The 72089-nt window shown below is 35.1% G+C and overlaps 1 protein-coding gene and 1 non-coding gene across 2 annotated transcripts; one reads left to right on the top strand and one right to left on the bottom strand.

Annotated features, from left to right (window-relative positions):
* Positions 1 to 43481: 43481 nt before the first annotated feature.
* TRNAV-UAC lies at positions 43482 to 43555 on the bottom strand. Its single transcript has one exon. It is a non-coding gene; the product is annotated as a tRNA-Val (tRNA).
* A 10584-nt stretch (positions 43556 to 54139) lies between these two features.
* On the top strand, positions 54140 to 54896 carry LOC113362110. Its single transcript, XM_026605094.1, has one exon. The coding sequence runs from the start codon at positions 54243 to 54245 to the stop codon at positions 54450 to 54452; it is 210 nt and encodes a 69-aa protein (XP_026460879.1). The 5' UTR covers positions 54140 to 54242; the 3' UTR covers positions 54453 to 54896.
* Positions 54897 to 72089: the final 17193 nt, after the last annotated feature.

Raw genomic sequence — 72089 nt, 5'->3', positions numbered from 1 at the left:
ATCCAATTTCTCTGTTGTAGGGCTTCCATTGTATCCTGAAGGAATTATTTCGCATACCTGTTGCAATCGCCAATTAATATTGGGAGGATAGAAATAATCATCTAAAAGAAATCTATTCGAGCCTTGAAAGTCACGAGTACAATAATTTCTTTGTGTTTGTTTCATCCTCTATTTTAACCCATTTTCCATCAGAGTGTATCCCCAGTCTTTAGAGAAAATTACTGCTACCTGATCTCCAACTGGACGATGTTTTTCCTATTTGGTTAAAGCAAACGGCAATGAAATTTCCTTTGGTGTAACTTAGTTAAGATCACAGAAAACATGATATCCCTAAGACAAACAATTAATAAGAGCTTCATGATTAGTTTATCGTGGATATCGTATTTCACAAACTTATATAAGCGCCTATTAAGCAAGTATGAGTGGCAGGGAACCCCAAAGCCTTGCAATGGACTAAAGTAGTTGTAATTTAATTACTACATAATTATCACTGGATCATAGTGGTGTGCCTTCATGATCCCTATGAATATGCAACCTTAGTCCCAAAGCTAGATATCACACTTTTCCTAAAATATCCCTCTTTTTACTTAAATATTTTTTTTATCTTTACTACTGTTTAACTTGTTATGAGTAGCTTAGGGAAATTCCTACGGCAATGGCTAAACCCTTTTTTTTTTGAGTTAGGTGGATGGCCAAACAGGTTTTTCCACTATGGTAAAACATTGGGCGATTGATCATTAAGCGCCCGTACTTGAGACACACGCCAGCGTTGGAAGAAGAAGCGTTGGTGTTCGTAACATAAACGCGACGCTCGAACGTAGAGCACAGACGTTTTTGCTTCAAACGCCAATGGGTAGTTTTTTAAATTTCAAATTTCACTTTTTATCTCTATAAATTACCATCATCTTCAAATAATTCACTCCCACCAAAATTCACCTATCTTGAATTTTTTTCTTCTAAGATCTATTTCAGTTTTTAGTTTATTGTTGGTGAAATGGCTGAAAAGGCGATCACACTTTTGGTGCAATGCAAAACTTGAAGTTGTTGTTTCTAAGATATGTGGGAGTTTTAATAAAATTGAAAATCGTAAGAAGGAAGTGCAAGTTTTTGAAGTTTCTCCAAGAAAATGTTCCGCTAAAAGGTAAAGAAGAGCTCCAGCTTTGAAAGTTAACAACAAAAAATTCAAAAACAAAGGGCGAAACTGTTAAAGAGCGAGTTGAATGGAAGATACGTCAATGAAAAAAAAACAGGAGGCCTAAAACTTGTACTTCATTTTTATTGAAGTTGTTAGTACGTTTTATTATTGCTTAAGTTTATATCTTGTAAAAGAATTGGCATCAATGAATGAAAATATTTAGATTTTAAAATAGATTTCCACTTCAGATTAAGCGAAATTTATTACAATTTAAACTTGCAAATAACATCAAACTACATTTTAATAAACCACAACAAAAACATCAAACTACATCAAATCCATCGACATTCTCTCTGTAGAGTTCATAGCATTCAAAATGCTTAAATTCTCTTCTGCTTTCTTCAGTAAACTTTGTTTGGGCGATGGTTTTCTGTAAAACATATCAACAACAAGTTCAGATATTTATGATGCAGTTGAGTCCATGAGGACAAAGGTAAGATACTCACCAGTTCTTCGTTGGATAATCCAGAATTGCTACGGTGAACCATCCACAAAAGTTCTGTATAATGTTTGAATTCCTTAGTGATGAATGCAATTCTTAGTTCTAGGCTCTTACTGTTTCTTATGGTTTCGTTCCACAAAACAAGAGTAACATCTTCTTACATTGTAAAGACCGGGAGAGGCATTCGAGTGCAGTACAAATGTGCTTGAGATGGACCATCTTTTAGAATTCTAAAACACACTTCGTAAAGAAAAGGTTTATCGTGAGATTCCTCCTAATTTTCAAGAGACGTTTGGATCACTTCTTCTTCAGTTACACCGCTGAAATTTTCTCGATCAATTTGTATTACCAGAGCAAGAAATGGCTGGACTGCAAGCCTAATAGATTGAAAACGAGCACGCAGTCGACGAGCATCTCGGTTAACTGGGTTTCCCGTCAGTTAGACAAACATTGAAAAACGTTCTCCCAAAAAGAACCGTCTTGAAAGCCCATACCAGTGATTATCCTATGAAAAAAATATGCTTTGCATATAGTTATATCCTCTTTTTCAATAAACTTGGGATCACGATTTCTAACAGACATTTATGCAGAGTGAGAGAGATTAAGAGTTTTAGAAAACTAAAAGAAGAAGAAGATATGAAGAATGGATATAGGAAGAATGGAGTTTATAGGTCGAGAAAGAAAATCGAGCCGTTGGAAATTTAGTCGTTAGATTTTTTAGTAAAACCGCACGATTTTTTAGTAAAACCGCATGATTTTACTACAACCGTCCGTTTGAATTACCATGGGATTTGATGTTTGTAGTAAAACCGCGCGACCTTACTAAAACCGCCCGGTTGAATTACCAACGACTATTTTTTTCTTATAAATGCAACTCTAGGTTTTATTCTCAACCAAACAAACAGATTTCTTTCTCAACATCCACCATGTTTTCTAAAGGCAAAGTGAAGCAAATATTATATGTTGAAGCAAAAGAGGTTTGTCCATTATGTTTCATGGATAACCACAGTCTTATGCAATGCTATTGGATGTGTTCAAAGTGTCCGCGGGAAGGTTTTTCACGCATCAGAATGGTGATTGAATCACAACCGTAAAAGCTCAGGTATTTGCAATGTCAAGATCCCAACTGTCTATAGGAACCACGTATGCTAGATGATGCTATGAAGATTAAAAAATAATAAGAAGAAAAGATTGAAACACACTGCAAAAACTTCAAACTTAAAGCCAAAATGAAGAAAGAGTTATTACACTGCAAGCATTGTGGATATGGAGATCATGAATACAAACATTATCCACAGAGAATCAGCGGATGCTCAAAGCCCGATTGCAAGACTTTTATGCATTTGCGGACTTCTTCTGAAGAAAACACATATGGAAGGCATTTCTGGGAATGTCCTAGGTGTTTGTTGGTGGAGTGGGTTGATTGAAGTTTAAGGACAAATCGATGACTATGGTATTATGTTATTTAGTTTGCTGTTTATTTTGTGTTATTACTATTATCTAAAACCAAACATGTGGATGTTTTCACATTTGCACCATCAATATCATAAGTAATTTGAATTTTTTCTGGATTAAACATTGCACCATCAATCTCATAAATAAAAACATACTTCATTGAACAACCACATCATACATGAGAATAAAAGAAAAACATTAGATTAAAACAACTACTACATATGCGTCAATTCTCGGCGAGTGGTGGTATTCCTGGGACGATGTAGGGATTGTATTTGTTGAGTACCCTAAGAATGTTGAAATAAGCATGGAAGTCGAAAGGACGACCGCGGTGAGATACTACCCACATCTCCAGAGTTCTGGGTTCCACATCATGTTCGGATTCACCGTTGAGCTTATTTTTGTGATTCTCCATTAGTTGAGCGACGAATTCCGATGCATTACAACTAATTATACTAAAACGTTGCGCCAATCCGTGACAATCACGCCCATTAATGTTCATCGTTGCAGCGACGAACATTTCATAAACTTTCTCCCAGAACGTCGATTGGGATACATTCGTACCAATAGCGGCAACATTTTGTGTGTGAAAAACGTAGGCTCTGCAAATAGATGAATCCTCTTGTTGAGTGAATCTAACACCACGAACTCTGGGAGGCTTTTTTGTAGATGATTTGAGAGTGAAGAATGTGTGAATTTAGAGTTGAAATGAGGAGTATTTATAGAACTTAAAAATTATAGCCGTTAGATAACAAGAGTTTTCAGCCGTCCAGATTCAACCGTTGGCATTTTTACAAAAAACGCGGCGCGTTAAGTGAAAACGCTGGCGTGAGAAGTAACAACAGGCGTTGGATTGACAAGCGCCGGCGTTTTTGGGACAAGCGCCAGCGTTGGTGCCAAGCTCGCCCACTCTTTCATCAATCGGTTGCTACATGTTACATCTCACTCAACAAACCAACAAATTTGTTCGTATGTACATCCATTTTTCATGTTTGTTGAGTCCATAGTGGGAGCAAAATCAACAAACTTGAAGTTTGTTGAGTCCATATGAACTTCTCTTAACAGTTCATAATACCTTGGGCATGCTTTGACTAATTTCTATGAACTACACTTATCTCTAGTTTCCTGGAGCATATATTGAATAACTCAATTAATATTTTTCAGCAAAGATCTGATAGAACGTCTAAAAATGTTTCTATTTATCTAGGTTTTGATCAATATTTAAGGATTCTCTTTGGACTATGATGATATATCTGCGATTTTCGATTCTAATGGTCTTCAAAGTCTAACTACCTTCTCTCAGTTACCAACATAGAATTAGCAAAACTTAAACTGTGTTTTTCTATTCCATTGACGCTTTGATCAAGATAATCTTTACTGAAATAATACTTTCGAATAGGCATGGATGACCAAATGAGTGAGTATTTCTCTTCTGCTACTAGATATAAAGAAGGGACATAACCGTTAGAAGATAATCGGTCTTCATGTTACTAACCTTGTGGGTGACAAAACTCTTGATAATTTTATTTTTGTTCTCTTTAGTATTTATGTCTTCAATTTTTAGGGAAAAATGAAAGTTGTTGCAATCCTTCGTATATCCCTACTACCTAACTCTAACCTAAGTCATTGAAGTTGACTTTAGTGGTAGTCCTCAACAACAGTTTTGACATCTAAATTTTAAAGTTTCAGACTTAACATACCAATGCTAGTAGGTTCAACCGAGCAATGGTTTAGCCGAATCATCCCGATTTTAAAAGAATGTTTCGAGTGTTATTATTGTTGTAGATTGGTCATATAAGAGTTGATTGTCCTAATCTTGAAGCAATTGATGTAGAAATTTATAAGAAATCCTATTTGAATTTGGTTGTGGATGACAATGAAGTTTGGAAGGAGAAAAGGATGGTTTTGATCTGGACTTGTTACACATCATCAAATAGTTATCTAAATGATGGTTGAATGCTTGATTCTGGTATTTTATATCATATGTCTCCCTCAAGGAAGATTTTCAGAAGTTATCGCGAGATGAACAATGTCAGTGTTATGATGAATAATTCTAATGCCTACAACACAAGTTTATTCATTGTGTTTTAGGGTTCGGCTCGATCGCATGGTGTTATTACTATAGTTTTATAGGTTAGACATGTTTCAGATTTGAAGAAGAATTTGATTTTTTTAAGAGTACTCGAGTCTCTAGGATATAAGTATGTTGTATAATATGGATTCTTAAAAATATTATACAATAGTAGTTTGCATATGGAAGGTGCTAGATATGGAAATTCATATTTTCTACAAGAGGATATAATATGTGGTGGAGTTATGCTTTTTAATCGTTATAAGAAACAAGTGGACTATACACCGTTGTTTCGCAATTATAATTTATTGAGCAATAAATTTTCCTCAACCTACTACGCCATAAGTTTTTTATAACTTACAATGCTTGAAATTATATTTAGAGAATTATTAATTACTACCTTGAACTCGAAATTCTTTGCAATTTTCATCATAAAATTAAAGTCATGCGACATTGAATGGGTAAATAGAATGGTACAAAATAAGAGTAGATATAGTCTTGCTCATATGAGCGCATGTTTTTGTTAAGTAGCTGAAAAAGCAGGAGTCTAACAATACCACCCAATATTTCGCTTAGCAATCTGTATGGACTAACTCCGAAACACTTTCTAGAGAATCAACTAGACAGTCAGACTCAATCTAGGTAAAAGTATCTCAAGAAGTTAATATCTCAATCTCTCAATTTGATCTTTACTCAAGCAAATAGAAATCTGCGAGTCTTTATCAAAGAGTGATGAACTTGGACGGTACCAAAGACCAATGTCAAAGGATCAATCAATATCAATCAACAACCGTTAGGTCAGACTATCCAATTGATTGATCTAACACACAACCTGTATTATTTCTATTATATAAACAAATATAATGCGGAAAAGAAATAACACAGACACCAGAAGTTTTGTTAACGAGGAAACCGCAAATGCAGAAAAACCCCGGGACGTAGTCCAGACTGAATACACACTGTATTAAGCCGCTACAGACACTAGCCTACTCCAAGCTAACTTCAGACTGGACTGTAGTTGAACCCCAATCAGTCTCCTACTGATCCAAGGTACAGTTGCACCCCTACGCCTCTGATCCCAACAGGATACTACGCACTTGATTCCCTTAGCTGATCTCACCTACAAATAAGAGTTTCTACGACCCAAAATCGCAGGCTTTAACAATAAACAAATATGTCTCACACAGACAAGTCTATCAAAGGATAAATCTGCCTCCCACAGGAAAACCCTAAAGTTTTTGTTTTGTCTTTTGATATATAATCAAGGTGAACAGAAACCAATTGATAATCCGGTCTTATATTCCCGAAGAACAGCCTAGATTAATTAATCACCTCACAACAATCTTAATCGTAATGTAGCGAAACAAGGCGTTGTGGAATCACAAACAATGAGATGAAGATGTTTGTGATTACTTTTATATCTTTCCTATCGGAGAACTAATAGACACATTTTTGTGTCCAATTTGTTCTCAATACTATATATTGTTGGCACTCGATTTTGTACTAATTTTGTTATTTTATGTATTTGTAGGTATTTTTTTGGAAATAAATATTTTAAGAAAATTCGGATCGAAAAGTTGATTTTGGCACCCGGAGGACACGTGTTATTCGGACTCCCAAGTTTGGATAAGGGGTAACCTAATTACTAAGGGGCACCCCCAGGTCACCCCAAAGCATCTGCTATTCGCACCCCAGTCCAGGATAAGGGGCACCTTCTTCAACAATTTGAAAACTGAAAATTGGCGGGAAAATGTTCACAGTTCAGGAGAATTTTCGATCGAAGAAATGAAGTAGTGGTAGGTCGATTCAATGGCTGAATTTTGGCAGAAAGATGTGATTTATCCTAAGGAAGATAGTTTGGGTGTCGAATTTGATCGGAATTGGCTGGAAATATCGATTTAATTCTCGAGCTCAAAACAGAGCTACACGGAGTGAACACGACCTGTACACGGTGTTGTGTGTGTTTTGGTTGTGCATGGAAGTGTTTTGGAGGAGTTGGATAACTTATGAGGCATGTATAAGGCTTAATAGAGCGTGCAGGATCAAAGTTTACGTGTGAAATTCTAAATCTGGTAAGAAAATATTCAAAAATAATGTTATTCACTGCCGAGTAAAGACGAATTATTTGGAGTTATGGCGAGGGATTTCAGCGTGTCTTTGAGTATAAATATGATCTTTGGGCCTACTAGAATGGCTGTCGAGAGTTTGGGGAGGTTTGGAGGCGAGCAGAGAGGCGCAGGAGGAGTTGCAGAGAAGTTACCTGCTGCTGCTGCTGCCATTAACACGCCTGAAGAACACGAAGAACACACTTACCAGAACCGTCGTTTTCCAGCAGTCTTAAAACAGCAGTGACAGCGACAGTGGAAGCTAAGTATCGTTGTTTCTGTTACAGCAGTTGTAAAATATCGTTGTTTTCTGGACGCCTTCTGTGGGTCGCAGATTCACTATTTTAGTTCTTCTTTATATTTTGATCAACTTTTTGAGCTATAAAAATGTATTTTGAGAACATGATTAATATGAGTAGCTAAACCCCAACATTGGGATGATGGAGGAAGCCGTTCTTTACGCATATGATAATTATATTAATTCTTTTTTGACTACTTGCACTTTTTATTGATCGATTTATGATTTTTCTTAATTGGTTGTGATATCGTATGATGATGTATGCTTGGTCGTAGTGCTTTTGATGCGTCATGCTAGTGATATACAATAAATATTCTAAAAATCTACCTTGGCAAGAATGAGAGTCCTTATGATTTGAGCTATAATTATTTCGAATAAATATATGAATTGTGTGAATGATTAATGGTGGAATCCTGAGTCCTAGTGTCTCTTGATCCTGTGACAAAAATTTTGTATATATTTTTATTTTCTAAAAAAATTATCCTTCACAAGTCCGAGAGTTTGAACCTCATTACTACAACCATGAAATAAATGTTGCAATTTTTCTGTTCACTTGTTTTACTCCCTTTAATCAACTTTTTGAGCTTAATACATGTATTTTGAGATTATGATTAATATGAGGAGCTAAACCCCAACACTGGGGTGATGGAGAAAGCCTTATTTCACACTTGGGTAATTATATTTAATTCTTCTCATGACTTTTGCACTAATTTTAATTGAAATTATGATTTGAAAAAATTAGTTGTCATTTGATTTGATGCGGCATGCTTAGCTTAGATGATTTGATGCCTCATGCTTAACATTTACATCTAATATTTGGAGAATTTATCTTGGAAAAAATAAGAGTCAATATATTTTATATATTTACTGAGCTATAATTGTTAAAAGAATCATTATTTGAACCTTAAGAAATGAATTCGGTGGAATCCTAAACCCCAGTACCTCTTGCACCATTGTTAATATCTTTGTGTATATAATTTTTATTAAATCTAAAAAAAATATGCTTTCACAAGTCTGAAAAGAACCCTATTTTATAACCACTATTACTACAACCCCACAGAAAATCTTAAATCAAAATGGCGCCGCCGACGCGGATTTGTGCTTAGGTAGAATTTTTATGTTTTTTTTTTTTTTTTTTTTTTTTTTTTTTTTTTTTTTTTTTTTTTTTTTGTCTTTGATTTACAGGTTCGAAGTGGAGCACTAAGGACTTGGAGAGGAAAAAGCTTAAAGCGAAAAGCGAAAAGAGAAGAAAAAAGGACAATTTTAGGATTTAATTTTTAAATTTGTTTTTTTTTTTAGAATGTGTGAGGAAAACTGTAAATTTTTTTTATTTATTTTGGACTTTGGACTTTATTCTGGACAATTGGACTTTATTCTTTTTTTTTACCCTACGGAAGGGTATTATTATAAAAAAAAATATATATATATTATATAAACTGTGTGCAGGGAAGGACGACGATTACTATATCGTCTCGGCCCCTCGGGTTCGTACACGGCATAGGAGTCGTGGCCCGAGTCGACGACAACGGTTCATCGCCCGTCTGGTACGGGAGGTAAGTCCAATCGAAACACCCGCGAATCTCCTGCAAGCGGGTTACTGTCTGCCTTAAGGTGATAATTGTTTGAGGACGAACCGGAATGTCTTTATTTTCCTAGTAAAGGGCAAGGCCTGGCCTAAACAAGATAAGGGTTCGGATTTCATCACCGCTCCCTTCTTGCCCGCCTTAGGAAAACGAAACCTAACGCGAACCCAAGCTTTAAAATATGGAATAGAACGAGACTGATAGGGTAACGAGCTTAATAGGAAACTCGTTCGAAAAATATTGGTTGCTCTTTAAGCACACTCCAAAGTTCATGATGGTTTCTGTGAGTTGAATGCGTGACTGCGCCGCCTTGTGATAGCGGTGAGGCCTTGGGTATCAAAGCTCCATTGAGCTTCCCTCGCCTCAATTAAACTTACTTTGACTCGGATTGATTCCAGAGGGGTTTGCTCAAATTGCAACGAATTCCCTTTCGAAAGATAGAAGCTGGTCTAGAAACAATCTAAGTGGAGCCATCATGCTTTTTGTTTGCTAGAAATCTTTAGGTTTGCTTTGGTGGAGTCGAGTCGGCCTTGTTTGTGATTGTATAGAATCCCTCTGTAGTTTATATTTCTTCGGTGATGAATCCTTTTGAGGAGACGCCACCTGCGATGACGTTGCGAGAATATGTCTAGAAATTCTCGTTATCAAGAGACGTCTTCGGAAATGACTCTTGGTGAATATATGCGTGGGCAGCGATATATGGATACTCCAACTTTTATTGAGGAATCACCTCTAACGATCTATGAGAAATATTATAAACATAGACCATGTAGTTTGGAACAAAGATGAGAATTCTTGAATTTCAAAAATTGTATCATGATGATGAGGATAGTGATGATGAAGAATCTGAAATATGTGGGAATAGTGATCAGGAATTTGTTACCCCAGTTGAGCCTTATAATGATTATATTATTTCTGGTTCAATCCTAATAATTTTAAAAATTATTCACCTATTCAAAAGGACGAGGATTTACTAGAGATACCACGTTTCAGACGATGTAGTATATCCTGTTTACGAAACCGATGATGGTTTAGAGGAACCAGTTTATCTTGAGATCGAGTCAAACATTTAGAAACAATAGTCTTAGATGAACTCGTAGAGATTAGCGAGGATGAACCTGACTTAGAAAAATCAATTGCCGACCTAGAAATTAGGGAGGTTATGACCAGTCTATCTAGAGACGCCGAAAACTCTAAGTTTGGGGGTGAGTATCATTCTCCGTGTGCTTTAACTCTTAGTAAGGTCCCTCACTTGGGACTTGAAATCAATGCCTCAACCATCTTACAAGATTATCTTCATAATCGTTTTCCAGAACCTAATGATATCCAACAAGAGTCTCAAATGTTAGAAACCCATCCTCTGGTTGATGTGGTTAACCCAGGCAATAATACCAAGATTGATTTTGTTTTCCCACCAAATAGTTTTCTTCCAATTGTGGGAACGTATAGATTTCAAATGTGTCACTTATTAAGTTGTGAGACTAAACCTGAATGCCTTAGGAAATTAGAATCGATACATTTGCTTAAGAATGACCACTATTCTCACTGTGGTCAATTTTTTAAGTCATATCTGATTGACTTAGAGGATCCGCAATTATTTAGGTTATTACTTTGTGATTCCAAGTTCTTATTTGAGTTTTTACAGACTCTAGGACCTAATAATTTGGATCCAACCTATGAAGAAACGCAGCCAATGAAAATATTCTATTTAGACCCTTTCATAGAGCCTGAACCTGAACCACAATTAGCGATAGTTATCAGGAAACTAGGTAAGGGCATGCTAGTGTTGTTCATTTCGTTGGTTCACTGCAGTTTCCTTTTGTCAGCTCTTTTTGGTTTTAAAGACCCACAGTTATTCCGGCTACTTTTATACGGTTCGAGTTGACTAAACCTTTCCTACGTCTGGCTGAAGACTTTAAACTTAGCACTTCTTGGGAGGTAACCCAATATTCTTGCGACATGGTAATATCCTTCCTTATCCTTTTGCTTCAAGTGATAACAATTTCTCCTTTTGTTCATGCTTTTAGTTTCATCTCTTAGAACATTGAGGACAATGTTAGATTTAAGTTTGGGGGTATGGGAGAAACTTTTTAGTTGCAATAAATAAACTCCAGAGCCTAGAAATTTATGCGTATTAAGGATTGCACTAACCAATCTAAGTGGATGGAAACATTTTTGTTTTAGGAGTTGAGGAACCAATCTGACTAGATGGAAACATCTATAGAGTCTATTTATAAAAGCACAGAGCTCAGGTGTTAGAAATAACATGATAGTTTCGCCATATCTTGTCGAGTCTTTTTCACTTTCTATTTTTAGTTTTCTTTTGTTTCAAGTGATTTGGTGGGGCACACGATTCAAGTTGTTACCTTTGCTAGGGTGAAATAGAGTGATAGTTACCTTTTTCAAAAAAAAAAAAAAAAAAAAAAAAAAAAGACCGGACCAGTTAGACCAATCGGAATAAGTATTAACACTTAGATAGCAATATGCGTGTGTTCTCCCTGTTTCCGTCGCCTAAGCAAGCGTGGAATGCAGGACCCGTGGGAACTATCGTGTAATCTGGCTGACAAGAAGCATGCGCTTGGATCCAAAAGATCTATTCATGCCGTTAAGTTAAAAAAAAAAAAAAAACAAAAAATGGTTATTTATGTGTAGTCAACTGCTGGTTCCCTTGTATTTGCCCAGTTTGTTGATCTAGATTTAAATTATTGACACTGGTTCCCTTGATATGCCTTGTGTTAATATTCGTCAGACCGGTATCTCAGTCATTTAGGTTAGGTTCACCTTGGCAGAGGCCTTCAGACAGATAGGGAAAACACCGTCACTTTTCAACCATCTACATTTTTCTTTTTCCATCTTCTTAATCTTTTCATGTGATTAGTCTGACTCCGAGTATGATGCCATCGTGAAACTATCTTAGTAGAGCTCTGTCACTTATATGAATTTTAGTATGCATGAGTGCAAACTCGTGTAAAACCAATTGGAATTTCGCATCAGGGTTCTTCCTCTTAAAGTCAAAACTGTATGCCAACCAAGGAGTTCTTTAGTGCTTTCCAAGGTTCTGCGTAGCTAGCGTGGGGTCTGGAGTATTGGTTTTTTGTGGTTACACCTCTGATAAACCACCCGAGATTAACTCGGTCACTTTCAAGAATAAATTTTGCTCGAGGGGACTAGCAAATAATAAGTTTGGGGGTATTTGATAGACACATTTTGTGTCCAATTTGTTCTCAATACTATATATTGTTGGCACTCGATTTTGTACTAATTTGTTCTTTTTATGTATTTTTGTAGGTATTTTTTTGGAAAAAATATTTTAAGAAAATTCGGCTCGAAAAGTTGATTTTGGCACCCGGAGGACACGTGTTATTCGGACTCCCAAGTTTGGATAAGGGGTAACCTAATTACTAAGGGGCACCCCCCAGGTCACCCCAAAGCATCTGCTATTCGCACCCCAGTCCAGGATAAGGGGCACCTTCTTCAACAATTTGAAAACTGAAAATTGGCGGGAAAATGTTCACAGTTCAGGAGAATTTTCGATCGAAGAAATGAAGTAGTGGTAGGTCGATTCAATGGCTGAATTTTGGCAGAAAGATGTGATTTAGCCTAAGGAAGATAGTTTGGGTGTCGAATTTGATCGGAATTGGCTGGAAATATCGATTTAATTCTCGAGCTCAAAACAGAGCTACACGGAGTGAACACGACCTGTACACGGTGTTGTGTGTGTTTTGGTTGTGCATGGAAGTGTTTTGGAGGAGTTGGATGACTTATGAGGCATGTATAAGGCTTACTAGAGCGTGCAGGATCAAAGTTTACGTGTGAAATTCTAAATCTGGTAAGAAAATATTCAAAAATAATGTTATTCACTGCCGAGTAAAGACGAATTATTTGGAGTTATGGCGAGGGATTTCAGCGTGTCTTTGAGTATAAATATGATCTTTGGGCCTACTAGAATGGCTGTCGAGAGTTTGGGGAGGTTTGGAGGCGAGCAGAGAGGCGCAGGAGGAGTTGCAGAGAAGTTACCTGCTGCTGCTGCTGCTGCCATTAACACGCCTGAAGAACACGAAGAACACACTTACCAGAACCGTCGTTCTCCAGCAGTCTTAAAACAGCAGCGACAGCGACAGTGGAAGCTAAGTATCGTTGTTTCTGTTACAGCAGTGGTAAAATATCGTTGCTTTCTGGACGCCTTCTGCTGGTCGCAGATTCACTATTTTAGTTCTTCTTTATCTTTTGATCAACTTTTTGAGCTATAAAAATGTATTTTGAGAACATGATTAATATGAGTAGCTAAACCCCAACATTGGGATGATGGAGGAAGCCGTTCTTTACGCATATGATAATTATATTAATTCTTTTTTGACTACTTGCACTTTTTATTGATCGATTTATGATTTTTCTTAATTGGTTGTGATATCGTATGATGATGTATGCTTGGTCGTAGTGCTTTTGATGCGTCATGCTAGTGATATACAATAAATATTCTAAAAATCTACCTTGGCAAGAATGAGAGTCCTTATGATTTGAGCTATAATTGTTTCGAATAAATATATGAATTGTGTGAATGATTAATGGTGGAATCCTGAGTCCTAGTGTCTCTTGATCCTGTGACAAAAATTTTGTATATATTTTTATTTTCTAAAAAAATTATCCTTCACAAGTCCGAGAGTTTGAACCTCATTACTACAACCATGAAAAATCTTAAATCAAGAACTCTCACGATCTCAATCCAATCAATCTGATTGTACTCGTACGATAGAAGATGCAAGATCAGATCACACAACTACGATAAAAGTAGTATCGGTCTGGCTTCACAATCCCAATGAATTCTTTAAGTCGTTAACCTGGTTTTAGAAGAAGAAAACCAAAGGTTAAAGGAGAATCGACTCTAGCTTACAAACTAGTATCACACGGACGTGTGGGGGTTAGTTTGTAGAGTTGCTAGATGTCCCCTTATATAGTCTTTCAAATCAGGGTTTCTCCTTGCTCACAAAGCAAACACTATCCACCGATAAATTAAAACCTCATTTAGATTCAAGCTAATATATCTCAACCGTTAGATCGAAATCTTAGCTTGTCATACACAAATGAACTGCACGCTTCTAGGTTTGTTAACCATACCCAAACGTGTGCATTGTTGGTTCAATAATAGTCAACCAAAAGGTTAGCCATTTGAGAATTTCATACCAACCATTTTTTTCTTCACCATAACTAGTTCAAATGACTCACATGAACTAGTTATAGAGTTGTTAAATTGCAAGGATATCTCATGTACTACACAAGACACAATTGAAGCAAAGATGATTCGATTCACATGAATCGGTTCATGAACTTTATAGCCACGGTTTGCAAAAGCATTCCTTAGTCTTTATGAGTTAAGTTCAGAAATCATCTTTAGATATATAACATATACAAGTTCGCAGACTAGGTTCGTGGACTTGAAGTACTGGAAAGAGTTTTCAAACTCCAGCAGAAATTCTCTGGTTCGAGAGCTTCGCTGGTTCACGGACTGGGTTCGCGGACTTGGCTCACACAACAAGTTTGATAACTTAGCAGAAATTCTCGGGTTTGAGAACTTCGGAAGTTCGCAGACTGAGTTCGCGAACTTGGCTACTAGCCGGTTTCCAGCATGGGACTTATGCACATATGTGTTTCCACAACATACTTATGTCCACTATGGTTATGTAATATAAAATCCTTGAGATCAACTACACTTACTATCCTAGTCCGAGACTTAGCTATAATAGACTATAAATCAACACTTATAGTTTTGATCACTAACATTGGCAAACATGCTTGAGATAGCAATGCATGCGAGTTCGACCGAGCAGTGCTCTAACAATCTCCCCCTTTGTCAATTTTAGTGACAAAAGTATCAATACATATATAATACAAAAAAGATAATGAAACTTTAGTATCTCCTATTCCATAAGTCTAATCTTCAACAATCCTTGAAATCTTCGTCCTTGCAAGTACTCCAATGATCCCAAAGGTTGTAAGTTTAACATCACCGTTTTTGAAGATCCATAGCTATAACAATGCGAGAACTCGAGATTCTCGATCATCATTATACAGTGTCATAGTATTATTACATAGTATCAAAGTCCAATTGTATCACAACTTCAATAATAATACTATGGTGATATGTATCACTCCCCCTTAGTCAATACTACATCTCGATCATGAAAACTACTCCCCCTTATACAATGATCCAAAAACCATATGTATTTGTAGTGTGTACTACATATTAATTCTCCCCCTTTTTGTCAATAAAATTGGCAAAGGTACAAGAACGGGATCATAATGAAATTTCCACAAGAGACATTTCATGATTAAAAGAAAATACGCACATCATCTTAGTTTAGATGCAATCATATAGCCGAAGCTAATAGCATTCATCAAGGAGTTTAAAGATACAAGATAACCCCTCTAAAATTCCACAATCGCACACCCCTCAAGATATGACCATTAAGCACAAGTTCAAAAGAACTCTCCCGCATTTGATGTCATTCCCAAGGGAACAACAAGAGCGACCTTAATTTCGAGAGAAAAGAAGGATTTTTATTGGACACCAAAAACCATGATAAGTGATTTTCTATATCCAAAAAACTCAATCAAATTAATCACAAGTAAACCCATGATTAATTTAATTGGAATACGCAATCAAATTAAACACACAAGGTGATCAACTTAATTGTTTATGCTCAACATAAGTAAACTTACGGAACATATGACTACCAAAACCATTAGAAAATGATTAGGATAGCCGTTCATATACTCAACACAAGAAAAATCTTATGGAATATATGAATGCTCAACTAGAATAATTGCAAGAGAACCCATAATTAATCTAATTGGAATACAAACAACCAAACTAATCACAAAAGTAATCAATTTAATTGTCATTTGTTTTGCTCGACATAAGAGAACTTACAGAGCAAATAACTAAATAACCAAACGAAATGATTAATTTAGTTTACAAATGCTCAACATAACATACCTTACGGAACAACCAACCAAGCTAATCAAAAATAATCAACTTAGTCGTATCGTGCTCAACATAAGACATATTACGGAGCCTCGCAGTATTTCATAGGATATGAATCAAAGAAGATGAATACTGTGGAATATGCAAGGATCTATTCTATTTTCAATCATTATTTGCATAACAATAATAAACTTTATCCTTGTTCACAAAATATTCTAACCTATCTTCCATCAAAGAATTGACAATATAGGCTTAACTTTTGTGTTTGTCAAAAGTCTATTCATCCTTAAATCAATACATGAATACCGATCATGAACGACTTTACTTTTGACAAAATATGGGACAACATAGTTCACGGACGTAAACACACAATTCCCATAAACATTGAAATATAACAAACCAAAGATTAAATATTGCAAACCATCATCCTCCAAATATTTTTAGAAACCTAAAGAGAAACAAGAAGATGAAACAATAATAGCTATGTGTAGTCACAATTATCGCTATTCAAAGCACTAGTTATTCTTCCAACTAAACCAAAAAGAAGACATCCTAGGCAACAATAAGAACACAAATTACTCATCTTCTTCCTCATCAGAGATACTCCAAGATGCTTGAATTGCGTTCAAATCTTCCTTGAGCTCGGGAAACTTCGCTGCAACCAAGGACAATTGTTCTTGAACACACTTTACTATTAAATCAACCTTACACACACCTTTATGATTTTTTTGAAGAAGGATCACGGTGGTAGGGTCACTGAAATCAAGAAAAGCGATTCTATGTCGCTTGCAGGCATTTTCCCTTATATGCCTGAAGGTACACGGATGAACCGGTTTGGGAACCCCAAGAGAGTTGCCAATATAATCAAACCCACGATCATGGAAAATTTGACTGATCAAGCATGGATATCCCAACGTCTTGACGGGTGAAGTCATCGAAATCATTTGAGAGATAATAAAACCACAAATATCGAGACTAGGAATACCCGTTTCAAGGAAGTAGACCAATTCCGCAAAATCATGACTCCACCAAGAATTTTCAATTGTGGAGGGACAAAGATTGGGAATACCAAGTTTTCAAAAAGCCATCAAAGCAATACTAAGATCATTAGTAGGGAACTTTCCTTGACTCCAAATGACCTTCTTGCCACAAAGCCCAACCGAGATATCATCACAAGATGGACGTTCATCACATGGTCTAGGGAGCCGTACGTTCCCCAACAGGATTTTGGTAATCCTTGAAATTAATTCTCTATCAACAAGAAACCTTTCTCTACCAATCATGGATTTGAATTCCATCTTGTTGTAATCAACATCATGAATATTGGCATAGAAAATCCTTGTAAGAGAATCAAACCCTTGACCAAGACCATCAAAGATATTTCCAAGCTTGAATTTTGTAAAACATACCAAATCCTCTTCATGCACACTAGAGAAATCCAACCTCTTTTCTAGAATGAAACCTTTTGAAGTAATCTTATCAAACATTCTAGCACAAGAATCATCCACAAACCTAATTCTAAGAGAGTTTTGGTCACAAGGAGAATTCAAAATAGAGGATTTTGAGTTTTTAGATTTCCTTTTTGTGCCTTTAGAATTCATCATAGAACTAAGAAATTGAAAGGAGCAAGAGGATTTTACTTACTTGGAGCGAGATTTGAATACCCTTTCTTTCAATTTCTCCAAGGAGGCTTTAATGGAAGAAATACACAAAACCCTAGGTTCACGTACGCGGACGGGTAAAGGAGAAGACTAGGGTGCGCGAACTTCTTCTTTATAAGACCACACATGGGCTTGGACCCGTTTATGCACCGCGACCCACATAAGAAAGATGGTATTTTATTAGCCATTTGCACATTAAAGGTTATGTATTCCGCGACAACACACATGTGAACGATAACGGATGCAATAGAAATCTAAAATTGATATTCAAACAAAACTTTATACAACTCAAACCATTTCTTGCCCCATTCCAAGATATATACAAATGGGAAAATGCCAGCCTTGTTACCAAGAAGCATAATGCGTAGAGGAATTCTCACGCGACATTTCTGGTTGATATGTGTGAACAGTACCTGTAGTATAATCAAAGTAATGATGATAGTCAGGGAAGTTAGAGCTTTCTATCCTTCGTTTGTTTTGGCTAGATGAAGGATACCTCTGATTTTTGGGTTGCATAGTATTAACAGATTTAACACATACAGAACCCTTTTCGGAATGATTCTTAGAGTTAACAGATTTAAGTTTTTCTAAGAATTTAAAAACGCCTTTGAACGCTTTGAATATATCCTTATCAATTGATCCATTACGATAGTATTCCTCAAAGAGATCAAGAGTTAATCTAGTGAGGTTCCATATCCTTGAGCGTATTGAGCGTTTTCTCAATCTATCCTTTTTATTTTTTCCTTCTGATTGATTCTTAACATCCAAAACTCCCTTTTTAGATGAAGTAAGATTATCATGAGAAACAAACGGTTTCAGCCATAATAATCTTTGAACAATCTTTAAGGATTTCTGGCATGTGTTACAGATGCCAAGAGAAAGTTTTCCAAAGAAATTTCCATAGGACAATTTATAAGGAACGAAAAAACACAAAATTATTAGGTTTATAGTGTTTGCCTGCTCTGATACCAATTGAAAAAGTGTGGGTCTAACAACACCACCCAATATTTGCCTTAGAAATATATATGGACTAACTCCGAAACACTTTCTAGAGAATCAACTAGACAGTCAGACTCAATCTAGGTAAAAGTATCTCAAGGAGTTAATATCTCAATCTATCAATTTGATTTTTACTCAAGCAAATAGAAATCTGCGAGTCTTTATCAAAGAGAGATGAACTTGGACGGTACCGAAGATCAATGTCCAAGGATCAATCAATATCAATCAACAACTGTTAGGTCGGACTATCCAATTGATTGATCTAACGCACAACCTTTATTATTTCTATTATATAAACAAATATAATGCGGAAAAGAAATAACACAGACACCAGAAGTTTTGTTAATGAGGAAACCGCAAATGCAGGAAAACCCCGGGACCTAGTCCAGATTGAATACACACTGTATTAAGCCGCTACAGACACTAGCCTACTCCAAGATAACTTCGGACTGGACTGTAGTTGAACCCCAATCTGTCTCTCACTGATCCAAGGTAAAGTTGCATCCCTACGCCTCTGATCCCAGAAGGATACTACGCACTTGATCCCTTTAGTTGATCTCACCCACAACTAAGAGTTGCTACAACCCAAAATCGCAGGCTTTAACAATAAACAAATCTGTCTCACACAGACAAGTCTATCAAAGGATAAATCTGTCATCCACAGAAAAACCCTAAAGTTTTTGTTTTGTCTTTTGATATATAATCAAGGTGAACAGAAACCAATTGATAATCCGGTCTTATATTCCCGAAGAACAGCCTAGATTAATCAATCACCTCACAACAATCTTAATCGTATGGTAGCGAAACAAGACATCGTGGAATCACAAACAATGAGACGAAGATGTTTGTGATTACTTTTATATCTTGCCTATCGGAGAACTCTCACGATCTCAAGCCAATCAATCTGATTGTACTCGTACGATAGAAGATGGAAGATCAGATCACACAACTACGATAAAAGTAGTATCAGTCTGGCTTCACAATCCCAATGAATTCTTTAAGTCGTTAACCTGGTTTTAGAAGAAGAAAACCAAAGGTTAAAGGAGAATCGACTCTAGATTACAAACTAGTATCACACGGACGTGTGGGGATTAGTTTATAGAGTTGCTAGATGTCCCCTAATATAGTCTTTCAAATTAGGGTTTCGCCTTGCTCACAAAGCAAACACTATCCGCCGTTAGATGAAAAAATGATTTAGAGTCAAGCTAATATACCTCAACCGTTAGATCGAAATCTTAGCTTATCATACACAAATGAACTGCACGCTTCTAGGTTTGTTAACCGTACCCAAACGTGTGCATTGTTGGTTCAATAATAGTCAACCAAAAGGTTAGCCATTTGAGCATTTCATACCAACCATTTTCTTCTTCACCATAACTAGTTCAAATGACTCACATGAACTAGTTAGAGAGTTGTTCAATTACAAGGAAATCTCATGTACTACACAAGACACAATTGAAGCAAAGATGATTCGATTCACATGAATCGGTTCATGAACTTTATAGCCACGGTTTGAAAAAGCATTCCTTAGTCTTTATGAGTTAAGTTCAGAAATCATCTTTAGATATATAACCTATACAAGTTCGCAGATTAGGTTCGCGGACTTGAAGTACTGGAAAGAGTTTTCAAACTCCAGCAGAAATTCTCGGGTTCGAGAGCTTCGCTGGTTCGCGGACTGGGTTCGCGCAACAAGTTTGATAACTCAGCATAAATTCTCGGGTTTGAGAACTTCGGCAGTTCACGGACTGAGTTCATGAACTTGGCTACTAGCCGATTTCCAACATGGGACTTATGCACATATGTGTTCCACAACATACTTATGTCCACTATGTTTATGTAATCTAAAATCTCATTCCAATCATTTGAAACATTCTTAGAGGACGTTATATAGTTGTTACACTATTTCTCGTCAAGGAGATTTTCAAGATGATCGAAACATACATGACTTGCGTCACTAGGTAAAGAAAAACATGGTCGAAGCGAAACGCTTACCAACAAATATTTCGAGATATAGATAGGCGAGGTATACTCGGATCGAAATACCAAATTTGTATAATCTAAGTCTATATATATATATAGCATACGAATTTTGTCGCAAGAATTAGGAGATAGAATAGATAAACTTTTGAGTGACAGATAAGTTCAAGTCTTCACATACCTTTTTGTCGAGAAGTTCCACCGGTTCCATGATTAGTTCTTCCACTTATATGATGAATCTCCATGAAGTCCTTGATATCAACTACACTTACTATCCTAGTTCGAGACTTAGCTATAATAGACTAGAAATCAAGACTTATAGTTTTGATCACTAACATTGACAAACATGCTTGAGATAGCAACGCATGCGAGTTTGACCGAGCAGTGCTCTAACAGTAGCATAGGCTTGCTTATAGATAATAAGACTTATAAGATTGATTTTTATTAGTATTAATATCGTAAAATGGGTCATTTGTCCAAATATTTTTATAACATGGTTCAAATGGACGAGTAAAAATTAGTATGGGTGAAATGGACACCAAAAAAAATAGCAAGGATTAAACTGGATTCATCCTGACTTTAACTTAAAAAATGGCAAGGATGAAACTGGATGCATCCTGATGTAAATTAAAAATAAGAAAAAGTATTTGAAAATGGGTAGGATTAAACTGTTTACATCCTGGCTATTTTTAAATTTTTGTCCATTTAAACAGTATCAAAATCTAAGTGTCATTTTCACCCAGGAATTGTTGATTTTGGTCTTTTTAACCAATTTTGTGTATTAATATCTTCGAAAAGCAATGTAGAAGTATTTTGGTACTACTACATATCATACCCACGGTAGGTTAGTCCAATCAGATATTTGAGGGTGTTAGAGCATTACTCGGTCGAACTCGCAAGTTTTTATTTCTGAAGATTATTGTCAATGTTAGGTGCATAAAACTGTATATTGGTTTCTAGTCTTTTTAAGTCAAGTCTCAGCCTAGAATAAGAGTTTGGTAGTTGAGTATTAAACATCATTAAATAAACCTCGAAGATTCAAGTAAAGATCAAATGAAGAATTTGGAGATCTTCATCAATAAAAGAGTCATGTGAAGACTGAACCATTTATTTACTCACAAGTATTACCATTCTGTCTATATGATACTATGTCGTATGACTTCTAGTAGATCTAATATTGAAAAGAAAATCTTCGAGTCAAGCTTGTCTTGTTAAACATCTCGAAATATGATTCAACTAATGAATGTCCATAGATCCTTAACAATCTTAGTTCAAAACAATTTATTGTTTAATTTTTTTGTCAAATGAATCATTTGAAAATTGTCTAAGCAATGATATTTATTTCTATGGAAAACGGGAATGTTTCAAAACATCAAAATATAATTTCCAAAACTGTTGAAATTTGGACTCAGGGTAGGTACACATATCCAGTACGCGTACCATGGAAAACTGAGGTTCCCGAGTGTAGGTAGGTACGTATACCCAGACGCATAACATGGTGTTCTGAATTCGTGAATGAAAGGGGGGGAGGGGGTTATGTATACCCGGTACGCATACCTCAACGTCCTGAGTTCCTCAATAGCTTAAGGGTACATATACCAAATACGCGTACCTTGGCCATCCGAGTTCACAAACTGGTTCATAGATACATGTACACTTTCGTATACCTACCCAATACAAATTAAGAAGATGCTCATGAACTATTTTTACAAATATGTTTAGCATTGCTACCTCTAATTCATGCAAGCATGCGAGAAATATGTGCATCATGATTCAAGTCTTAAGTGTTTAAATGAACACGTTATTATTTATTAGTTCTTAAGGAATACTTTCCATGAACTATTATTATACACGGTTCTGGTACCCTGGACCATGGTGTATATTAATTCTTCTATGTAATTTCAAGACAAACTTCTTACATGCTTACATGAACTCCTAACAAGATTTTCATATAAACAGCGAAAGTGTTTGCTTGAATCTCAAGTTATCTTAGATTGAACTATAAGAAACCCTATTCTTGAAAGTTTATAACTAAAAAGACTCAAACAACTGGGAATATCAATCTGTGATATTTCTGTGTCGTAGTTGTATTCTGGAGTCGTCCTCTATGATCGTAGAAACATAAAATAAGCTTATGAATTAAAGACTTCACTTACGTATTCGTGAATCCAAGTTCGAATATCTTTACCTTGATAGTTCGTGTCCCTGATCTATTTATTTCTGTCATCGAGGTTTTCGTAATCTCTTTCAGGAATGAGATAAATAAAAATCACAAAGTTCTCTTCGTCTCAGACTATGTGATTCCTCAAGATAGATATCTAATACTCTTCTTTATTGATCAGTTTAAGATTGTTATTGAGAGGTGGTTAATAACCCAGGCTTCTCATCTAACTGAGTGTAAGTGTTCCATATTTGTGAAGGTTGCTAGCTAGGGGTGTACATGGCTCAGTTCGGTTTTTTCTCAAACCAGAACCGAAACCATTACTTACGGTTTTTAATTTTCCAAACCAAAATTGTGCCATTAACCAACGGTTTCATTTTTTAATTTTACCATTCGGTTTTGGTATTACCATTATTTTTCAGTTTTATGTAATTGACAGTTAAAAGAAAAAAATACACAAAAAATAAAGATTAAAAAATAGTTACACAAAAAGGTTACGCATAAAATTACATATTAAAATTTGATATATACTTTTATAGTTTAAATCTACTGATAAGATTCGATATAGTTATAAGATAGATCCAATGGTTGATATTAATTACATCAAAATTAATCTGTTTTACCATCTGTATTCGGTTTGGTTTCTACATTAAACCAAAACTGAAATCATTGCTCTCGGTTTTTATCTTTTTAGACCAAAACCAACCAATAGTAAATGGCTCGGTTCAGTTTTCTCCTAATAGGTTTGTTGGTTCGTTTTAGTGAATAATCGTTACCATGTACAACCATATTTTAAATATTTCTATTGCAAACATATTCTAGAGCCTTGATCCATTTTTTCTAAAATGAAATCACATAGGCTTATCTGTTAGAAGAAGATTGGTATCAAAAGTATTCACTTAGGTTGAAGAAACTCTTAGGTTGTAAAAGACGTAAGTTAAGAAAATCAATTACGTAGAGCCTTGCAAGGTCCAAGATACTGCATCTGAAGTTCTTGGAGGGTGAATTCGATCTCAACTATATTCCAGTTTGAAGTTTGATAATAGTCTAGTGTATGTAGCGTCTTAATACAGTTTGATATTCAAATGTGGACGTGGTCCTGAGATTTTTCGTCAGGAGCAATTTTCCTCGTTAACAAAATTTATGGTGTCTTGTGTTTTTCTTTTTCCGCATTATAATATTTAATCTTTATAACAGGATTAGCACAAATAGTACGTAATCAATCTTAGTAGATAAGTCCATATTAATTGTGATCAATTACAATACTTGTTTTTGTAGATTCGTATCTTTAAAGATATATAATAAGTTTTATACTTGGAAGAATTCGGATTCAATTATTTGAATACGACTTGATTGATATTGGATATTGATTTTGGAGATCGTCCAAGTACTCCTCTATATAATCAGATTCACGGACTTTATTGTCTTAACTTTCTGATGTTGAAGAGAAAGAGATATAAACTATATACATATATTGTTCAAGGATCTTTAAGTAGGTCCACTTGAAATTGTATTAGATTTTGTCCACACAAGTTTGCAGAACGAAAAAGTTAGTGGTGTACTTGGTACCATCTTCTTTTCAATTGGTATCAGAGCAGGCAAACACCTTAAAACCTAATAAATCTGCATTTTTGGTCATCTGAATCTATGGACAAGAGTTCATCTATGATAATATATCACCAGTTATCGAAAACACCATCTTTATGGATTCTATTAATGAGATTGGATCTTCTTCCCTCTCTAAATAGATGAATATTTTTTTCTCGTAAAACAGTATAGTGTTGATAATTATTATCCCTACTATCTTACTGATGAGTCTATCTCGGAAGTGGAAAGCATCCAAAGAAAGTGTTGAGCATCTTAAACCTCGTAGATCCAGGCTTCTGAGGTCAACAAGCTGAAAAACAAAGTCAATAATATCATTGGAAAGGTTATTGAAAAGGATTCACGAATAAGGATTATTCTTGAAGAAAAGGATGAAATGAATATGCAAATTATCTCACTTGAGAAACAACTAGATAAAAACACCTTGGAACTTAAACGTCTACATGATATCCTTATTACTCCTTGTGGTGTTTGTAAATCAGAGAAATTGGCCTTATCCATGGCCTATGAGAAAATTCAGGAGTTATAAAAAGTGATTTCCGATGGTACTCATGATGTCCTTAGAAAATCTCCTTCAGAAGAACATGCTCAAAGTTTCAGTACTTTCTTAAGGGATGAGCAGTTAACATTTTCCTACCTAGAAACATTTTCGTACCTAGAAAAAACTGTCTCTCCAAGAAGGAACAATACTTATGATAGTTCTTATGTAAAGTCTACTCTTTTTGATCCCGTCAGACTTCAGAAGTTTTGCTACTTCTTTAATACATAAGGACATGTACGAAAGAAGTGTAAGCTTAGATTGGAGAATAATCGATTTGAGTGCCTCCAAAACACTTTGAATCTCATTTTAGAAGATATAATTGACATTCGAAATTCAAAACCTCTTTGTTCGAAAAAAAATGGGTATTGGTTCCCATACCAAGACATCGTACTCTGGGAATGTTAGTTCTGTTTACTCCACTAATAAAATAGAAAGAAAGAGTAGTGGCTCAAAGCGTTCCAAGAAGAACTCAATGGAACCTTCGAAAATTTGGGTTCCTAAAAGTACCCATTGAAAAAGTTGGGGTCTAACAACACCACCCAATATTTCGCTTAGAAATCTGTATGGACTAACTCGAATATACTTTTAAGAGAATCAACAAGACTCAATCAATTAAAAGTATATCAATGAGTGTATATCCCTCTCTTGTTTTGATTTACTCAAGCTAATAGAAATCAGCGAGTCTTTAATCAAACACAAGGAATAACTTGGATGGTACCAAATACCAATATCCAAGGATCAATCAATATCAATCAACGTGATTCAAATGCACAACCTGTATTATTTCAATTATAAATATAAAACAATATAATGCGGAAATTGAAATAACACAGACACCAGAAATTTTGTTAACGAGGAAACCGCAAATGCAAAAAAACCCCGGGACCTAGTCCAGATTGAACACACACTATATTAAGCCGCTACAAACACTAGCCTACTCCAAGATAACTTCGGACTGGACTGTAGTTGAACCAAAATTAATCTCCCACTGATCCAAGGTAAAGTTATGCTCCTACGCCTCTGATCCCAGCAGGATACTGCGCACTTGATTCCCTTAGCTGATCTCACCCACAACTAAGAGTTGTTACGATCCAAAATCGCAGGCTTTGACAATAAATAAATTTGTCTCACACAGACAAGTCTATCAAAGGATCAATATATCTCCCACAGATAAACCCTAAAGTTTTTGTTCCGTCTTTTGATAATAATCAAGGTGAACAAGAACCAATTGATAATCCGGTCTTATATTCCCGAAGAACATCCTAGATTAATCAATCACCTCACAACAATATTAATCGTATGGTAGCGAAAAAAGATGTTGTGGAATCACAAACGATTAAACGAAGTGTTTGTGATTACTTTTTATATCTTGCCTATCGGAGATATCAATCTGAATCCAATCAATCTGATTGTACTCGTACGATAGAAGATGCAAGATCAGATCACACAACTACGATAAAAGTAGTATCGGTCTGGCTTCGCAATCCCAATGAAGTCTTTAAGTCGTTTAACCCGGTTTGAGAAAAGAAAACCAGAGGTTAAAGGAGAATCGACTCAATCACGCTAACTAGTATCACACGTAAGGTGTGGGGATTAGTTTTGCACAATACTAGATGTCTCCTTTATATAGTCTTTCAAATCAAGGTTTGCAATCAATGTTAGATTAGTAACAAAGCATTCAATATTCACCGTTAGATGAAACCCTGATTTAGATTCAAGCTAATATTTCTAAACCCTTAGATCGAAAACTTAGCTTTTTACACACACTTGAAAATGCACGCTTCTAGGTTTGTTAACGGTACCCAAATGTATGCACTTGTTGGTTCAATAATAGTTAACCAAAAGGTTAGCCATATGAGCATCTCATATCAACCATGTTCTTCTTCACCATAACTAGTTCAAATGACTCAAATGAACTAGTTAGAGAGTTTTTCAATTGCAAGGAAATCTTATGTACTACACAAGACACAATTGAAGCAAAGATGATTTGATTCACTCGAATTGGTTCATGAACTTTATAGCCACGGTTTCCAAACTGCATTCCTTAGTCTTTATAAGTTTAAGTTCAGAAATCATCTTCAGATATATAACCTTCTTAAGTTCGCAGACTAGGTTCGCGGACTTAAGCAACCGGGCAGAGTTTACCAACTCCAACAAAAAATCTCGGCAAGAGACCTTCCGCCGGTTCGCAGACTGGGTTCACGGACTAGTCTAGTTTGTCAACTCCAGCAGAATTTCTCGGGATGAGAAGTTGGGCAGTTCGCGGACTGAGTTCGCGTACTTGGCTCACGCCTTTCTCCGGTTTCTCTTGATCAACAAAGTTCGCAAACTTTGGTTCAAGGAATAGGACTTATACGTAAATCTGTTTCCACAACAATGTTTATGTCCACCTTAGTTATGTAATCTAAATCTCATTTCAATCATTGAAACATTCTTAGAGGACGTTATCTAGTTGTTACACCATTTCTCGTCAAAGCAATTTTCAAAGTGATTGAAACATATCATGACTTTCGTCACTAGGTAAAGATAAACTTGATCGAAGCGAAACGCTTACCAACACATATTTCGAGATATAGATAGGCGAGGTATACTCGGCTCGAAATACCAAATGTGTATAATCCAAGTCTATATATATAGCATACGACTTCTTGTCTCAAAGAGTATGAGATATAGTAGATAGACTTTTGAGTGATAGATAAGTTCAAGTCTTCACGTACCTTTTTGTCGAGAAGTTCCACCGGTTCCTTGAGTAGTTCTTCTTCTTGTATGATGAATCGCCATGAAGTCCTTGATCTCAACTAAACTTTCTATCCTAGTCCGAGACTTAGCTATAATAGACTAGAAATCAAGATTTATAGTTTTGATCACTAACATTGACAAACATGATTGAGATAGCAACGCATGCGAGGTTGACCGAGCAATGCTAACACCCATGGTACTGGGGAGTATAACGAGATACCAGTTAAAGAAACTATTCAACTTGATGATTATAAGTTAATGATCTCATCAACAACTTATCTCGCACCTTCAAGGAAAAGCATACAAACTCAAGTAAAGGTTCCAACTTCATCTCCTTCCATGATGACAATAAGTTATATGATAACTTCTCTAGTGCAAAAGGTAAAACTGAAAAGGGAGGGTCATATACAAATTTAAACATTGGCATGTCTCTCACCGTGAGTGTGAAAATACTCACCCTTTTGTTTATCAAGCAAGAAAGACTTGGATCATCATCATCATCAAAAATCCTATAAGATGAGGATTACCGAATTAAAGGTGTTCTATTTAATTCAAATAGTTCTGCTATATGACTGTTTACACTCCTCCATCCCTGAACTTTAATGCAGTTTTTCTCATTTACTATATCAAATAGTTATGATCCAACAACTCAAACTAAAAGACAAATTTGACATCTTCCTATGTTGACTAGTCTCTCCAAGAGATGATTCATCCTCAAACCATTATATGACATATTGAGTAGAATGGTTCAATATATACACTGTGTATCACTAAATGTCTTTATGCACCATCACCATAATTTATTGACTTTGGTGCAACCACATCTTAGTAGAAGTCCAAAATGTAATAACTTCATGTGGGTATCAACAAATCTTATGATCTTTGTATTATGATCTCCCTGCCTATTTGACTCCTAAGCAAGACGAGAACAAGATTCATGAGAATTTCCCCATAACAAGCTAAGATAATGTTATTCTCTTAGATTTTATAATCATCTAGGTTGATTTAAACTTAAGCAATATTGATGGATCTAATTCGTGACTAATAAATATTGATGGATCTAATTCATGACTATAGAGAAGTGCATCACATATTACTGGGAATTTATTAGCAATAATACCCCAGGGTATGTGAAACTGTTCGCGAGCTCATTTTAAAAAAAAAAAAAAAGGTTTATGTTTTGTAAAACTCTTGGGCGAACCGTTTTACTCTAGAGGAAATTCTTATGTTTCCTACTTTGGCCCAACTTCCAAAAAGAGGTCACGGAACCGATTACTTATGGAAGTATCTTTTGAGTTCACCATATATATGCCGCAAACTTGAGTTCAGCTTTCTCATTCAAGTCTCTCTTTCAGTTAAGCATGTTTTTCGTCTCACATACTATGTCTCACGAAAACATGGAAAAAGCTCTCAGTAATAATATCAGTGGTATTTGGTCAAAAGGGAAGAAGAAAAGAACTCTGCTTGTAGAAGATAAAGTGGAAAATTTTAATGCTTCTTAGGATCGTCCTAATGTTAATCGATACTTTTCCTATGATTATCAAGATATTGAACAAGAGGAGATGATCTTTGCTAATGTTTTTTATGATTTTCTAAAATAATTTGAGGAGGCAAGATTACATTTGTTGAAGCGTTGAAAGGTAAAGACATGTTGAGAACTAAGTTGAAAAATGTTTGTTCTGACCTTGTTCTCATGAAATCATATGTCAATGACCTTTTCAATGAAGATATTTTTCCTGCTGAGTTCGTGGATATTGTTGAAGACAAACTCAAAGGCCTCAAAACCAATGATGTTGCCAATGTTATCTAATTAGAATTCCTTTCCTTTTCTTTTATTTATTAGTTAATTCCTTGTAGGAATTTTATTCTTATTGTTTTAAGAAGGAACACTAGCTTTTGGAGTAGCGTTTATATGGTTACATTAGCTATTCCAAATACTATCATCTTGCAATGATTAAAATTTATTTAAAATTTATTTTGGAGATGACTTGCAATACCTAATCTTGCATAAAGATTACATTATCTATTCCAAATAAATATGTAATTTAAATTTAACTATATTTAAATTTAACTATGTAATCTTAAGCTTGTTGCGACAAAAAATTTGTCTTTTAGTTAACATACATAGCCAAACATCACAGAGAAAAAAATGTGCAAAATTTGGATGCAACTTTTGTTAGATGATACTAGTATAAATAATTATGTATGCATATGCCCATGTAGGCCATTCAAAGAGCTTTGTAAGCAGAATAAAAAAAATCCTGGCTTATGCTGTTTGAAATTCTTATCTTAAAGTTATTTGTTCATGTTTTATACAAAAAGGCCGGAAAATTTTCTTATTTGTTGACATCATCAATCATCCTTATTCATATGATTCTGTTTTTAAGGGTTATTCCATTAAATACCAATTCTCTTTCTAATAAGTTACGCATGTCATTAATGTCCATAGAAGGGAGGGTTATTCATATTTCCCAAGGCATAAACTTTTTCTTCCTAAACAAGGATATCGAAAACATATAATTTTATGTCCTAGTATTATGTAGTATTTTGTTTTCCAATAATTAAACAAACTTTGAAATCTTTTTCGAAGAACTTGTATTTAAATTTTGAAAAGTTGGTGTTACCAATAAAAAAAACCCTTCTCTTTCTCTCTCTCTTATCCCCTTCTCAAAATCCTAGAAAAAACCTTATCATCTTCTTCTTTGTTTGCTCAGATCTAGTCCTTTAGGGGCTAGGTCTGAGCAGAGATTACTTTTGTTTAGTTTTATTTTATAGTTTATCTTTATCTATGAGTTGTTTTAATATTTTTCTTTGCTATTAGGATGATTTTTTTCTTCTCTAGTAGAGCGATTTTATCTGCACTTTTACAGTGTTTCTTTCTATAGATTTGTTCGTGATTCAGTTTTTTGGATACAAGTACATCGGCTATTTGATGGGGGCAAGATCAAGTTCTTCTTTAATAGAATAATTGATATAGGGTTTCCGGGCTTATCTCTATACATGAAATGATCTAATAGGACTATATTGAATTGATGAGAGTACCAAATACACCACAATCGTTTCGTTTCAACCTATAAGTCTGATATGTTGTGTGATCGTCTATGGACAAAATTGAGACAATATGACAACAAGATATTTACTTGACAATAGTTATGGTACTTAAACTGATTGGCTATAGGATCAATGTCAAGTAATATGGATTAACGTACATGTGTATTTTAATTTATTATAACTAAACATTTATAATGCGGAAGTAAAGTAAGTAACACAAACAAGATTTTGTTAACGAGGAAACCGCAAATGCAGAAAATCCTGGGACCTAGTGCAGCATTGAATACTCTTAGAATTAAGCCGCTATACAAAGAACAAAAGCCAACTTCGTATAGTTGAGACCAAGTAAACTACCCCAGTTACTTGGTTCCCTCAGTGTCCCTGTGTCTTAGACTGTTTGATCACACACGTGAATCTCCAGACATAAATCATTATCTTGAGTTGCTTTACAAGGTAAAGTTTAATGTACTCAACTCCTTTTGATCGTATTCCAAACAGTAAAGGAACAAATGTATTTAGTAACCACTTTATTCAATCTTTGGTATAAAGATATGTTGAGTCATTGACAAAGGATTTTATGTTTAATCTAATAAACTCCTTTGTTAGGTAAGATTAATCTAAATCAGTAACTTAGATTTAGATTCACAGCTATCGAATTTGGATATTTAAGAATACCACCAAATGATAGTTGCCGAGCTATTCGACTTTATGATCAAATCTATCAAAGATAAATCAGATCTAAGTCGGATCCCAGCCGATCAAGATGTGTGCACAAAATTCGCAAGATACCAAAACTAACCAGATAAATCTTATTTGTCTTTAAATCTTCAATTATCTTTAAAGTACCTGCACACAAAAACTTTAATCCTCTTGTGATCAATCACGCACAGAACGAGTCTGTTAACATTGGATTATCACAAGATATCTTCATATCTAAGCTCTCGAGAATAATCAAACTAGGTGCAATCAAAGTTTCACCAACTGTTAGTCAATCAAATCAATAATCGAAAACTAAAATAAAAATGCAATTATCCAGTTTACCACCAACGGTACTCGTAGAGATTCTTGATCCCATAGAAGTCTTTAAGCGAGTGGTCGTAAGAGATTTCGCCTAAGTAGGGTAATTTCCTCTCCGGATAGACGACCACACTAGAAACAACACGAATGAAGTTTGCCTGGATCTTAGGATAGTTTGCAAGAAATGCAAACTCAGCTATTTATAGAGTTGTGGGCAACAAGGAAATTCCAAAACCGAAAGACTCTCAAGATATGCAATAAAGTACTAATTTCGGTTTTCATATTTCCAATTCATGTCAAACAACATTTTCAAGTTCGCTCATTGAAAAACTTCCAATATTAGTTTAGCACATTACTAATATTCGTTTTTATAGAGTTATGTTTTAATTGCTGGAAAATAAAAACATATAGAGTCGAAAATCTTAATTAAAAGATTCTCAATATTTCAGTTTGGGATCACTTTGAGTATCAAGGAATATCTTTGAACAATTATAAATAAGAATTGTGCACATGCTCAAATTATGTCGACATCCATAACTTTCCTATCTTAACAAACCCTAATTCCAAACTCACACAAAACCGTGAAGTAATATGTGAGAACTTGAGATTCGGTTTTGCCTTTGGGACCAGTTTTGACACCTAACATAGGTTAAGTTTTAATTGTACCAAGTCTCCAACATATATAAGGATCGGTTCCACCCTGACTCCTAATATAAGTTAAGAAATCGTTCATACCAATTTCCTGAAATGGGTAGGGATCGGTTCCACCATGATTTCCAACATAGGTTAAGAATTGGTCATACCCAAGTTCCCGATATAGGTAGGGATCCGTTCTTCCTAGACTCGGTTATACCAGGTTCCCAAGATAGGTAAGGATCAATTCTACCTTGACTTTTAACATAGGTTAAAAATAGGTTATACCACATATCCTACCATAGGTATGATTCAGTCATAAAAGATCTTCATCATAAACCGGACCAACATACCTATTGATTTACTTTCGATTACGAAACAAGTTTGTAAATGTACTTCCTTTAAATAAATGTTATAAACATTGTTTCCTAGGATGAAATCACACCTATATCCATACACACAATCAAGTAACAAGTTACATAAATTATGTTGATGTCGCACATACGAAGTTCAAAAGATAAGCGTTGTACTTCGTAATTCAATATACTTCCTTGACACTTTGATCATAATAATATGACCAAGTCTAATACCAGAGTTTCATAAACATATAACTTCGCATGTTATGTTTTCAATCAAAAACGACTTGAAAGATACGTTGGGAATGGAAAAAAGTTCAAGTCAATATTACTAACCTCAAGTGGAAGGATGATGTCTTTGTTGTAGTCGCTACTTCGTCACATTCTTCGGGTCTTAAGAGTAACACTTGTAAATCTCAACATTCCTAGACTTTCTAGTCTAACCTGGACGAACCTGACTCTAGTAATTAATCAAGCGACTCTAGATGAGTTTTGATACTAAAATATAACAATCAACCTTGACATACCAACGATTGGTGGGTTCAACCGAGCTATGCTCTAACATATCTCCTTTACAAAAATAAAATCAATCAAAATGGTCGAATTGTGATTTTCAGTACCATTCCTTCTCCAATCTCTCCGTACAAGATATGGGTGCTACCGTCGTAAGTCGCTCTTTCTCTTCGCGATTTATTTACGTTTTGCATCTTTCATTATATTTGTTTAATGTTTATGATGTACTTATTTTTCTCGAAAACCATCATGTAAACGTTTCTCAATGGAATGAAATACTAATGGGGTTGATTATCAAAAAAATAAAATAATTAGTGTTTAACTAATTTAATGCATTGTATAATTTAATAAAAATATACCAATTTTAATTTTTGGACCAAAAAGCACACGACCGGCAATGGCACCTCCCAAATGCTTTAAATGTGAATGTGAAAAAAATAGCATTTGTTGATGTGGAATGTACATGCACTCTAGTTTTTTAAATAAGTAAAAGTAAAGTGATTAAGAGATACTCATAGTGTGGGAGATCTAGTTTTTAGGTTAAAAATAAAATGTGATAAGCAGAAAGTTCTGTTTTAAGGTGAAAGATTCTTACGCAAACTAATTAGTTAATTACTAAACAGTTAATCGTGTTACAATGTACATCAAATTAAGATATACTTGTGGGGTACGGGATCTTTTCCTTTCAAGATTTAACTAATTGTTAGCTAAACTAGGTTAAATGAACCTAGCTTATATTGCCATTGAGGTACTTGAGCATATATAGATGAATATAGTATATACCTAGGTAAATGAGAACTTAATTAAGGTTACCAAGATGATGATATTTGATTAGCGCAATTGTATTTATAAGAAAATTCAACGTCATGCAACGGATGTAAGTCAAATGAGAAATTTTATAACTAAAATTTGGAACCATGCAATTCCGTGTTTTATCAGTCAAGTTGTTTTCCATGACTCCGTGGGTACTACTTACCACAACAAATGGTAACCTAATCTTCTATTAATAAAATGCATGCTTCAAAAAAAAATCAACCAGCATGGTGTAGACTCCTGATTGTGGGTAATCCGTAGCTCTATAGTGACTTAGATACAATCTACCACGGTCATCCAAAATCCAAAGCTCTCTAAGTGAACTAATATCTGGTATTGTGACATGTTTGTTTTTCCTTCTGAACCATTATTGTAACATAATATATGTCATATGCCCCAAAGTTTTTATGGATTCTGACTATAGCAGTAAATGCAACCTATGATATAACCCCCCTGTGCACGAGGAAAAAATCAAAAAGAAAAGCTCATATTAAAAGAAAAAGAATTGGGTACAAATCAGGGATCCAGTAGCTGAACTTGTTACATACTCTTTACGTCCCTAAATAGATGACGTAGTTCAAGTTTGCACAAATTTTATGGAAAGCAGGGGATATGATTATTTTAAATACTTTTTTGCAATTATTCCCTTATGAATAATAGGTAAAACTTACAAATGATTTATCTCTCAAACTATACCATGAATATTCGTAAACTTTATATCATTGAAAAGCATTTTAAAACACCTACATAATAACGAATATAAACATGATTTATCAAATTCTACAAATTTCGTATACTAAGAATAATCCGTTAAAAGTGTGGATTTCGAAATATCCACTTATTTAATGATACATATCATCTACTAGTGGGACAAAATTAAAAAATGAATAGATCATCTATTTAGGGGTCGAGGTAGCACGAAGAGTTGACCCCCTGTTATGGCCCCTACAAGAGACATAAAAAATAGATCCGGTAATATGCTACTAAATCACTGGACTAGGAAAAACGAAAAACTGACTGAGCCAACTAACCATAGTAGATTGATAGTCCATATTTTGAAAATCCTTAATCACCAAAGACCAAGTGAGCACGTAGTATTTAGCTTTCGCAAAAATAGTGTATTGTTCTCTTTACCATTGAAAACTCGAGAGTTCATTTCTTACCAAATGGTCCACAATCTAGTCATTTTTCTATGTAGAAAACATTACTCTATGTTCCATAATTTACTATAAACTACATTTTTCTATTGCAAAGTAAAATTTATCAGGTAAACCAAAATTTTGCATTATCACTCTGAATATATGATTCTTAAATTTAAGCTATATTCTCAAAATCGAAAGTTGTCTTTTACATCAAAATTGATGTGTGACCCCAATTATGCCCTATGACGCAAAATTGGCATTTCGACCGAGTTTTCCATTGTGACTCCATCTCGATGACACAAATCTGTTTATTGATCCAAACTTCAAATCATAACTCGAAATTTATCATCTGGCGCAAAATATGTCATTTATTAACTCAAAATTTACTTTATGGCCCAAATTCTTACTAAATAAATATTGGTTTATCAACACAAGTTTTCAAATGACCCAAAATAAGCATGCTACTTTTTATCTAGTCAATATAAGTTTAATGGGTCAGTGATTCAAGATCGGTCTAATATAGCCCAATTTTTTTATTATTAGCTGGTTGAAATCTTTCATGGCAATCTAAAATTTATCAATTACCTCAAGGTTCGAATCTTTGTTTGTTGTTCGCCAAAAATTTACAATGTGCATGGTCTAAAATATATACATTACTAGGTAATAACTCGATCATTGGGTACGACTTCTTATCTAGTTGACCTTCGCTTCTCTGTAAATTATTGTATAACTTCGTAGTTAAGAATTTTATAAGTATGTTATTTAATGTGTAGTATACAATGAGCTGGAACGAAGAGAAAGAAAAAATTGGAGACCAGATATGCTGCTTTAATCAAAAATCCATCACCAAAATTTTGTTAAATATATATAAAAGAAAATGTTATTTCATTAATATTTTTCCAGGTGACTCAAATCCATTGATAAACCTCAAAATCTGTCAATGTAACCAAACTCAAAATTTACCACCGTGATTCAAAAATATATCAACGGAGCTCAAAGCTTCAGATTTTCCTCAAAGTTAACCTTGTTGTTGATTTTTTTTTTTTTTTTTGATTTCAATTGAATTTTTTTATTGATTAGACTGAATGATTACAGTTGATGATATATTTCCTTACCCAATCTATAATGTACGATGGAAAGTTATCAATATACTCAACAATTCATACAATTTCTTCTTGCTTTCTTAATTTTGCAACAATTCTTAAGCCTATTAGCTGACTGGCAAAAATAAAATTCATGACTCAAAAATAATAATTTGATATCAAGTTTAGTTTCTTGATTTAACCATTGAACATAAGAAGTTTTCTCATTTATTAACTTAACTAAGACCTCACTAAAATGACTTTGACAAAATTCCTTGAAACAACCCACTCTACTGGTTCGTAGTGAGACCTCCAGCTGCTCTATTTCATAGTTTTGGATCAATCCTCCGTTGAGGTGCTTTCCTTTTGCTCCACAGCAGTGCCTTGCGGATGAAATTTCACCCTTCCAAATTCTCTTTGCGATGTGTTCCTTCCATATTATCCACTGTGCTATTTGCATGAGACATTATTCCAACACATTTAATTGTTCATCATTTGATTGTGAAAGTAAAATTATAGGTTGTCTCTTTTTAATTAAAGAACAATATATTAGCAAAGTTTTCATACAAGGTTACCAAATGTTACTGCGGGTTAAGAATATTTCGTTGCACCGCAGGTTGGGATTGTTCTTTTTTATAAGAGCAAATCCTATGGGTAGTGTCACCCTTTCAAATGAAAGAGTGCACTACCAATTTGAGCAGATTTGAGGCTTTTATGGGTAGTTTTTACTAGGAATTACTGGTTAATCCTGTTTACTAGAACCCGCTTAATGTGTAGTCCATCATTAGATATCTTTTAAGCGGTAGTCCGATTTTATGTTTTTGGACCAAAAGAATTAACTCCCAGTCCAAACACGTGTGAGAGTTATGATGCGTTTTTCCTAAATGCCTAAAGTGCCCTCGTACGATGATAACATTCTGGATCTAGTTCCTTCTTTCAATTTCTTCTCCGACGAAGAGCTTTGCCATGGCGATTGATGGAGAAAAGCCAAGGAAATCTAATTCTCTGCAAACCAAAATCAGTGACGATGATAATTGTTAATGTTTGTTTTCCTCATCTTTAATTTTATATTTTTAGGGTTTAATTGGCGGCTCCTCGTCGATTTCTTATTGATTGATTTTCCTGATTTTTCTTTTCATGACGCGAGAACTAGGTTTTTCATCATTTTTATAATCTGATAGTAACAAACATATGAAATGTGAAGAATATGAGTCCGTAGACAACTAATTAGCCATGGATTAGTAAGGGATTTAGAATTGGGTAAAATTGTTCAGGTACTATTATTAATTGTTGATTTGATTAAATATTCGGAATTTAGTTCGTTATAAATTGGGTTGAACTGATTTTGGTTTAAGATCTTTAAGTTTTATAGATGTTTATGTTGTTTTTGTATTCTTAGATGTAAGTAACATTTTTAGTGTCAATACGTGTGAAATCAAGTTGTTACACCATGCATGTGTAAAATGCAGAAGTTTCTCAAGGTATATACTATATGATGTTATTGAATTATTTTTTTTTTCTTTATTTGTATGTTGAACCTACTGTGTGTGTGAAGTGATTTTTTGCTAATTATGCGAGTTGAGACCAATGGTTAAGTAAGATATATTGTTATGTACTAGGCTTTGATTCAGTACATATTAATATGTCCTAGGTTTTCACTAGCTCTAACATGTAGATTTGTATTGCAATTTTTTGTACTTCATTTATCATTCAATGGTTGTTGTGGTTATAAGATTTAACTGTTTTTCGAGCAAGTAACATGGATACATACATTGTCCTAACTTTGCAACCTCGGGAAAGGAAAAGCATTGTTGCTGCAGGTACCTTCGAAGCGATCTATTATTATGTGGTGTTTTTTTTTATTTGACGTAATTCTGGATTCTGTGTGAGAAAGTAAAACATCTAAATGAAGTTGCACTATGTACTTTGAGGCAGTAATATGACGCGTATATAAATATGAATAGGAATTCAACACATTTTTCTTTCATGATTTATCTTATATAAAACACTCCATAGTAAATTTATAATTCACCAATCTGATGAAAAATGGTATTGAGGTTGGATTCACTTTTCCTATTTGGAGGCCATGGGTAACATTTACATTTGACGATGCAGGGAAATGATCTAACTCGGTACATATTAATATGTCCTAGGTTTTCACTCAGTACATATTTATATGTACTAGCTCTAACATGTAGACTTGTGCTAGAGTTTGCAATTCTTTTTACTTCATTTATCATTCAATGGTTGTTGTGATTATACATATGCTGAGCAGGTAACAGGGATATGTGATTGTTGTTGCCCTGAATTTGCAAACTCGGGAAAAGAAAAACAGTGTTGCTGCTGGTACCTTCTCAGCATTCAATTATTTTGTGCTCTTTTTTTCATTTGACATAATTCTGTATTCTGTGTGAGAATGTAAAACATCTAAACGAAGATGAACTATGTACTTTGATGCAGTAATATTAAGGGAATATAGTATAAATATGGATAGGAAATTTATATGCCCCTTGCAGTGTTCCCCTGGAACCGGTGTTTGACTGAGAAATTGTGCCAGAAGTTGTTTATAATGTGGTGAAGGACCAGGAACATTGTGGGGAGATTACATATTAACATGTACTAATTCATTTGTGTTTGTCTATGTGAATTCTTAATGCATTTTTTTCGAATCCTGATGTTTATTTGCTAGATTAATAAGCAAACATTTGTTTACATGATGAGATGTATATCACTTTGGATTTTAATTTGCAATTTTTTGAGTCGGCTTGGATTTTAATTTGTTACTTTTTTTGTCTGTTTTAATAATTGGTAGCTATGTTGGATGAATTGCAAGAGCATGTTGAATTCATTGACATGGAAAATGGTAAGTTGATACCTTATTAATTTGGGATTTTTTTTATTATATAATGTAATTAGTTTGTATGCGTGTCACAGATTTGCATACAATTGGTGGTTTAGTCCCCCTTTTTGAACACCTGAAGAATTCGAGTGCAGGCATCCGATCAAAGGCTGCCAAGGTTGTAAGTATTATAGTTCAAAATAATCCTAAGAGTCAGCAACTTCCAATTGCCGCAAACAGTCTAGAACATCTCAATATGTACTAGGTTTTCACTTAATACATATCAATATGTACTAGGTTTTTACTCAGTATATATCAAAATGTACTAATTCATTTATGTCTATTTCTTAATGTGTTTTTATTCTAATCTTGATGTTGTTTGCAGGAGTGTGCTAGATTCTTTGGGTGTTCTGTATTTTTAGCGTTCTCTAGTCCTTAATGGTTAAGTCATTGACTCTTGATAGTTTTTATTACGTCTTTGACAGATGACAGTTTTACGGAAGGGGATGTATGAAATATAACAAGCTATGGTGATGTTTGAGAAGAAGCTTAAATTCAAAAAACAAACAACAAAAACAATTATGGCCGCTGGAGATGCAGCTACAAGTCATTGAGGTTGTAGACATCAAGGATGAGAGAGAGATTGGAGGAAATATCTCATCAACTTGATGAGTTGTTGAGCTATGTTTTTTTGGCAGAATTTTCTTTGCCGCCAGGTTTTACATTACAACAAGATATGTAATGCCACTATTTAAGGCTTCATACTTTTTAACGCCACTTTATTTTTCAATGCCACTATACATTACAAAAAAAAATTGAGTTTGTGCATCAGGTTTTACAGTAGATGATGTACTGCCTGTATTCAAGGTTTCCAATATTTTTTTGTTAACCTTTTCCTAGCCCTGCCTTTGTACTAGGATTTATGAGTCCTGTACTTTGGAAGATTATTGTATATACTTTGTTTATCAAAATAAAAAGATTTTATTGGGAAATATGAGTTGAACTCACAGTATACAAATGATATGCTATGGAAAAACTACAGTATATAAATGATGTATCCGGAGAAACCACAGTATATAAAACAATGTACTCAGGAGGGGAACTTGCATTAAGTAAACTTTGTACACTGAAACAAAAGGAGAAGTTGAAACAAGCGGAGTTATGCCTTGCTGTAATACAATAAGTGACGATCAACGCCTTCAATTCCGAACTTTACAGTCTTTTTAGCACCCGTTTTCTATGCAACACATTCATAATCTCAAGCTTCTGCTGACTTGATAAATTCTAGATATTTATACACCGCAACATGTGCACATCGCTGCAACTAATAAGTTTTTCCATAAAAGCTTAATGTTAAAACCAATTTTTGCAACAAATATTTATTGAAAGGGAAATAAAATCACCTAGTTTTTCACGATATAAGAAAATATGTACTGGCAGTTGAAACTGTCAAAAACCACCAAGTTTGTCACAGTACAACCAGATATGTACTGCAGTTTTTACCAGTATAATCGAACATGTATTGGCGACAGTTGACATTGTCAAAAACTACCCCGTTTTTCAAGCATTACACATCAATATTTCTTATCAGAAACATGCTGGTTTTACATGTTATTTTCCTCTTGCAAGGTAGCACATGTTGATATGACCTAATACAAGTGCAAGTTTTCTACAGTACTAGTCAAGATAAGGAGAAAAGAAATAAGGCTAGTTCTGCAGTACAAAAGAAATAAGGTTCACTGGTTTCACATGATACATATCAGTAACTAATGCTTTTACACAGTACATATCCGTATCTATTACAGTACATATTAATATGGTATATCAATTAATAACCTAGTACATGTCAATATGTACTGTAGTATCATATTCAAGCATAAACTAGGGTTAAGGGTCTATGCGATATATAATTATATGTACTGCATCAACGAATCACTTTTGGATAAAGTACATATTGATATATAATGATGCTTGTGGGGAGCATAAAAGATATTTTAGTACAACAAAGCATATTGCTATGCACTGATGCTTACGGAGAACTAAAAAAGAGTTTTACATAGTACAATAGAACGTATTGATATGTACAGATGCATACACACAACAACAAGGAAAACAATACATATTCGTATGTACAAAGTAACACAGTACAACATTACATATTTATATGTATTAATGCTTATAGAGAGCATAAAGAGGGTTTCACATAATACAACACATATTCATATGTACAAAGTAACACAGTACAACAATACATATTGATATGTATTGATGCTTATAGAGAGCGTAAAGAGGGTTTACATAATACAAAAATGTATATTCATATGTACTGCATCGTACACGCAACAATAATCCAATTATTCAACATTACATATTAATAAGTACTACCAATATGTAATATGTACTATTAGATCATGCACATAACACTAAAATCTAACTATCGAACATTACATCTTGATATGTATTGTTCCTTTTAGAAGCGAAATTAGAAGTGAATTTTAGATTTGTACCTTCTTTTGGTAAAAATGCTTTCTTCCATTTTGTTGATGAAGGAGTAACAATGTTTTCTCTGTATTTGTTGTTGATGGTGGAGGAGTAACAATGTTTCTCTTCCTTTTTGTTGTTGGTGAAGGAGTAACAAGAAAACGAATAAAAAAATCAGATCCAAAACGAATTTCCATCAAAAATATAGGAAAATCTTGTTTGATTTCACCGAATCTAGGGTTTTCCCATTGATTTTCTTCTGCTTTGATGATGAATTATTTGGGTTTTGTGACCTAGATTTTCAGATAAAACTCAAAATCGTGCCCTAGATTTTAAGTTTTTACTAAAATAAAGAAGATAAAATTGAAATCAGGAAAAATAAAGAAACTGGAACTCAAAATCGTACTATAGATCTTCAGATTTGAGTGAATACAAAAGAAGATAAAACTGATTTCTGCCGCTGGACTGTAGAAGATGATTAAAGTTTTACACGGACTCTTCTCATGGGTAGCTTTGTAATTTTACGTTTTTTGAAATTTTGTTGGACCAGCCAGCAAATGTTTTATCCCGCTGGACTACAGATTAACCCGGGTCGGGTTTTCTGGACTAAACAGGAAATTCCTCTACCCCATTTTCCCCCAAACACGTTCATGCACTCGTTCAACTGAACGAATGGTTGGTAGTGAAACACTAGACGGGGGACGGTCCCCCGTCAAAAAAATTTGAAACTTTTTGAACTAGACGGGGGACAGTCCCCCGTTTTAGAACTTTTTTTAGTTTTTCTTTTTTTTGAAGGGGGACTTTCCCCCGTCTTAGGAGTTTTTTTAGTTTGTTTTTTTTGACGGGGAAAAGTCCCCCGTTTTAGGAGTTTTTTTAGTTTTTTTTTTCTTTTTGACGGGAGAAGGTCCCCGTTTTAAGAGTTTTTTTAGTTTTTTTTCTTTAACGGGAGAAAATCTCCCCTTTAGTGTTCCTTTCATTTTTGCCCATAATGACTTCACTCGTTCATATGAAAGAGATAGTCTTCATTTGGGGACTACCCATAGGATATGCTCTAAAGGGTACGGGGTGAAATTTAACACTGCTAATAAACTGTTTTAGCACTCCTAGCATCATTAACGTTATCCCGCCTGCACCAGGCAAAATGTGGATTGAAAGATGCATGCAAACTAATTTTCATTATACCAAGCAACTAGTGCGCAGGAACCTAAAAGGTCGGTCACAAACATAATTCGACTGTCCCACGTCAAAAATTATTAAGAAACTTTAATCACATATTAAGTAAAACAAATCAAGAGATACTTAAGGTGTGGGAGATCTAATTTCTACGTTAAAATAAGACGTAATAACCAGACAAGTTCTGTTTAAGGTTAAAGATTCTTAAAAAAAATTAGTTATTTAATTACTCTTCAGTTAATCTCGTTATTATATAAAGTAAAAAAACAAACTCGGAGATACGCTCGGCATGAGAAATCTTTTTCTTTATAAAACTAATATTAACTGAAGGATCAGATTTCATTACATGAACCTAGCTAGTTAGCTTGCTATCTCGGGTAATTAAAGCAATATCCAGACGAAAACACTGGGGGTTGAGCAAATAAGTACTTGCTTAATTAAGATTGACATAACATTTAAGAAAGTTGTATACCCAAGAAAATTTAACCGTTGTGACCGTTAATGATGTCAGCCATTATGACTCTTGGAACATTATAGTACATCATATCAAAATTTAATCAAAAAGTTTGGTGCTGCCCAGGCTCGAACTGGGGACCTTCAGTGTGTAAGACTGACGTGATAACCGACTACACCACAGCACCTTCTTTTAAACTAGTTAGTTAATAGACACTTGAACTAATCTCATTGCTAAGTTCAAACAAACTAGGAAATACTTGAGGGGGTGTGGGAAATCAAGCTAGCAAGCTCACCATAAAAACTGGACTACATTAAAGGAACCTAGATGATGGGAAGAAAGCTAAACATACGGAACTCTTTTTGTTGTTTCCTGTCAGGGAATATAAGCTGCCAATTAGTAATACTAAATCAAATGCCGGTAATTTATTTAACTGCAGTACTATTCCAGTGAGTTCAAGAAAATAAAAATAATATAATGTACAGCGTAAATGTGTATGGTACTCGTGGACAGCAGTACGTATTTGTACATACTTAAAAAGTTAAATACAAAGTTCACTTTTTCTTTATGATCGGGAACCTTGAAGTATGAACTAGGAAGCACATAAAATGAGCATATGCTTCCAATTTGTTTGTGTTTAAATTAGATCTAAATCTGATCAATAATTAATTAATCCATTTTCCTTTTCTAGGTATAGTCAAACGAGCCAATAACAGTCCTTTCAATCCTAAATCAGACCAAAAATTCTTGACGAACTAAGAAAAAAAACGAGAGGGAAAATCGCCGGACACAAATCCAATCCCAAAAGCGGGATCCCTGTTGTCTTACACGGGCCCACTGGGATCCACAAAAAAAACTGTAGAGAAAAAGAGAATTTTGTTTTTGCATTGTTCAGGAACGCGGTCCGTCCATAAGGACTGAAATCAAACATATAGTGCAGAAAAGTTCAATCTTTTAGTTTTTATATCAATCATTCTAGAGGAACGGTATTTTTTGACACGCTCAAACCGCACATTCACTAACAATATGGCCCGTCCTTCTGAAATTTATAGGGGTGCTCGTTTTTGGGACACGTGTGAGTGAGAGGCTTTTGGCTTGTCCAAAATCGCAGCACGAATAGTTTTTTGATTTTATATTGAAAAGAGAGGTTATATTAAAATATAAAAAAATATGTACAATATGATAGTCTAATAGCGCGTTTGGATACATATCCAGAAGTAGCTTTTTGACTTCTAGAAGTTAAATTTGGGCGTGGAATTTCAAAACGACTTCTAGAAGCAGAAAAATCAACTTTTTGTGAAGCAAAAAATCTGGACTTCTGACTTCTGCTTTTGGAAAACCAAAATTGTATCCAAACGCGCTATAAAAGTCCCATCAAATCACACTCTTAAGAATCTTGAAGATGATGGGCTGCTCATTTTTCCCTACAAATGTGTCTGGAACCCAAAGGTACAACAAAAAGTAGTCTTTTTCCTTTGGACCCTATGTTATAATGTTGTTCCCACTGTGGATAATATAAGAAAATCCATAATAATCGATGGATATTTGTTATGCAAGAGTGCCACTGAATTAAATAAATGTATCTTCTTGCACTGTGACACAACAACTCACAAGACAAATCTGAATTATTTCTTATCTTTTTTATAATCTGAATTAGGTGTTTCAAGATTCTGTAAGAAGCACAATTCGGGAGTGGAATAGAAAAAATAAGACTAGCGGCAGTATAAGAAGAATATCATACTATTTGCAATTTGATGGGCAATTTGGTTAGGGAGGAATGAAATAGTTTTTAATGGAAAAACTAACTCAACGTAGAGAACCAAGAACAGTGTTAAGGCTTTGATTTTTAATTGGCGTGTAGGAACCAATATGTTTAAGGGATTCTCTTTGAACAATGTTGAACAATTGGGAAGCAGTTATGCATTAGCTATGATTTTCAGTAGTGATGTTTGTTCTGTTGCTGCTGTTTTTTCTTTTATGTTCCTATATAACTTTTGCTTCGGTTCTATTACTATTTTAGTGATAGACTAACTTTTAATAAAAAAATTCCTTCTCGAGTAAAAAAAAATAACAAAATCATACTCTTAAGGAGGTGACATATTGACATTACAGTAAGGCATGATATAAAGTATATTGTTCTGAAAGAAGATGGTGGTTGTGGCTATGTTTTTAGGCTAGGATGGTGATTGGTGCCTTGGAGAAAATATGTTTGGTTAAATATGAGGTACAAATACATTTCATCTGCTGAAGCATACATAATCAATTTATAAAAGGCACAAGAAATGAACTTACATTATTCTGGAGCCCAATCATAATTCAAGTGAGTATAATTCGTGTCTTTGTCTTCACAAATTGGGTACCAAACGAACTTACATTGTTTCATATCCGAACCATACTTTAAGAATATATTATTCGGGGCTTTGTCCTTACGATTTGGGTAGTGTCATAGGTGCAACACACACATCATTTGAAAGATGTACCAAATGCACTGACTGCAAAAGAGTAATAAACAAAGAGTAAGTTGTTATATATGCTCTATCCGTAAAGTAATAAATAAATTTAGAGATAGCTACCTGTTCCAAATTGATGATCACTTGCACTTGACTTCAGTAATCATTTTCGTATTTGGTCGAGCTGATTTCTCATCCTAGCTGATTTCTCATCCTTAGAGGGAGCACCGTGTATTATTGAAGGAGTCTCTAGCACAAAGCTCTTGAGAAGATGTAGCATCATATTACAGAACTTCCCATATTTAACTGTTATATGTGGTTTTCTATAAGAACGCAAGAAAGGTAGGTTTTCCATGGGATACTATGAACATCTAGTGTCTCCTTCAATACCTCTACAAAAGGCGCCTCAGTACAACAACCAGGAATATGTTGACCAAAACATATTTGATGAGCTTCCCGATCAATGTTATATCTTAGTATCGAATAATTACCGGAGTTGAAGGCAAGAACATACACAAAGTACGTTGTTCATAAAAGTAGCTTGACTAGCAGTAATGATGTTGCTCTGACCCATTTGACCAGATCGTTGAACAATGTTAGGAGTATCAACGAAAGTGTTCGAGTGAATTATATGCTTAAGTTTCGAACCCCGGGGGTTTAAAGTTTACCTTTTTATCATAGTTTATCAAATCAATGAGATTCACAGAGGTAAATTTCTTTCCCCTCAAACAACATATTATTGCATATTCGGTTTCTTTACTCAGATACAAAATATCGATTTGAGGAGCATATCCAGAAGATTCATAAGAAGACTTAAAAGAGATTAGAGTTGGAAATTTATACTCATATATTAAGACCTATGGATAAAATTTACTAAATCCAACAAATCTTACTAACCTTTCTAACTCGGTTCAGCTCGGTTTTAGAGGTCAACCAAAACAGAACCAAGATAAGTCAGTTTCCTCTAATCCAAAACCATTAATTATCATTAGAGTTTCGGTTTAGCTAGGTTAGGTATTTTTCCAATTCGATCTGATTTTTCCAGTTCGCTTAGTTATTCTCCACCATAAGTAATTTATTCCATCGAAGGATGACGGTACTGTAGCAAAGATTGAACTCCTGTCCACATATTTCAGATCACCATAAATACAAACTAATTAGGTCTACTCAAAGTTTTCCTGCTTTGATACCAATTGAATATGAGAGGATACAAGTTACACCACCAACTTTTCCATTAAGAAACCCACATGAAATTTTTTGTTACAGTCAGTAAGTATAATTTCATATACTTGATTTGTAAACAAGTTACTTGGACGATCTCAAAAATTAATATCTACGAATCAACCTAGTATGTACCTGTACTTTACATGATCCGAATTTTAACAAGAACAAGTTTTGTAATTTATATTTAAAGACGCGAATTCAAAAATCAAGTATTGTAGGTTCTATACAGTTTGAGCTTAAAAACTATCTAGGTTGTTTAACGTATTACTTGTGATATTTCTGTTATAGAGATAAAAAATATAATGTTGAAAAGAAATAACACAAGACACTATAAATTCAGTTAATGAGAAAACAGTAATGCGCAGAAAAATCTCGGGGCTTATTCCAATTTTAAACATCGTCATGTGTTAAGCCACTACAAACGCTAGTATACTATCGGACTTCAGACTAGAATATAGTTGAGACTGAATAGACCCCCTCGAGCAATTCAGCTTCAGTCGTGCTCCTTACCTCTCTTGGATCTCTCAAGAACACACACTTGATTCCCCCAGTTGGTTTTCTTTATATACCTAAGAGTTTCCTTAACCTAAGCGAGGACTTTTAACTAATCTTCCTTTTAACAGATAGCTAACTGATTTCCTTTAGAATGATATACAATCAAGGTAATGAAATTGGTTTGCTTATGAAGGATCTTCAAGGTAAAAAAAAATATCAAGAAGACATCAACAATTAGGATAGCTTACTCTTTTCAAAAGTTTATGTAGATGCCTAATAAATTCTACCTCACACAATCAATGTAATAGATATGATACTTGTGGTTATGAAATCTGAGACCAAGAGTACTTTGAAATTTCTACCAATCTGAATCCCTGGTCGGTAATTCTTGAATGTTCGTAAAGCAGAAGACATGGAACTTTAGAATATATAAGAATCACGATAATCAAGATAATATTTTGGATATCAAGAACTATTACGTAAAACATAATTTCACCGTCTCCACGAATCCCTTAGTGAGGACTTTAAAAGTTGTATCCTAATACATTTTTACGAAGAAACCTAGGTCCTTAGAATATGACTCTAGACGTAACTAGGATATGGAGGTGCCATGATTGAGATTCTTGTTTGCAGAGAGTACTTTATTAATAATGATGAACAAGGATTGGTACCTTATGATCAAAGCTAAGTTCGTGAATTAGTTTCTATATTTACAAATTACATTGATATTAAAGAACTTAGGGGAATAACCTTTGATCATGCAAGCATGTGAGAACTTAGGCTTAAATTACAAAAATGAATGTGCAACCACATATTTGTCGAAATAACCTTTATGCACCAAGTGGTTAGCCCAAGAACAATTGTTAAGTTGTTCGTGCACTATCAAGCATTCATGGCGTTCAATAACTCTCAAATACTAACACAATTCGTGAACCGTCCAAAATAGTTTATGAATAATTTGCCGTCCCAGAGTTCCCGAACCTTTCGTATCCATAAGTTCACAAACTAACCAAATCAGTTTGTGTACTCAAGTTGCTACAAGTGTCTAGGAACCTCTTAAAATCAACCATTTTGCACACTAACCATATCAGTTCGTATGCTCGGGTATTCAAAAGTATCTAGGAACATCTCAAAATCAACCAGTTCGTGAACTGACCATTTCAGTTCATTTACGCGAGCTAATAAGAATATAATTCATTAAATCTTCTTATTCATAAGTTTCAAGTTCGTGTACTGAGTAAACCAGTTCGTGAACATAAAAACTAACTTGACGACTTTTTATGAACTTAATATGAAATTATAAGATTTCTAAAAATAAATTGTTCTCAAACTATTATACGACAAGTTTTATATTTCTTAATTTTATGATTCGAGTTCTACCAAGTACTATCTTGAACTCGAGACGTATTCTTTGCAATATTCATCATAATACTAAAGTCATACGACATTGTGTCAGTAAATTGAATAGTATATAATATGATTAAATAGGATTGCCAGTCTTCACATACCTTTGTTGATGAAGTTCCCGTATATATCTTTGTTGTTCTGCAGTCTTGAATCTTCAAGGTCCATTGCTAAATTCTGACACTCAACTATCACGCTTTATTCCTACTCCGAGACTGACCTTAGTAGACTATAATTCAAGATATAGTTTTGATTAACTAAATTTAACAACAAGCTTTATATACAAAAACTTGTGAGTTTGACCGAATGATGCAATAACATTTATACAACCTAATTACAAGGATAAATCTTCTAGTGTATCATCAACTCCAATGTCTATCATATAACTCTTGTCCAAGTTTATTTTAGGACATATGAGTTTATCAAACACCATGAACCTCTACTTTTAACGCACCTAGAATGACAATCGACAAACTGAAGATGCAAAACCATGATTCCTGGTTCTGTTATTTTGATGCCACTCCTCTTCATGCTCACTGATTCATTGATCCACTAAGATAGTATTTCAACCACCGACAAAAATAAAAATGGTGATGATGAATCACATTGTTATATCCCTTTAAAAGGCTTGATATTATAAGTTGATGACCTAGTTATTATAGCAAAAATCGGGTTAAGTGGAACACCACTGAATCCACCCTTCCATCTATCGCCAAAGCCAGATCTCCTCAAAGTTGCAAAGTGAGAGCGTTGATTTACATTGTTAGAATATTTTTCCATTTTTGTTTTAGTTGAATCATATGCTTCAATCAACTATTAGTGCATTCATTTTCCCCTAAAACCCCATATAGAATTTGTTTTTATGAATGAAATCTCGATTTGAGACTGATTAGTAAAGGTGGGATGACAAGCTTCAATATCCGACAAACCCAACTTTATCAAAGATTTATAGTGCTTTTAAAAAAATAATCAAAATCCAACCTTTTCATATACTCCCTCTGTTTCAAAAAGACTGCCTGCTTTGACTTTGTCAAAGTATTAAGAAGACTATAGTATTTTACTTGACTATCCTTAGTTACTTACCTATTTCATTTTAATAAAAATGCTAGCAATAAAAACTACATAAAATTGTTAGGAGGATTACAAATACAAAATATAAAAGGAAAATTAAAAATTATCAAATTTATGGAGTATAAACTTTATATGGAATTTAATTATTGGAGCCAAATATATATTCTTTTAAAAGGAATGAATGATATATTTGTTTCCTTAATTATATAGATAGATTTCTTTAATATCTTAGATCAGGTCTCGTTAAAAATAAATTTATGAATATAAAAAATTTAAGGGAGTAATAACGAGCTTATTATAAAAATATGATTATAAACAGAAGCAGGACACAATTTTGAAACAGACGAAAATAGAATAGAGGACAATTTTTCTGAAAAGGAGGGAGTAATTGCTTTTCCGATGTTTTCAACTTTAAACGTTGACTACTTATTATTCTCATAGATAGATGAAATTAGCATACAACACATTATAATCATAATGTTCAAATTTTAGTTTACAAACTCTTTATATCCTCTTTGTTGTTAGGGGAGTATTGAATACAACAAAAATAATTGAAAAAATCTATTTTAGTTGTATCTAACATATATGCAATATCACAATTAGGTTTTTAAATATGACTGCATAGCCAAATTACCTTTATACCCCCATAATTATTTCTATTTTTTTATTAATAAAAACATGAAAACAAAGGTAAAATCAGAAAAGTTTAAAGGGTAAACTAAATTACCTTTAGCTCCATAGTTATTTTTACACCCTTAGATATTCAACACATATAAATTTATGAAAATATTTAAGATGGCTATAAGAATATCACTAAAAGGAATTTCCTTTATATAATGATGAAGGAAAATATCGAGCTTCATTAAAAGTGGTTCCACTTATATAAAACCCAACAAATAATGGATTAAAGCTAATATTTTGGTGACGTGTTACTCTAATAAAATGAATTAAAATATGCAGTATATTAAATATAAATATTACAAAGAATAAAGTGGTTCTATCGGAGAGAAACCTCCAAGCTAGTTGCAACCAGTACTAAATTGGAAAAACCGATTTTACTAGGATCCAATAATGAAAATATGAAAATAGAGGTTAAATCGGAAAATGTTTGAAGGAAAACCTGAACTACCTTTGCATACTATAATGATTTTTACACCCTCAGTAAATAGCCACAATGTAGGAATATATAGAGGGTTAAAAATAAAAATATCCAGCTTCACTAAAAGTAGTTATCTTTGTATAATATAGAATAAATGTTACACGCACTATTACAAAATTGCAGAAAACTCGAATATTAAAATAATGAACCCCAAAGAGATAGATATTAGGAGTGTGTTTGGCACAGGTGGAGTTAAAGGCGGAGTAAAGTTATGGGAGGTACGTATTCAGAGAAGGTAATTCATATTACTCCTGTATGGCATAAATTTTTATGGTGAAATTAATTTCCCTGTCAAACCCATTCGAGTTCTAATTCCACATTTGTTTTCCACACATATATAGAAAGTTTTCCTTCCTTCTCTTTTTTCCTTTCTATTTTCTCTTCTTCTTCTGAATCTGCCATAGAAGGAAACTTTCGAACCTAATCAAGGTGAGTCCTAGTATTCTTCTCCGATCAAATATCCTTCTTTCTTTCTCTTATATTGTTGTATTCATCATCTTTTGATGGATATATCAAACTCTAGATTTTTTCCTGAACCAAACAATTAGTACCTCTTTGATTTCTACAAACATAGGGGTGTAAATAATACCCGAAAATACTCGGCCTACCTGTACCCGTCTGAGCCTGCCTGTACCCGAAGTAGCCCAAAATCTGTTATGACCCGTTGTGGCCGCCTGGCCTGGATTAATTTACTGGGCGGATTCGGGCTTTGCAATTAATTATGATGCCCGGCCTGATACCCGACCTGGTGCCCAGCCTGAAAGCTTTCTATATGCTATCAATCATTTAGTATCCTCTTAAAAAGACTGAAAAGTTACCATTTTATAATTGTCAATTGTGTATCTAGAAAAAAAAATAGTTATTTTTACTAATAATTAACCTTTTCAAAATAGTAATGGTAATATATTTTCTTATTTAGGAAGTTTATTATAATAAATTATTTAATATAGGCTAAAATAAGAAGTTTGTCATCGTAATTTAAATATAAAATAATACCATCACTTATCATATGCAATGTTAGAAAGAAAAATATATTGTATTAAAACTAAAAAATTTAATACCATTCATTTGAGAATTTAAACTTAAAAAATAAATAAAAAATTCAAAGTAGTGGCCTGTCCGGCCCGATCTGACCTGTCCGTATAAAAAGCGGACTTTGGGTTGTAAATTATCTACTTTTGCCCGGCCTGGCCGGTCTGAATTTTTTGACGGGCTCGCAAATATTAAGCCTGACCTGTTTTAGTTTTTGGGCCGGGCGTCCTGGCCTGCCCGAATTTACAACATGAATCTGATTTACTTGTTTTACGATCTACAAACTATAGGGTAAAGAAGTTTTCATGATCAATTTGATTTGATTTTCTTTTGTACAAACATGAATCTGATTTACTTGGTTTATGATTTTTGTATGTTTGGAATCATAAAATATGAATTTATGATAAAAAGAAATGCCATTACCATTTTCAGCACTTCAGTTATTTCTAGCTCTTCATCTGGATTATTTTATTTGAAACACAAATTACTCCCATATGTAACAAGTTGTTCAGCTTCCCTTCACCAATAACATTCATGCCGAACACCAATATCGTACAAGAGCTAGTCGAAACCATCTGGGATTCAAGTTCTAAGTACTTGGAATTACCTAGAAATTTAATCACAGTGGTACCAAACATGGTCTAAGAGAAAAACGACAAATCGCTTGTCTCATTTTCCCATACAAACCCATAACCAGATGGTCCGATAGTTTTCATGCTTCCTCCTACTGCGGTGATAGGAGTTCGAACCCCATCCGATTTTACTGTAGGAGTTCGAACCCCGCCAAAATTCACTCCAATAAAATGTGCATTTTATTAAACAAACACTACTAAGAATCAATTAGTTAATCAACTAACTTAATATGAAAAAACATGTCGATTCGGCTACTTGGTACTCGTCTAAGACTCCACGGCATCTATACATGCGAATAATGGAAATCTTAAAGGTACATGGGCATCTTCCTAAGCTATGTTAGTTGTCGATGATAGCCATTTGTGAACCATAAGAAAATATATTGTGGAACAATAACGCTTTAAGTTTGACTAATCAAATAGCCCCGAATCCAACTGACAATTAATCAGTCTTATTATAGGCAATTCGTACGGATGTTTTCAAAGAAAACATAAACCATGAACACCTTTTTAGGATTTCTAGGGTGGTTTCCTCCTGACGAAGGAACAGTTCATTAGTTGGTTCACTTCTTCCCCATGGCATAGGCATAGAGGGACATACATCTAAGACTTACATGAGCAATAATAAAAGTAGTAAAACACAAACAGACTCCAAAGATAAATAATCGGGGCATCAGTTGCAAAATCAACCAACAATTCATAACAACAGGTACCAAATTTATAAAAACCAAGACGAAACACTACAACTTTATATATAAACCAATGAAATAAACTCAAACTACAGTTGGAGTTTGTATAGCCATTTGCACGACCCATGAAACTAGGCCAAGTTCATTGCAGAAATAGGGATGTCCAAGATAGCTGTGAAATACTCACAGTGGTTGAGCATTCTTTCAACTCTACAATACAGGGCAGGTAAAAAAGAAAAAAAATCACAACCTCAACGTTAAATTGCGAAACCAAAGAGTTACCATTACAAAACCACAATCCTTAGGTACAGCATAGATAAGTAAACCATGGGCTTGCGTTAAGAAAAAGGCGGGACTCAAAACACCAATTACGTCACGTCTTTAGGTTTACGTTTTAAAACCAACAGCACAGTCGGTGCCTACAAAAATCCAGTATGCGAAATATCAGTCGAAGCAATATGCGGCTGACCTGCGTAAGTTAGTCATAAAGTGACAACGCGCGCGTAACCGATCTCTAGATTTTATCGCAAGGTCCAAATCGTCATTTAGAAAGAAAACCTCCGTCTATAAAACCTAGCATCCTCCCCTTCTTTATCATTATAAGTCATTTTGCTTCTCAATTTTCAAGAATCCAACCAAATCCCAGTCTACAATCATTAAATCACAAAAAACCCATCAACCCACACTTCCATTAGTTTTCTGTGGAATAGAAAGAAAGATGTGTTTTCTGTTTATATGCAGTGGAGAAGAGAAGATTTTAGGAAGACAACAAGCACCAGGATTATGTCCATACTGTGGTGGAAAAGTGCAATCAATGGATGTTGAAGTCCAATGGAGGTTTTGCTGTTTACCACTTTGTTTTAAAACTAAGAGAAGGTTTTTCTGTACTAATTGTTCTAAACGATTAGAAATGTACCCATCTAGTTAAAATCGGAGAGGATCTCTGTTTTAGTTTTTTTTTCCTTCTCTTTTTTTTTCTTTTTTGCTGAAGAGGTTTAGATTTGTTGTTGTAGCTTGCTGATTTGAGGAAATTGATTGCTAATACAAGTGCCATTAATGATCTCTGTTTCTCCTTTTGTCTCTCATGTGTGTGTCTCTGTCTGAGGGTCTGATTTTTTCTGAGATGGACAGGAAAATGTGGTTTAGAGTGTGACGTGTGAAGTAGAGATCAGACCATGTGAGGTGAGTTGTAATCCAGTTTCTAGTGTAATAAATGCAAAAAATGGGTATGGGAAGTGGAAACTGAAACCACTATTTAGGTGTGAGGCTCATCTTTAACACCAAATAAAAACGGGTTCATTACTTGTTTTCTGATATTTGATGATGCTGACTGCAGGGGATGTAAGCGCCAGCAAACTCAGAGATAAAAATATAGATCTAGAATTTTTTTACCAAACATTTCTACTTTTTAACGTAAGAAAGTTGTTCGAACGTCTGGCTGATGATCTGATAATCACGTTTCGATGGGAATCTTTCGATCAGTAGTTCGGAAATTTGAATAACGCTTTTTTTTTTTTTTTTTTTTTTTTTTTTTTTTTTTTTTTCATATGTATTTTTGATCTATGCTAGTACGGATTTGCTTGGCATTTGAAAAGATTTGCAGTAAAATTTCATCCTAATCTTCATTTCCTGGAGAGAGAGGCCGAACGGTGGTGAGCTACACCTGGCCACTGCCATGGCACGTAGCGAATGTTGTACGGGACGTGGTTCAGTTTACTGCTGTATCGTAATTCCACGCGGTGATTAATCATATTTCCAGAAATGGCGAAAATTTAACGACCCTATACTGTCTCCTGTCTAAAATACGGAATACAAATTATGCAACACAACCGCAAAATTTGAGTAGCCACTGCCAATGCGTAGTCGGAAGAACAGTTCTAACATCTAGGGGAATGTGGGTGATTGGGTAGGTGGAACCTAGAGGACCTCGCCAAAATTAACGGAAAGGACAGAATTTGTGCACACTCCTTAACAAAATGTAAACATGGAGGGTGATAGGACTATCATAAGAATATCTATATATCATTAGAGAAGTGTGAAAAAATTCGGACTTATTTAGGACTGCACAAACCCGACTCAACCCGTCAACCCAATCCGCATCCGCCCAAAAATACCCGTACCCGACCCCATCCACCAAGCCACGGGTCGACTATGACTCAGAGCTTTGAAAACCCGCCATCTATTGGGTCGACTACGGGTGACATCCTTTTTCACCCGACCCCACCCGTCTAAATATACCTTAACCCTTAGATTATCTCCCAGACATATATCCTAGCCGTTCAATTCTCATATATAACCGAAAAATCTAACTTAAGCCTAGTTGATTCTTCTTTCTCTCGGTTTTTCTTCTCTTCTTCAGTCAGTTCACAAACCTTAAGTCCCTAATACCGTGAAAAGACTCTAATCAACACCAACAAGGCAATACGGTAAGGTAATTTCATCACACGATTCAATCAAAGATGATTGTTAGGGTTTAATTTCTTTGATTTGAATTTTATTGTTAGGGTTTGTGTTCTTTGATTCGAATTTGCATGTCTTTTTTCCGTTTTTGTTTCATTAAAATGATTGATAATTTGATAATAACTAATAAGGTTAAACAGTTTTACTTAGGAAACTGTCTGGAACTTTAAGCCCGCCTAAGAGGAAATCAGGAGAAATTATCTTGTTAGAGAGGTATGTCATTTCTACTTTCAATTTTATTGTTGATTTATAATTTAAGTGATTTGAATACCCTGTAGTCATGTACTGTTGTTGAAGTAAGATCTCGGGTCTTGGTTTTTTTGTGATTTTAGTTTGATTCTATGTGGTTTGAGTTTGGAAGCATTAAAAAGGATCCAAAAACTATTGCAATGGTGGATTGATTGAATTGAATTGTACATATGCATAAGCAGTGCTAAAAAGGGAAGCAACAGATATCTTGGTGTTAATTTAGTTGGATAGAGATGAAAATCAATAAATTAGTGGCACTGGTGTTTATAATAAGTTAAGAAATTAGTGGCACTGGTGTGGTGTCTCTAAAGTCACTGCCATGCCAAAATGTTATCTAACAGTCTTCTAGCTTTTGAATGCCCCACTTGTCCATAGTTAGTACTGTTATGGATCATAGAATCTTGTTTTTTTCTTAACTTATGATGTTACTAAGGCAGCAATGCTCCTTAATTCAAATTTGTACACTTTCCTTGGCATAAAGATGATCATTTATTTTCTGGATCACAACTTTGCACTCATGATGTTACATACTACAGTAAATTAATCTTAGAAATGTTGTGTTTCTTCTTTAACAAATTGTTTCTTTTGTGCAGGTTACCATGGTTGAAATCTCAGAAGATGATTCTGCTTCTAATCTTCCAGTTATACATGGAGTGGCACCACAAATGGGACCTCCCCCTCCACGTCCACCGCGTTCTGGACAAGTGCATGAATCATTAACAGGGAAAGGGAGTACAGCTGGCTCATGTACACCAGCTTCTGAATATTCACAAGATTGTGCCGCAGATGAATGCTTAGGTAATAATCCTAATGTTGGTGTGCAGAGATCAAAGGTATAGGGACATTATGAAATTTATCAAAATGGTGAGAGAGGGATGTGTAGATATTGCAAAAAGGATAATTACAAGATTGCTAAGAAACATTCGGAAGGTAAGAAACACAGGACTTCTAACCTCCAACATCATTTGGATAAGTGTCAGAAGTATAAGAGTGAAATGAATAAGGAAGCTAGAGCTGCAGGACAACAAACACTTGACTTCCAGCCTTGCAAGCTTGGAGAGGAACCACAATTGGTTGGGGTGTCTTTTTCTCAAGATGGGTGCAGGAGAGCGCTGATTAGATCATAATCAGCATCAAGATCAACAGTCTCATCACCATCACCCATAATATTATCTGGTACCGGAATATCAAAGCAAAACTCTTCACAAAATGCCTTATCCAACTCACGTAGCCTTTCAAATGCCTTTTCATATCTTTCAGCAGCAACAAGCATTGAGTAAGTAGAATTCCATCGCGTTCCCACATCTAATATCAGACCCTTTTTACAATCTATTCTTTCCGACTCAGCAGCATCCGTGAACCTTTTATATCTTGTGGGAGATTTCGTGACATATTTTACCATTGCCCTGATCCTGAGAAGTGATGTATGATACTTCTTCATACCGTCCTTCACAATAAGTGCAAGAACGTGAACCGCACATCTAATGTTTAGCTCCGAGTAATGAAGAACCCCAACTCTGAACTCTTCTCCTCAAATAGTCAACATCAACTTTATTTGCAGACGCATTATCAAGCGTCACAGTGAAAACCTTCTCAAGTCCCCAGTCTAGCAAACAATTCTCCAAAGCCTCTCCAATTTTTGTACCTTCATGGCTATCAATTAAGAAAAAACAGATAATTCTTTTATGTAGTTTCCAGTGATGATCAATGAAATGCGCAGTCACTACCATATAATTGTAATTCTGCGATGACGTCCAAGTGTCAGTAGTAAGGCACACTCTTACCTTGTTTGCTTTGAAATAACTTTTCAGATTAGCCTTTCCTGTCAAAAATAGCTTGCACACATCACGGTATATTATCATACGACTTGGAAGCTTAAATCGAGGCTCAAGATACTTACAAAAAGCTATAAAGGCTTCACCTTCAACAATTCTAAAATCCATTTCATCGGTAACGATAAATCTAATCAGCGCTCTCCTGCACCCATCTTGAGAAAAAGACACCCCCAACAAATTGTGGTTCCTCTCCAAGCTTGCAAGGCTGGAAGTCAAGTGTTTGTTGTCCTGCAGCTCTAGCTTCCTTATTCATTTCACTCTTATACTTCTGACACTTATCCAAATGATGTTGGAGGTTAGAAGTCCCGTGTTTCTTACCTTCCAAATGTTTCTTACCAATATTGTAATTAGCCTTTTTGCAATATTTACACATCGCTCTCTCAACATTTGGATAAATTTCTTAGTGTCCCCAAACCTTTGATCTCTGTACACCAACATTAGGATTATTACCTAAGCATTCATCTGCGGCACAATCTTGTGAAGGTCCAGAAGCTGGTGTAGATGAGCCAGCTGTACTCCCTGTCCCTGTTGATAGTCCATGCACTTGTCCAGAACGCGGTGGACGTGGAGGGGGAGGTCCCATCTGTGGTGCCACTCCATGTATAACTGGAAGATTAGAAGTAGAGTCATCTTCTGAGATTTCAACCATGGTAACCTGCACAAAAGAAGCAATTTGTTAAAGAAGAAACACAACATTTCTAAGATTAATTTACTGTAGTATGTAACATCATGAGTGCAAAGTTGTGATCCAGAAAATAAATGATCATCTCTATGCCGAGGAAAGTGTACAAAATTTGAATTAAGGAGCATTGCTGCCTTAGTAACATCAAAAGTTAAGAAAAGAACAAGATTCTAGGATCCATAACAGTACTAACTATAGAAAAGTGGGGCATTCAAAAGCTAGAAGACTGTTAGATAACATTTTGGCATGGCAGTGACTTTAGAGACACCACACCAGTGCCACTAATTTCTTAACTTATTATAAACACCAGTGCCACTAATTTATTGATTTTCATCTCTATCCAACTAAATTAACACCAAGATATCTGTTGCTTCCCTTTTTAGCACTGTTTATGCATATGTACAATTCAATTCAATCAATCCACCATTGCAATAGTTTTTGGATCCTTTTTAATGCCTCCAAACTCAAACCACAGAGAATCTTACTAAAATCACAAAAAAACCAAGACCCGAGAACTTACTTCAACAACAGTACATGACTACAGGGTATTCAAATCACTTAAAGTATAAATCAACAATAAAATTGAAAGTAGAAATGACATACCTCTCTAACAAGATAATTTCTCCTGATTTCCTCTTAGGCGAGCTTAAAGTTCCAGACAGTTTCCTAAGTAAAACTGTTTAACCTTATTAGTTATTATCAAATTATCAATCATTTTAATGAAACAAAAACGGAAAAAAGACATGCAAATTCGAATCAAAGAACACAAACCCTAACAATAAAATTCAAATCAAAGAAATTAAACCCTAACAATCATCTTTGATTGAATCGTGTGATGAAATTACCTTACCGTATTGCCTTGTTGGTGTTGATTAGAGTCTTTTCACGGTGTTAGGGACTTAAAGTTTGTGAACTGACTGAAGAAGAGAAGAAAAACCGAGAGAAAGAAGAATCAACTAGGCTTAGGTTAGATTTTTCGGTTATATATGAGAATTGAACGGCTAGGATATATGTCTGGGAGATAATCTAAGGGTTAAGGTATATTTAGGCGGGTGGGCAGGTAGGGTCGGGTGAAAAAGGATGTCACCCGTAGTCGACCCAATAGATGGCGGGTTTTCAAAGATCTGAGTCATAGTCGACCCGTGGCTTGGTGGGTAGGGTTGGGTACGGGTATTTTTGGGCGGGTGCGGGTTGGGTTGGCGGGTTGGGTCGGGTTTGTGCAGCCCTACTTAGAGTTGTTCATTTATTACCCTCTCGACTTAACGACCCTCACTCTGAGTAGTTGCATAGTGTACATGAATCGACCACTCGGGACGTCATTCATACAATTTGAAGAGTATATGAAGTTTACCTGATTGTTTTGAGCTTCGAGTTCTTCATTTTGAGGATTGGTTCCTTCATTTTGAGCAATATGATTCCTCTACTGGAATCCCCCAAAAACTCAACTTCTTCCTCTCCACAACACAAAAACATAATTTTTCTTTTATCAAAATTTTATCCCTAAATCTGATTTTAATCTAATTAAACTAATCAACAATTAATTAACTTAATTGTCACTAATGATTTGGGATAGTTTAGCCATTTAAAAAAGTTGCGGATAAGGGATAACTCCCAATTACTATTTCATGATTTTTTTTGTCCTTTAACTAGGGGTCCCTAATTATTTTTCCAGGGCCTCCAATTCAGCCTTTATAATTAAGTGGCTGTCAGGTGTAAATTAGTAATGATCCATATTACTTAATTGCAACGAAAATCAGTACCATACTATCATTACTCACTAGTACCACCGGTACACATCTTCCTCGTGAATTTGTCCCCTTGTTACTTTGGAACTTCGCAAGATTTGGAAAATTATTTTTCCAAAACAATTACCAGTACAAATGTACAGCAGTGCTTTAAAACAGAGAAAGGGGAAAGAGCGCAAAAACACTATTTCCTTTTTCAATCCGATTATAGAGGAGATGGAATAAGATTGTGAGAAGTACTACTGTAGGGTAAGATTTTAGTCCACCACACCGTCTGTACTATGTATAAAACACAAACAATGATATCTCCTTTTCCCCTTGGAAAAATTGCTAAATTTGACATCAGTCCAAGTGGAAAATACACGTAACAAGGTCAATTTGCCTTGATAACAACTCATAGAACCAAAGAATTCAACGGGATTCAAAAACTAAGAAACCTATTTTGAGGCATACTGAATTTTTTTCAGGAGGCATACTAAATAATGTCAAAATAGGGTCACTAAATAAAAAATAACATCAGCTCTTATCCATCTTTTTTGATAATGGCATAACTACCCTTACATAATTGGTGTTAATGATTATGATTAGATTTGATTACCTAGGAATTTTAAGGATTGATTAAAAATTAAATTATTAGTGGTGAATTAGTAGATAAATCAAATTTATGTGAGAGAGTTTGGATTTTGAGAGGAAGAAGAAGAAGTGAAAAAAACTTGGGTTTTTAATTTGAGATTTTAGTGATTAGAAGTGACCAAAATGTGTGTTTCAAATCTTAGGTGTCTATACGAGCTTTAATTTCTTTTTATAAGTCGAATTTGTCAAAAAATTGAATTTTTAAAACCCAGATCTACTGACCAGATGAACAGTTCGGCTGATAACTTTTCACCCGAACCTCCGTTTTTTGAAAATATACCTAGGTTCGGCTGACAAGTTATCAGCCGAACCTAGGTATATTTTCAAAAACTGAGGTTCGGCTGAAAAGTTATCAGCCGAACTTCACTCTGTAACTGACCAATTTTGGTTCGGCTGATTCGAACAAAATCTAGCAAAGTCGCACTAGCCGAACATAGTGTTTCTCTAAATCATACACTAGGTTCGGCTCAAAATTGATACTCCAAGATCAGCCGAACTGATCTTCTGAAAACCTAATTTCATCTTTGAAATCATATTCTAATGATCAAACAAAATAAAATCAATCAAAAACAAGATGGGTTGGTTACACATACATTCTAAAATACATTTAAGAGCAATTGAGATTTGGAATTCGCACTCCAACATCGCTCATTTCTATTCATGTTTGCTTTGCTTGATCAATTTCTTGATTGAATTGGATTCCAAGATGTTTGAGTTTAAAATTTATTTTGATTTTTGATTTTAGGTTTTTGAGGATAATAAGGGCATTCTAGTAATTTAAATTGTTTAAGGATATATAGGTAATTGCACTACCTTTAGACACCTCTTATAAACCCATCCTAGATGGTATAATGAATGAGTATGCCTCGAAAAAATAAGTATGCCTCAAAACAGGTTTCAATACTAAAGCAAAGAAGGAAATTTTTTTACTATCTGGGCTAACAATTGTACTCAGGAAGATGGGCCTAGTAAGATAATCACATTTTTGTCCACTTCCAAGTCCAGCTCCTGCTTTGGCAAGTGTGAACCCTGATTTGGGCATACCTAAATCTTTCTAGGAATACAAAACAATAGTCCCATCTTGGGTGACCTTATAAGGGGTATCCTATGGGTAGTTCAATTACCTATATACCCTTAATCCAAAAATCTAAAATCAGTTTTCTAAAAAATCAAAATCAATTTCCCTTAACATCTCTTCTTCTTCCTCCTCCTCTAGCCGAACTCTTCCTCCTCATGCGAAAAAAATTCATCATCGTGATTAATTGTCGATTCGTAAAAATTTGATCGTCGATTAAACTCAACCACATAATGACTCGTACAAAAAAAAGCAGGGACTAGGCAGACCAAATCGTCTTCTAATCCATCAATTGAAGAAGAAGAACCAATTGAAGATGAAGGTGTATAAACTAAAAAGCAACCACCAATTGAACCAGAAATTGAACTAACTGCATCTCCAACTCCGGAAATGAGGATAAGAAAGTAAGTTTTATAAACCCAATCTCCTATTTGCTGTTTTTCATCGATTAAATGACGGTTACAGTGTTGGGTTCGGCTCAAAATTGAGTTGCGTTTTTAGCCGAACTGTTCTTCACAAAAGCTTCCTCTAAGTGTATCTGAACAGTTCGGCATGAAATTTCATGAAATTTCAAGCCGAACCTAGTCACAGATAGAGATGCATAGGGGTTCGGCGTATTCGATAATCATAATATGTGCCGAACCTAGCGCATTTACGAGGTTCGGCTATTACGATATTCTCAATATGTGCCGAACCAATAACAATATTTTAACCCAAAAAATAACAAATTGATGTTCAACTCATACGATTTTCAAAATATAAGCCGAACCAGTAATTATTTTTTTTCCGGGTTATTCAGGATGTTGTTCGGCTTACTATGAAACTTTCATATAAGCCGAACTAGTGTCTAGCAAAAGGGTTGGAATTGAAAATTATAGGTTTGGCGCATGCAGTAAACAGATTCAGTGAGCCGAACCGTTCATCAATTGGTAGATTCGGCTCATAGATGTAAGACGAACCTCAACTTGTTTCACCGAACCATGATCCAAAAAATCATCTAAACAACCTTTATAATTCTGAAAATTATCTTAATCACTAAGCAAAATATTTAATCACTAATCAATATTACTAACACTAATACATAAAGGGAAGATTTGCCATTAAAAATCTTTTGAGTTAAGGGGTAATCTGATTTTGCTATATCACAACCTTTTTTTGTCTTTATGCAGTATGCCTAGTAAGATTTCAGTATGCCCAAAATCAGGGTTCAAGTTTATCAGCTTGCGAAGTTGATTTCTCCGAGACCATGCCTCAACCGAATGTGTATGTCACTTCTGCAGATAGCCTCCCATCTTGTCCATAATATCCAAGGCAGCTTCCTCTTGTTAAAATCCAATGTCAGATGTCTTACTGAATGATTCTTAACAGCCCATTCCAATGCTCTTATAACAGCAATCATTTCAGCAACAAAATTGGAAGCTTTACCAATTCCCCCACACTCTGCAATGACTAATGCACTGTGTGACTTATACCAATAAATCCGCAACCTGCAGAACCTGGGTTCCCAGTGGAGGCACCATCACAGCATAGTAAAATGGTCAACTCTTCAGGCAACACAGAAAATTTCAATTGCTTGACAATATTTCACTCTTCTACAAGAGGTGTCAAAATATCTTTAAATAGTCAAATATTTCACTCTTATGAGCCCCGATATACAAAAATTATAATTATAAAGAAATTTGACACCATATGGTTTAGTTAGTATCAGCCGTATGGAATAGTTGAGGATTAAATCCAGCAGCTCTTTTTTTGACAGGGTTTTCTTAAGTTGCTCAGTGTTCCACCAATTACCTCTGCTCAACTAGACATAATAGGCCTCCCAGTGAACATTTCTTCCATAAGACATACGGCCCTCCTAACATCATTACCAACACCATAGTCTGGGGATCCTAATAGGAGCTCAGGTGCCCTATACCACGATGTCACAACACAGCTTTTCCATGACACTGTTAGAGATATGCAAGCAGTAAAATGCAGTGTTGGACTATGTTTCATTAAATAGTGCAAGTGTGAATCAAAATTAGTAGCTATAAAAGATTTCAAAAGTATTAAAAAGCAATGGGATTCCAAAATTATAGAAGAAAACTTATCTCATCCTCATGACCTAGAAGATTCTGCTTTAACTTTCACTTCTGGATATCCCAAACTTCAAAAGTATAAAGTGCATGAACAGAGAAAAGGTTAACTTTGATCGGTAAGGAAAAAGAAGATCATCTCATCTACATGTCATGTACTTCCAAATTGGGAGATGGAAGCAAATTCTTTAAGGAGGACTTGTTTTCCCGAACATCAACCGTCTTTTGAATCCAACCTATCACATTTATATCCCCTACAATCTTTAAGCAAAGAAAGATGCTTTTGCATAGCTCCATGGCTATAGATGAGGCATTAGAACTCCTGCAGTTCAAAGTGCACTTTGCAAGAAACATAAAAAGTTGTGTAATTAAATGTGGGAGCTGGTGTGCTAAAAGGGACTACTGCTTATGCATAGCTGCATTACCTCTCTACTTCCTTTGTGACCTCTACCTCAAGAAATGTAGTAAACGATGGCAGGTAGGGAAGATAGTTTATGTTGAACACCACCATTATTATTCTCTGGTGCAGTAAAAGGAAATGAAAACTGGGTTGATGATGTTGATCTGGGTTGTGAAATCAGATAATGTCGAAAAGTAAGGAAAGGCAGGCTAGAGAAGAAAGTAATTAACCATTTCTTCTCAATTGCAATGCCGTTGCTGGTTCTGGTACATGATTTTTGTAGAAAACCTACATGGGCTAAACTACACTGAGAAGTTAACCCAAAGTTATGTTGAGCTATTGGCAATAAGAGCATCAACAATTTGAAATCCTGCTGCCCCCTTTCCGCATCAGAATGACGTCAGCCCAAAACGTCCAAAGAGAAACTTTCTCAAGGAACAGTCAAATTTTATCATACTAACAACTATACACATACGAGTAGTAAATAGAAAAACCACAATAGTATATCAGACCAAGAAAACTCATACTAGACTAACATAGGAAAAACTAAAGGTTTCTCTGGTCAATTGTGAAAACCATCAAAGGATCAGTGAGTAACTCGCATCATCTGCAAGAAAGTACAGGAAATAAATCATATAACACACTAAATTACACCAAAGTACACAGGCCTCTAGACACATCGACTTTGCATCCCACGTCTTTCCAGATCTGTGGCCCAGTTGTGTTCTAGTGAATCTTTCAGGTTCTAATGCTATTTTAGTAATGATTCCGGTTATAAATAATCTACATGCTAAGAATTACCTATATTAGTATTAGCTCCAATGCGGTGTGTGGAAATGTGGTATTCTCTTCAACGAGAATGCTCATAATATATATGTGTCTTTGATGCGACAGGCATGAACCTGAAAGTTGGAGACTCTGTAAAAGAGGACCACACTCACCATCATACTTATGGTGGTAGAATCTACATAAAACTCGGGTTTGGCCGTTACGGAAAAGAAGTGGTTACCATCTGGGTTGCACAGCTACTGGTACCGTATCCAATTCCGGTAGTATCGAAGAATCCGATTCGGCATCTCCGGAAATGGCCGATACGGATACGCATGGATACCCCATGGATAAATATTTTCAAATGTGATTTTATGGGATTCAAGAATGTATTAGAGCACGCAAATTCAATCTAATCCTAAAAACACTCATTGTGCAACTATACATCACAACTGTTCAGTCCCACATTGTTAGCAAATTTGGAATTTCCTCTCTCAACCTTCATTGTGAGGGGAGTAAACTTCTTCATTTTCTTTTCAAGTGTTTGTCCTCTTCACATGTACAAAGCACGTGAACGCAAGAGAGACCTTCAAAAAAGAAACTGAAGAAAAAATCTTTAGAAACACTAATAAACTTTGGATAATCCTTTAGGGAAGTATCCGAAGGTATCGTATCCAATACGGGTATCAGAGAATCCGATACGCGGACGTACATAATCCTCAAGTATCGGCGCAACCCAAGTTACCATACCTTACTATTCGAGATTGTAAAAGAGAACAGAAAAGAGAAGCTAAAGATTTGTACATCAGTATTTCTTACCCAATCATACCTACAATGGCTGATTGTGTTTAGAAAGCTAAAGATATTAGGGTCAGTTACCTGTTGCAATGAGATGAATAGCAGGATTTGCATCCTATCCAAAACAGGATAACATTGCAAAAAAAAATAAAAATGGTTCAGGACATTTAACAAACAACTAACAGACTTATCATATTTGATTAATTATCTTGCTCTTGTCACCAGCTGCAAGTCCATATTTCATAAATATACCCACCTTCATAACCAGACCACTAATACCCACTGTTGAACATTTGCCAATCAAAAACTTACAAATCGAGATGCAAACATGACATTCACGTAGAGTGTTAGGGTTCTAAACCAAAACAATTGAAACAAGAACTCAGAGAACTAGAACCCTAAAATAAATATCCTTTTTTATGGGGATAAACCACCTCTGCTTCGTAACCAAATAAGAAAAACTGTGTTACATTAATTGATGCCTTATTACAAACTCAGAGAAGAGTATTTATAACTCAGCAATCTTGTTTACCAAATAATTATCTTAACGTGTTTAACTATTAAAAGAAGTCTGACTAAACTAGGAAACTAAGCATAAGTAAAATAAGGAAACTAGTGATTATAGGAGTTGGCATCGCAACATCCTACCCCTCTGGAAACAATGCTTGTCCTCAAGCATCAAAATCTGGAAAACGTAAAAGCAGTTCATCAGCATCTTCCCAAGTCGCTTCCTCCACTGGATGATTTTTCCATTGAACCAACCATTTAGTTGCTGCATAGTTCCTCCTCTTGAACATTTTACGATCCAAAATCTTATCAGGTTCCCACTTATCATAATCCACTGTAATTGGTAAATTTGCACCCACAATAGCCGAAGAACCAAGTTTGAGTTTTAACTGTGAAACATAAAACACAGGATGGATGCGACTTGTATTAGGTAAGTCCAATTTATAATCCACGGTGCCAATCTTTTGTAAAACACGGAAAGGTCCATAAAACTTAGGAGAGATCTTAGAATAAGCTTGAGTGGCAACTGTGTTTTGTCTATATGGTTGTAGTCGAAGATAAACCAAATCACTGACAGCAAATACTCGCTCTGTACGGTTTGAATCAGCATAATTCTTCATTCTTATTTAAGCCGCTTGTAAATGGAATTTCAAAATCTTCAAAGTATGGTCTCTTGCTTTCAAAATAGAATCAACAACATTCACAGATGTACAACCTGGTAAGTAAGAAGAGATTGTTGGTGGTGAACGACTATAAACAGCTTGGTATGGAGTCATCTGAATAGCAGAATGAAAACTTGTGTTATACCACCATTCGATCCATGGTAACCAGTTCGACCAATCACTAGGCTTTGTTCCAGCAAAACATCTTAAATAACATTCCAAAGTTCTATTTGTGACTTCAGTTCGGCCATCTGATTGTGGGTGATATGCAGAACTAAGACATAACTTGGTGTTCTGCAAAGCAAAAAATGCCTCCCAAAAATTACTCATGAATATGGGATCACAATCACTGACAATACTTCTTGGCATACCATGCACTCGAACAATTTCTCAGACAAAAATATCCGCAACAGAGCTAGCTGAATATGGGTGTTTGAGTGCAATAAAATGAGCATATTTGGATAACTTATCTACTACGACCAGAATAAAAATTTTCCTATGAAAGAGTGGAAAACCATCAACAAAATCCATCGAAATATCCAACCAAATGTCAGCAGGTATTGGTAAAGGAATTAATAACCCTGGAGGAGCTATAGCTTCAGATTTGTTCCGTTGGCAGATATCACAATGAGAGATAAAATGCTTAACTGATTGTTTCATACCTTTCCAATAAAAACTGTGTTGTAGACGCTTGAATGTACGTAAAAATCCAGAATGCCCACCGACAGGATTTGAATGAAACTCTTCCAATAAAGTATTGCACCAGGCAGAAGATGATGGAACGACTACTCTACCTTTGTAGCGCAATACTCCATTCTCATATGAAAAATGTGGCTTACAAGAGTCATTGTTACGTAACTGTTGAATAATAGCACTCAGTTCTGTGTCATCATGACACTGATTAATTATGTCAGAAAGACCAGAAAAAATTGGTGCAGAAAGGAGAAAAACTGAGCCATGAAGACGAGATAAAGCATCAACAGCCACATTTTCTTTTCCTTTACGAAAAATTATTTCATAATCGTACCCCAACAATTTTGACAACCACTTCTGTTGTTCCATAGAAGATAACTTTTGATCCAAAAAATACTTTAAACTTCAATGATCTGTATAAATTTTGAAATGCCTCCCAAGTAAATATGGACGCCATTTTTGAACTGCAGAAACAACAACAAGCATTTCTTTATCATATATAAAGAGATTCAAATTTTTACCAGATAAAGGTTTACTGTAATATGCAATTATCCTATTTTATTGCATTAGAACAACACCTAATCCATTCCCAGAAGCATCACATTCCAATACAAATTCCTTTGTAAAATCTGGAAGTATTAAAAATGGTGTTGAAGTTAAAGCCTGTTGGATTTGTTTGAAAGCCTCAGTAGCTGTGTCAGTCCAAACAAAAATATCTTTCTTGAGTAGTTGAGTTAATGGTGCACTTATTTTTCCAAAATCCTTAACAAATTTCCGATAATAACCAGCTAAACCCAAAAAACCACGTAATGCCTTAACTGTAGTAGGAATTGTCCATGACAAAATATATTGTATTTTTTCATTCTCTACTGAAACTCCTTCAGATAAAATAACATGACCAAGATAGCCAATAGAACTTTGAGCAAATGCACATTTTGAATCCTTAACAAACAACTTATTACTGTGTATAATGTCAAACACTAAAGATAAGTGCTTGATATGATCATCAAGATTGTCACTATAAATTAAGATATCATCAAAGAAAACAAGCACGAACCTGCATAAGTAAGGCCTGAAAAAATGATGCATGAAGCTCTGAAAAGTGGCAGGTGCATTTGAAAGACCAAAAGGCATGACAAGAAATTCGTAGTGACCATCATGAGTTCTAAAAGCCGTCTTTGGAATGTCAGGCGCATGCACTCTAAGTTGGTGATAACCAAAACGAAAATCCAGTTTAGAAAAAATGGTTTTGCCATGTAATTCATCCAACAATTCATCCACCATTGGAATGGGAAATCTATCTTTGATAGTCAGCTTTTTTAAGGCTCTATAATCTACACACATCCTCCAAGAACCATCTTTTTTGCGAACCATTAAAATGGGAGAAGAGTAGGGACTAGATCTTGGTCCAATGAAACCAGCATGTTGTAATTCCATAAAATTTTTTCTATTTCATCCTTCTGAAAATGTGGATAACGATAAGGTCTCATATTAACTGGAGATGAACCAGGAAGCAGCGGAATATGATGATCATGCAAACGTTCAGGTGGAAGAAGATTTGGAATCTTGAAAATATCTTTGTATTCAAACAATAGTTGTGGAATCTCAGGTGGCACAACTGAAGTTTGTAGATGATGCATATGTCGCTCGAAAGGCCTCTCCGGAGCGTTCGAAACCAGGCATTTCATCATAGCCTCTATGTAGAATAACATAATTGGGCGGTTCTCCGTAAGATTGAGAGCTTAACGCCTTCAGGATACCGGTGACACTCACTGTTCCCTGACTACATAGAGGAATTTGCCTCTACATAGAAGAACAATTGGGCGGTTCTCCGTAAGATTGAGAGCAATAACGTCTTCAGGACGGTGATACTCACTGTTTCTGACTATGTAGAGAGACCCGTGTATAGACTCAGGCAGTCCTCCATACATGAAATGTTGAGAGGGAAAAACGTCTTCGGGACATTAGCAACACTCGTTGATTTACTGACTATACGCAAAAGATTAAATTCTAGGTCATATTCACCACTGAATTCCTAGAAGATAATCTAGCTTATCTCATTACTCCTATTTCATGATCGAAATGGTAATAGATAAATGTATTACTCTGATTTCATGATCGAATCCACGACTGATCTCATGAAATGGTAATTTCATGGTCGAATCCACGGCTGATCTCATGAAATGGTAATCACCACTTATTTCATTACTCCGATTTTATGGTCAAATCTGCGATTCCATGAGATGGTGATGAGATTATCATTTTACTATTCTGAATCCATAGTCCAATCCGCTGCTGATTTTATGGATTGATAATAAAATAACTGCTCATCTTATTACTCAGTTTCATGAATTATTCTCCACTGAATTTCACAAATCAGTAATAAATACCCAACAACCGGGCATCTGGACCATCACTGAGTAAGCCCCACACAAATGATGCGAGTGTACTCGACAATGATGCATGACTAAGCACCCGGATGCACGAACGGGTGTCCAAAAAATATGAAATAATGAGGAATCCTTCGCAAAACAAGACAAAACAATGAATATTAATAAAATAATAAGAGGCGCCCAAGGCCGGGCCCACCAGCCGGCCGACCGGCCGTTCCCTAGCCATGGTCGGCCCGTGCCTCTCCCATTATTTTCCTTATTTTTTGTTATTTCGTGAACTCATGAAAACTCCTTGGTTTAGCAACTTTCCTTGTTTTTGCAAAACTCGTGAATTCTCCATAACTTGGTGGATTCACGAAATAATATTATTATAAAATAAGGAGAGGTGTGCCGGACCGTGAAACCTAACCGGTCGGCTATGCCTAAGCCGTGGCCGATCCCACACCTCACAATCCTTAGACTTTTATAATTATTATTCCCTAATCTCACGAAACTCCTCTGTTTCAACAAAAACTCGTGGATTCCCCGTAACTTCAAGGATTCTCCATAGCTTCAAGGATTCATGAAAAATAATAAAATAGGGAAAGGTGTGCGGGATGGGGCAACCTAGCCGGCCGGCCATGCCCTAGCCATGGTCGGTCCCACACCTTGCAATCCCTAATCTTGCATAATTATTATTTTCCTCAATTCATGAAACTCCTGGGTTTGAGCAAAATTCATGATTTCTCCATATTTTCTCAAATATTGCTCAAATCACGAAAAACCAAAAGCCAAAATAGTCGCCCGACTGGCTAGCCTCTCACGGAAATTTTAAATATTAAAACACTTTTATTTTAATATTTTCAAAATATTGATGAATTGAGCAAACATGCTCATTCCAACAAAAATCGAGAATTCTCAGTCAAGATGAAACTCTTCTGAAAATTCACTATGTTGCTCGAACGCGCATCAGAAAATACTGAAACTTTCAGTATGGAAACACGGACACCAAGGAAACACGTGCATGCCTCCATGACCGACCAGATTCATTCCTAGGTCTTGCACAAAGCCGGTCCCACATGTTTTCATAATTCTGACCTAATTTGTTCAATTGCTCATACTGGGCCCCAACTCTCTCCAACCAACTGGAGAACCCTTCCAATGACCAACAACTGGTCCCGTGACCACCAAGATCCAGTCCCATGATCTCTTGGTTGGTCCTCATCTCTCATACCTAGGTTTGTCAGCTAACGCTGAATCCAGCAATATTTCAATAAATGATGAAACCTGCATTTAATCATCGTTCTTTCACCAACTCTCAAACTAAGAACCCTGGTGCGTGCTCACTCGAGCACTCGGAATCACATGGACGCTCATCATCCCATGTGGACGGTACCTCTTCACTCATGACTAATTTTCAGCAATTCACCAATTGTTGAAGGATTGATCAAAAAATTAGGGTTTCGAACAAACGCTCCACGAATCACCATTCTGAGCAAATTCAAACACAAAATTATGTTGATTCAACAATCAACATCCAAAATAATAATATTCGATAATTCACCAATATTTTTGATTAATATTTTATTAGGCCACGGAACCAGTAAATAA

Source organism: Papaver somniferum, chromosome 3 (assembly GCF_003573695.1).
Source record: "Papaver somniferum cultivar HN1 chromosome 3, ASM357369v1, whole genome shotgun sequence".
Taxonomy (NCBI): Eukaryota; Viridiplantae; Streptophyta; class Magnoliopsida; order Ranunculales; family Papaveraceae; genus Papaver; species Papaver somniferum.
The sequence above is the reverse complement of the archived record's forward strand: the minus strand, read 5'-3'. Positions and strand labels throughout refer to the sequence as shown.

Bases quoted from the DNA above. Each gene is read 5' to 3' on its own strand.
- LOC113362110 (XM_026605094.1), top strand. From the start codon at position 54,243: ATGTGTTTTCTGTTTATATGCAGTGGAGAAGAGAAGATTTTAGGAAGA.